Source organism: Megalops cyprinoides, chromosome 3, assembly GCF_013368585.1.
Source record: "Megalops cyprinoides isolate fMegCyp1 chromosome 3, fMegCyp1.pri, whole genome shotgun sequence".
NCBI classification, from domain to species: domain Eukaryota; kingdom Metazoa; phylum Chordata; class Actinopteri; order Elopiformes; family Megalopidae; genus Megalops; species Megalops cyprinoides.
The window spans coordinates 36,706,509-36,768,965 of record NC_050585.1 but is presented as its reverse complement, the minus strand read 5'-3'; the positions used below and the strand labels follow the sequence as shown (position 1 = coordinate 36,768,965).

The window sequence follows — 62,457 nt, the reverse complement described above, 5'->3', positions numbered from 1 at the left end:
AGAGCAGTATTCCAATAACGTCTTACTCAAACCTATTTGATTGAGATCTTAGAAAACACCAAACATGGTATGCCCCCAAACTGGGAAACACTTGATAAAAATAATACCTACCACACATGCAGGTCCATGTACTTTCTGAAGACCAAATCGAATGCAACAGACACACTGACTGCCATTTTAATTTACATTTATTATTGCATACATACAACACCAATTGCTTCATCCATGAATGTGCTGTTTCTGTAGCTGTGCACCTTATCATGGGATCTTAAATACTATAACATGAATTGCAGTTTTCGGTTTTGTTAAATACACACAGAGCATGGTCAACAACACAGAAGAGCTTTTCTATGGGGTTACAGTAATAAAGGGACACAAATCTCACAAAAGGATCTTTTGTTTCCTATAAAATCTTCTCATACATAACACAACAGACTCTTAAGCATTTGCTTGACTTCTTAATGTAATGCTTCTGATATCTACTGCACATGGTTCAACTGCATAACTGTATATAAGTGGTTATTACCAATAACCAAAGCAGAAAAAAAAGATTTTTTTCACCCAACGTTTGACAATAAACTCACCCAGAGTATGTAGTGACATCTTAATCCAGGTTTGGATTGCAATGATAAGCAGACTATTTATACAAGAGAAATGCACAAGAAATTAGTGAAGCATTGGTAAGCTGGTTTTACAGACCCTGATCCAAGTTTACACTGAACCACTCAGTCCTTCAGTGTTGGACTAGGACTTGGTGGATTTTAGCATCAGTCCTGAACAGTGCTTGGAAAAGCATTGACAATCACTTAATTTTCCCATGACAACACCCCCGCCCCCAACAAAAAAGATCCTTTTCATGTTCTTTTAATCATCCCATGCCACCAAAATTTAAAGAAAAGGACTTTTTGGTGAGTGTAAATCCAACACTAGAGAAAGACTTCAGCAGATAGGACAGCAAAACTACAATACTGACTTCACTGTTTTTCTGACATCACATTTATATTCCACAGAGAGTCTGGATGGCATGAACACTTGTACTGTTTCACAACTTTCATTTCAATTTCAGTTCAAGTCAGGAGGGGTGGGGGGCAGCAGAGGAGGTAATGGGGGTATAATACTTCTCCAAACACTGAATGCAGTGCAACAATGAAACAATCAGCAATCTTCCCTTGAGATAAACTGTAAACCACAACACACTGTCAGATGAGTGAAGCGCACTGTACTAGTTGAAAAGTATTAGTAAAGGACATATAACAGGAAAGTGTCTATTGAAAGTGAAGTTCCATTTTGTCATTACAAAACAGCCCGTTCATACAGACGCGTCGTTGCAGCGTCTGCCCTTGCTCTCATACATGGCAGCAAAGGACACAACCCTGCACTACTGACCTGTAGAAAGCATAATACTTTTTCTCCTGCTGTAACAGAGGTCCAGCACTTTTGAGATCAGTGCTCAACTGGTAAGAGGGGTGTAATATAGAGTAGTCATCCAATGGCTGATGGTGTGACAACCATCCTTCGTTAAAGAGCAAGCTCACTGCTCTGCTACCGTTCTTCTTTTATTTATAACTGCCATGTTTCCCAAGCGCACTTATCTATAATAGATTTTGTTTCAGACTTTAACTGTTCATTTCCTGCCTGTTAATAATAATATGTGGCGCCCATTAGATTCTAAATCTGAATGTGGCTGTCACTGACTACAATTACCATCAACTCAAGGTAGAGCAGCTCTGGCAGACAGATAAAACTATGTTAATTCCCCCAACAACACACAAACACAGTGATCAACAATACACTCTTACCACAGCACAGTACCTCTCACCACAGTATAATAAATATATTTCATATGTTTCAATGACTTTCTTAAAAAAAATACCGTCTTTGCAAGAAATTACAATGAAATTAAAAGCTCAAAGCAAGTACACACAATTAGCACAAAAGATCAACCTCACGTTTCTCAGATACAACAGGGAAAGCCACACTCTGTGCTCACTCTGTCCACTAAATTCAGATCTCAACAGAACAGAACCACATCACATTCATTGAAAACACGTCAGTAATTTTCTCAGCTTTGGATAAAATAAAGTAGTGGTGGCATATATATGTATATACACACATATATATCAGATATGCATTCAGGTCCACATCAGAGTAACTTCTTTCCAATTTACACATCCTGTCATAATATACATGGACACTATATATATATATATATATATATATATATATATATACACACACACATATATATATATATATATATATATATACATATATGTATATATAGCCTGTATGTAATTTACTATATATAATCCCATACTCATGAACTTCACAATGATCAGAGAAGTCTTGAGTCAAAAGGAGAGGAAGCCTGCAAGAAGGGCGAGTGGGTATGGTGACCAGATTTATAAGGTCAGCTCCCCATCCTGCCAAGTGCTGCATTGCCTGATACGCTTTATAGAGTCCACACCACTTAAAATATGCTCTGCACCGGAGGCAGTGACCACTTCATTAATGTACATTCAGGACAAAAGGGCGGCTAAATGAACTGATGCTCAGTGCCACTGATCGAGAATAGACAAACCACTTAGGAAGACAAGGCATCATGCGGGAACAGGTGTTTTTGGTGATTAAAGTCACCTGCAATCACTGCAAACTCTCCAGATGCCTGTTCAAGTCCTAAACATCACTGTTACGTTTCCACGCCAAGTTACACACATTTTACATGTAAAAGTCCTCAAAGTTTTCCCCATTTCCACAATCAACGCCGTTTTGCTATGTGTGGATTCTACTTAAATGTGCGTATCTATAATGCAATGTGATCAAAAGTTTGATACACAAAATATATATAATCTCAAAGTTATTGAGCAGCTGTAGGTAACAGTAGCTTGTGGCCAAACAACAATTAAATATTGCACAGGTTTAACACACATTTGTGCGCACATATAGACACAGGCACAGACGTCCTGCCAATGTGACACATACAGACATAAGAAATACATACACCAAAAAAAACAAAGAAACCTGAACATGATTCCACATGGAGATATGGAACAGCTACTTCTTTGAAAAAAGCCAAGTACATATATATCTTTTCCCAAGTTTGTGGCAAACTGTTTTTGGTAAAATAATAATACAATTCTGATGTCTGATTTGGGGGTAAACACTTTTATGTACTGTTTATAGGGACCATACATACACACACTGACTTATTATATTTCCCAATATTTCTACATCAAACGATACGTACAGCTTTATATTCAATAATCCTATCTTTCTGTGAACTCCTTAGAGGTCAGAAAGCTGCTGCTTGGTCTTGAGGGAATCTCTGGGGTGCCACTATTAGTCCTTGCAGGAACAGGAGGAGGGATTGCTGGGAACACAGGAGCGGAAGGGGCCCCCCAGCTGCTGGGGGAATTGAACTGAGAGCTTGGGAACAGGGTCTGTGGGTGTGTGGAGGTGGTGCTGGGCAGGAGGGGGTTTGCTGCAGCTGGAGTTCTCCCTGGAGCGGGAGAGGCCGAATCCTCGTCAAAAGTCACCCACGGCTGGACGCGCTTCCCCGGGGCCGGGGCTGGGGCGGCGGCCGGGGCGGGGTCCAGGCACGGGGGGGCCTGTGCGGACGCCGACACGGCCCGCTGGAGGAGTGGCTTGGAGGCGAGCGCCTGCTGCTGGGTACAGAAGTCGGGCGTGAGCGAGCGGCGCTGGGCGAGGGCCAGCTTGCCGGTGAAGGGGTTGGTGCTGCTTGGCTGGCTGTCAGACAGGAAGGGGTTGGGAGAGGCGCGCAGCGTCTCCTGGGACTTGCTGCGCGCAGGTGCCGGGGGGAGGAGCTGGGCGGAGCCGCCGCGGAGGCCCCGTGTGGAGCGCGACGTGGGGAGGGCCGAGGGGGGCGGGATCGGGGCGGAGCGGAGGGAGCAGCTTCGCGTCAGGGACTGGGTGTTGAGCCAGGAAGTGGAGGAGGGCAGGTCAGAGCTGAGTGGGTCAAAGGGGTCGAGTTTCCATTGTGCTTCTCTCTGGATACCGTTCATCCCATTGATCTGCACGGGAAAACAGAAACTAAATGAATGCCAGTAATCAAAGAAAGGATGCCAGGAATAATCTTAAAACCAACAGCCTCTTACAAGAAATGAACCCTACAGAATGAAAGCCTTTTCTCCCTCCAACTTAAAAGTTACATTTGTACAATTACAGAGGAATTAACCCTTTGACATGTATGAATGTACTGGTGTGACAACTGTTGAAAGGTGTCAGATGGGTACAGACACACAGTGAGGTAAAAATTTTTACAAATGATTTTTCTGTATAATGCAAATGCTGCTCATGTTTGTTCTCCTTATAGTTTTTTTTTTTAACAGACATCAAATCAGACATACATTTCGAAGGGCACACACAGAGTAATGCAGTGTTTGTCTATAATCACAATGAGCAAGACAGACTGAAAAGGTTGATGTAAACACAACACACGGTCTAAACCCCAGAGACTCAATGTTGAATTTAATGTATTGACTTTCATATTCATGAAGGGCCCTGTTTCTCTCACAGTCATATTACAAACGTTGTCATAATCAAGATTTTTTTCATCAGTTCCACCTGTCAGGTTTTGTGTGTATGAGGTGTGTGTGTGGACCTGCTGGGACACTCCTTAATTGTGTAGTTAACACATCCAGACTTAGAGGACCAGATGATATAAATGTGTGGAGGTTGTGGGAAGAGGGAAAAGAATATTTATAGAACAGGGAGTTTTGTTTTAAAAATGCTTTCACGTGGTTTAAACAATTTTTAGTCCTTGTAGTCATTGACACTGGCCTCAATGACAGGTAAGCAACAATATATCTCCTTCCTTGTGGAGGTGAGTGCTGTTAAACAGAGGATAGAGGATAGGATAAAATAAATGTAGATGCATATGAAAAAAAATACAGTCCTTGCATTGTTGTTTAAGGATTTGTGTGTTCAAAGGCATAATTATATACTGTTTGAAAATAAAACCTAACTTTCATGGTTAGCTTGCCTTTACATTTCCCTGTGGTGCCCTGATTGAAACCTCCTGATAAACACAGATACTACCACAGTGCCCTAGCATCACTGCTTTACGAATCCAACTTTTATGTGACATCACGCATTTCAATCTCAAGTACTACCCATGGTTCTCAACAATCGTCCTCAGGATCCTATGAGCAAACAGAGTTTGTTCCCAACAGCAAAGGGTTTGTTCTAATCACACATCCTAAACACATTTAACATAACGTGATAATGCAGTACTATGGGTATTTACACAATAATGCAATACAGGTATACCTTGGGGAATGAAGCCTCTGAGAACAAGCCACTTGTAAAAATGTTACTGAAAATAGTGCAAATGCGTTTACCTTCTAAAAGTAAATGAATGTCAAAAGCCACAGTGAAGAGCTGGTATCTAATGCTATCTTGCTTCATCATTTCTGACAAATGGCAAATGACCGTCTATTGCACCTATGAACCGTGCTCAACAAAAGATTAAATGTACATCAGGTTTGGTGCTTAGTAGAATGCAGACCATCAGGATGGTATGACCAGGAAATATGAAAAGTGAAGAGGCAATTTCATTATAGAGTTAGCACGATCTACACTCAAAATCTAGTTAAAACAAGTAGCAAAGGTCAAGCTTTTGGTGTGAAACACTGGTAACATTAACAGTTGGATGCAGCGGTGACTACATCTCTACCTACGGTGAAAAGGAATCGCTAATTCATCTTAATTAAATAGGTATGCTTATTAAATGAAAAAGCATTTCATGGGGTATTGCATTGTTAAAGATAATTAGTGAACTGAATATTTACATCATGTTACTCATGTCTCTGATAAGACTTTTTCTGACAAAACTAATTAACCAAGGTATACCTTTAAACACGTCATATGTGAAAAAAGAGTGCAGCTGCTGACAAGTCTCTGCTGTTCTGGAACAGAGGGTTAAGCTGGGAACAGAGACTGACTCTTGACACAACCATTCAAAATCACAAATATGCAAAACAGATACATGAATGGTGAGGGTCTGCCACTTTAACGAGTACTAACATTTTGACAGGTGGCAGGAAGCTTCACGTTGATTTCAACAGCAGTTAGGCTGTGGTGATGTGGCACATGAGTATCTGAATTATGATGTGACATGTTCACAGAATCAAAAAAATAAAGCTTATACCAGTGTAAGACCATAACAAAAAAGACGCCAGACTCAAAATAAACACCGAAATTAAGATATGGAGAAAAGGGGACAAATTAAAATGTGCAACTTATTTCAATGTATGAGAAGAGTCATACATTGTCACTAAATCTGAGAGCTATGGAGATAACATTGAGGCTGAAATGATCTGAAATACCTGTCAACCTGAGGATTGCTCCTGCTTGTGAGAAAGAGAGACAGACATCAGGGGAAAAGGGAAACATCAGTGGGAAATGGTAACATCTCAGCATTTGAAATTTAGGGGAAATATTGTGCAAGTGGCAAGGGAGGCTACTAGGCTTTAATTCCTACATCAGAGGAACTATAAGTAAGAACTGCTGGACTAAACAAAGGAAGACGTTTTTTAAAATAAAGACGCATTATACCCTCAGTTGAATTATTTAGCCTTCCATTACATATATGTTATGGTACTTATTTTCTTCAAGCTGGCTAACACATAGATCAAGCAATAACATCACAGAAAAGTTACTGAGAATCTAAAAAATTCCTCCCCGCCCTCCTCAGCAACACTGATCCCTGCTCAGTGCTCAGGTGGGTGGTAAATGACATCACATAAAGTACACATATGATAGCACAGCTGAGGGGAGTAGGGAGTGGTTTAGAGGGTGCTCCCTGTGCACATAGAGACAGCACACTAAAAGAGAGGACATAGCAGGTGTAAGGGCGGACACTGACCTGAGATGCAGGGGCGGGCTCAGGAGGCAGGGCGTGGGAGGAGCGACTGCGGGGTGGCGGTTTTGGGGAAGCCAGGCCCGGGTTGGGCTGGGGGGTAGCTGCAGGCTGGGGCTGCATGGGAGCCGCTAACTGCGGCTGCATGGGGGTTGCCATCTGTGGTTGTAACGGGGGAGCCATTTGGGGCTGCAGTGGGGAAGCCATCTGGGGTTGGAGTGGGGCAGCCATCTGGGGCTGCATCGGGGGAGCCATCTGGGGTTGGAGCGGGGGAGCCATCTGGGGCTGCATCGGCTGCATGGGAGACGCCGTCTGCGGCTGCATGGGAGACGCCGTCTGCGGCTGCATGGGAGACGCCATCTGCGGCTGCATAGGGGACTGCATCTGCGGCTGCACAGGGGACGCCGGCTGAGGCTTCATGGGCCCTGGCAGTACAGGAGGCCCTGTCACACACAAACACAGGAGCTGAGTAAGAACCACCTCCATTTATGTAGTTCGTCTGAAGACAGAGATTGTACATGTCCTGTTATAACTGAGGTCATTTATGCTGGGTGTCAAGTAACCTAAAACGATCAGCTACACGATTCAGATGAATATTGACTTTTGTTAATGTTTTAGCTACTCATTGTCACAGTTTATGGATCCTGGATACAGGCATACAAGCAAATTACTGACCCTTATTATACAGTGAAAGTATATAGTCTCAGACCCACTCACAAGTGAGCCATGGAAATGGGGTTATTACAGGGAACAAACAGATATAAGAAGAAAACAGAACAGAGAAAACACATTAACTGTCAGTTTCTGGTATCCCTGACTTACATTACCGCCTTTCTGTATAAGCAGGCTGAGGCTGTTGTGACAACAACAATTAATACTTTATATGACAAGGTTTTGACACTTATTCAGCCTCAGTCCTGACACTACTTGCACAAGATATTCATATTATCCTGAACACAATAAAGATCAGTGGAGGAGAAATCTCCCACCATAAATTCAAGACAATTGCCTTCAGTTGGATACAGAACAGCTGACAGGTGATGTTTTTACATTGCAGTCAGGTATAAACGTGATCCACAATTCTGAAGATATTGAGTTATATTCATAGTCATTAGGCGTAAAAGTGCATCATCAATCTGAACTGACCCAGTGGCAGCTCTGCTGGTTTGCTCTGGTGTCCAGGGATGGGCCTGGGGGCCCCAGGGTGAGTCTCTGGCATGGGCCTTGGGGCTCCTGGGTGGACATCTGGGGCGGGCCTGGGGGCCCCGGGGTGAGCCGGAGGAGGGGGCCTGGCCTGAGGGGTGACACTGATGACGCCCGCTCGTGGAGGAATGGTCTACAGTGACAGGGGACGCAAGCACAGAATGAACAGAAGAACCAGGTCTAGAATGAACAACACTGTACAACTACAGTGGCCTCCAGTGGCTCTTTCCTTCCCCACTCTGAGCCTATAAACTCCTTCAGACAGAGAGGTCAGACTTTTTTCTCTAAAGAAGGGTAAAAGCGCCTGAAGTTTTGTCTCAAAGGGCTTATTTTTTATGTAGTTCGTTTTGAGTTTTATTATTTTGTTTGAATGCTCCTTCCCCTTTATGAAACCCTGATAGGCTCACCGTGAGAACCACCTGCATTCACGCAGAAGCATTGAAGTGAGACGAATGCAGTCCTCTGATACACTCGTGTGCAGCCAACAGCTGTTTTTTTTTCGCATCACAGAGTGCACCACAATATAATGTGAGCACCAATTGGAGGATAAGCACTACCCCACTGGTGTCACGTGAATCAGTCCCCTGAAGGACTTGCATTAACATGACAGGCTGTGCCCTGTCCTGTTCCCATTAACACTGCAAACAGAGGATCTGCTCCCTCATTAGGCTTAAAATACACTTTTTTTAAAGCATATCACTGAGTCATCTTCACGGCAAAAACCGAGCCACCGTCGTAACAGATGGTGCAGCCCTGAGTCACGCCACTTGTTACGTAGCTAGCACAGAGAAACAAACAATCCTTGATGGAGAAAGGCTTTTTAGAGCTGGATAATGCGCTAATGTTAGCGGTGGTAACTCACCGGTCTCTGGGCACCTCCCGGAGCTGGCCCTGCTGTGGGCTGTCCTCGCCCTGAAATAACACAGACATAATCAAAGACCAAACACAGCTATTCTTGGCCGGGATTAAGTTTCCTCTCTCATTTTCTGTCAAAAGTGAGAAGTTCATGCACATAACCCTTGGAGGAAAAAAAAATCCACACAAAGCTTAATACTAATTAAATAGGCTTCTATGGTTACATACAATGCGATTTCTTGGCAACAGTGCAACTGCATTGACTCAAATGACTTTTCAGCTTTGTGGCTCACAAAGCCCTCATATTTGAGGGCTGGCCAGGAAAAAAAAGATCACTCGCAGAGGGAGCTTTTTTGAAAATACAGTCTACAGTTGTGGAGGACTGATCAATTAATATGAGTTTTATCACAAATTTATTTCTTGGCTCTCCAGGGGTGTATAAATCCTATCAAGATGACTTTCACATACTCCATCAGGTCAAATTGTGGTTAGTAAAATAAAAGGGCTTTTCAGGATGCTTCTGAGCTGTTTCTGGCTGGAATTTATTTCAAACTGGCGGGGACAGAGCGGGCCTTTGAAATCGCAACATCTGTGCTTGTGTCTAATGATCCTAGCAGCCTCCTCCCCCTCCCTGTCTCACTCAAGTTTCATTAAAATGAATCAGAAAGTGCCAGGATGCCATGGCCGGGTCGAGAAACACAGGCCCACAGCACTGCCAAACCCGGGCCATTCTTCAGCATGGCCACGGCAACGGCGGCGGTTTCCCACGCGACTCTGATGACGGACGTGTCCTGGATAGGAGCGCTCGCTACACCTGCCAGGTGAAGACGAGCCAGTGTCTCTGGGACAAGCTTCCCGTTCCAGCCCCCGACATGGAAACCAGGGTTCCACGTCCAAATGGTGGCAGAATCCACCACCTGCATTTTTTCTGTTCCGCCTTGACTATGTGCTTCACCCACCTGAAGGTAACAGAATCTGTCTATGCACAATAACAATGCAGTTCACTGCGACTTACCTCCATAGTCCTGTCTAGCTACTCCAGGGCTTTTTTGCCCTTTGCAGCACAGGAAGAAGAACCAAACACTGTTAAATACTGCCATTTGTCATGATGTCCAGATTTACAGACTAAAGCTATGCATACTGTAATGTATGAACTGTACATTATGCACGTAGATATCCAAACTTGACTGCTATATTTGACAGACACAAGTAACAAGAATCCGATTTAGAAACACCACACCAAAATACAGCAAGATACCAAAATAGCGATGAAGTGGGGCTTTATGAACCACTTACTAGGAGAAGTGACCATATGTTTGGTGCTACACTAATATGAACCAATTAGTGATTTTTCTGAAGAGAGCAAATCATTTCATTGGGCTCAGATCAACTGCCAGCTCCACCTATTAAATGGCTCATTGAGGACGAGGAAAGGGCCTAGTACATTTCAGGTCACTGATGGAGTTTGTGTCATTACCTTCCATGTCTTTTGTATCAATTGCTGCACTTTGAGGTTCTTCAAGGTCTTTGGGTAAAAGCAAACATAGTTTCGAACTCAAGATACAAAACAAAGCAAGCAGAGCACCACACCAGTGATAAAGCCACCACCAGCCCAGGACAGGAAGCGAACAAATACCAGCATATATGTCCATAAAAAGAAACCAAATCAAATCTATTCCAAGCATTGAAAAAAAAAACCACTCAAACTCAAATAGTGCAACCAAAATTAATTAGCTTGTCCCAAAACAACTACCATATCACAACAACACCTTGGCTACTACGAAGACAGAAACAACCACAGCACATTTAAAAGTGTGTTAGAGCAAGGGACCCACAAAAAATACTACTCTGCACCTCTGTACCATCCCACTGGAGCTTCAAAGAAAAGTGCTGCTCTTTTTGCCTCAGCTGAAAGGACTGCAGACACTGAGTTCATACTCTCTTGTGACAGAGCAGCTCGCTCTGAATGTTGCAAACACAGCCTTTTCACCAATTAAGTGACGATAACCTAAGCAACCGGTAATGCTGTTAGAATGTTACATGGCTGCTGGGTGGTCCAACACGTGCTCCATTGCGAATGTATCATGAAGCTGAACAGAATGGAATGAAGCAACAAGGAACAGCAGCTTGCTAAAAACATCACAGGACACAAACTACAACAGTAAACCCTCAGCATGTCACACGCTGCACTTCTAAGGTGAAGATGTTACCTCCCAAATCTTTCCTAACTGGCGTGGGGCTCCTACCGCCTTCAAATATATGGAAGAGAATGAAAGGCATCGTTACATGTGGAAAAACAACCTCCTATTCAATGACTGAGGAAAATTTACAACTGCAAGGTCCTTGCAGCACTTCAACACAAAACCTGTCCCACACACCAACACAGCCGTCAGCATCCAGATATTTAATTTCTGCAGTCTAATGGTAAACGTGCTGACAATCCACACCAGGAGTAGCTCTGTAACATTAACCCTGGTCTGCAACAGGGCTGTTACAAATTATGCTCAGTGATTTTAGCTCACTCTGTTTTGTAAAATGGAGCTGAGCCACACTGCAGTGAAGACGGTTACTACAGTAATGGTTAGCTGCTGTGGCGATATATGGAAAGCTTCATTGAGGCACTATACCTGAGGGAGGAGGTGGACGCTGAGGGGGCGCTGGCCGGGCTGGGGGGGCATTAGGCCGAGGAGGGGGCGGGCGTTTCGGCTCCAGGCCTTGAGCGCCGGCAGGCTGCGAGTCGACAGGGGAACCTGAGGTGGAGACAGAAACCACCGGTCACTAACACACTAAGGCCTCTTCGCGCTGCTCTGTGGCCTGTGACATTCCATCAGTTCACCCACACCACTTTCAACTGAAACACCTACACCCAAACACATACACCTCAACTCACTCTACATCTTGCTTTGTTTACCTGCAAGCTCCCTCCTACATGAAGCTGGACTTAAGCCTATTTTCCATACAGGAAAAAAAGCAAAAAAAAAAAAACAACAACACAAAAAAACAGAGTTGAATAAAAAAGACATGCAACTATGTATTACCACATCAAAACTTATTCAAGGTCTTTAACAGAGACAATTGATGGGCGTGGTTTACTCTGAGGGGGTCCTGCGGTGCGTGGGGGAGCTCGGCTGGGCCTAGTGGGGGGAGCGGGCTCGCCATGGGTGGGGGAGGGACACGGGCTGCCCCTGGGGGACGGTGTTGGGGACGACCCTGGCCCTGAGCCAGCTCCAGGCTGCAGGTGTTGGGGAAGAATCTCCTCCACCTCTGCATCATCTACATCACCTAACATGGGGAAAATGCTGACATTAGTCAATACAGTAAAGCAGCTGTGAGAAGCAATATTAGTCTAATAATGTTTTAAGTAACATTAGCAACATTCTCAGAGTGAGTGTATTCATCTGGTCGTATTTCACTTTTAAATACTCCCTGGTAGTAAATTATACTGACAGTAAAGGTAAAATGGTGATGATAATGAATCCAGAAACACATGATATGACAAAACCGTGGTCTGTGGTTTGCCATTAACAAAAATGTTAAAAACACATACATCTGAATAATTCTTTTCACTAATTTACTTACTAACAGCACAAACACAGCTCTGGCCTTCATGAGAACTAACCCTGACATCCCTATTCCATACCCACCACATATTACTAAACCTTCACCCCTATAGATGTTTTTCCAGATCTTTTAAGTAAACTTTCCTGTCCCACAAACAGATCCCTACCAGCATTATTCAATGTTCTCTACCTTTATCCCAGAAGCTTCTTACCCCGATTAATGATTCTCTATACTTCTCCTGTCCTCTTGATTTCCCTACCCCCCAAAAATGTTATTTTAAACCTCCCATATCTCTTTAAACCCCTAAACCTCATAACTGTTATTCTACACCCTCTGTCCCAAATTCATCTATGTCCCAATAGACAACACTCTATACTCCCAAGATATTATGTAATCCTCTATAAGTATTATTTAGTACCACAGAGTGCTCCACTCTAAATCCTCAAATCCTCTTACCATCTATACCCTTCATTTCAGCTCTCCCCTATACCCTGTAGATGTTTTTCTGTACCCTCCATGTCGTAGTCAGCGCCCATGTCTGCGTCCTCTGCCAGCAGAGTGGAGCTGGCGGAGGAGGGGATGCTTCCGAAGATCCTCTCCACGCTCATCTCGTCCTCCAGGCTCTTGATCCAGCCAGGACTTTTCAACCGGATGTCGATGGTCTTCCCGAGCACCTGAGCACACAACACAAGTCACTATCCGGCCAGTTGGGTTGTTATGAACTACAAAGTGACCATTACTACATACGGTGTACATTGCGCATAGCTGATTTTACAAAATTAACATCCTGTAATGCCAAATTGTGTTTGTTGGGTATACAACTTACTAGCAACAGTGATTTTTAGTATTGTGCACATTTCTTGTGGGAAGATGTTTAATTTTGTTCCCTGGATGTGAAGGTTTTCATTGATAATGAGTTTTATTTTGTTTCCTTTACATACATGTTTCCAGGGATGTTTTATAATGGCTAAAGACCTCTGAAACTTACGGTGGAAGCACTAAGAGACAGCGCAGCCAGGGCAGAGTAGCCTTCCAGAAACGTCACCCACATCTTCTCCTCGACGAACCTTGCCCCCGACAAAGGCATAAGATCCAATCATCATTGAGCAAAGACAATGGCCACTCAAGGATCTCTACTTGCACATTTCGTCTACTAACGGCAAATGTGCCAGATGCAGTCATATTGAAGCTGTGGCTGATCAAAACACTACTGGCAGACTTAAACTTCTTCAATAGGATGCATGTGTATGTGTAATATTATGTCTACACATTTCAGTCTTGCCATTGCTTCAGTTTTAGCACACTGCATGGGGTGGAGAGGATTGAGTACTGGACTCTAAACTTGAGCACTATGAATCATAGGTTGAAATCTAAGGCTGGTCACTCCTGTTGTCACTTAAGTTGTTTTATCAGTCACTTATGTAAAAAATGGTGGTTAAAGGCAAATAAACTATGTCTTTGAGGAAAATGGAAGTGCTTGTTTGTGACTGTCTAACAAAAGTAGCCAATGTATGTAAATGTTATGTATTTTTCTCTGTTTGTGTCTGCCATGCAGAATTTGTTAGGAGTTGTCACCTGATGAGGATGACTTCCCCGAAGGCCGCAAACTTGTCAAGCAGCTCATCAATCAGGGCGTCATCAAAATAGTCTTCCTCGCCAGAGCTGCAGAGGGAGACGAGTATTGTTCCGTCCGGCGGGCCCTGGAGTGCGATCACATCCTTGTACACCTGGTGACGGGCGTCCGGGTCCACCTCCAGCACGTCCACGTCTATGATAGCCACCACCGGCCTGTAAGAACAATCAGAGGGGGGCAGCTCAGAAAGGGTTCAGCAGCAAGACCAGGAACACAATACCAACACTGTAATCAAGCGATCAAAGTGCATTGCAAATAAGCTCACACTGAAGCTGCCAGTGGGGAAGGGGGGTTCACCTGTGATCTGAGGTCTTCAGCTCGGCCCTGCCGTAATACTTAAGAGTCCCAGGACTCCAGGGGTGCTGCACCTGCTCGTCCTGGTTTTGAATGGCACCCACCACGTTCATCTCCTCAGCTAGGAAATGCACAAAACACAACAGTTTTTAAAAGGCAGAGTACACTAGCATAGCCTGCGTGCCCTGTGGGTCTACGAGCAACCCACAGGGCTAAATGTGATGGCATACTCACCTGACTTGTCAAAATTCCACTTCCGCCTCTTCCAGAGCACTCGGTCCGTCCAGGCGGGCGTGCGGCACTTCTCGCTGGTGTCGTAGTCGTCTGAGAAAAGGTCGTACTTGTACGTGGGGGGGAACTCAATCTTTCCTTCGATGAATCCCCTGAAGACCTGGACAGAAGCGTAAAAAGACACCAATAATGGTCAGCAGTGACGAAGGGAGGGAGACTGCGAGGATCTTGACTTGAGCCACTCTGCGGTGACATGCTATGACAGAGCGCAAAGGCGACCGGTCCCCTTACGTGTCCGGCATTCTTCTGGTCCACCAGCTGGTCGCCCGCCGTCAGGGCATCCCAGTTCTGCTGCCGGATCAGCTCCTTCACCTCCTCGTTGGGCAGGTTAATGCGGTAGTTGAAGTCGCCGCACCAGAACATGTAATCGTGGGAGTAGAGCAGCCGGCCCTGGAGGCAGACCACATTAGAGAGACACACATGAGACGGGCTGAGGTCACTGACACTTACAGCAGGAAAGAATTAGCGGGGATGTATAACACGTTTCTGACACATTCAAACGCGTCAAAATGTAGTTTGATATTCACTGTAATTATCCAAGGCATAGCAAGTCATCTGGGCAAGGGCTTCTACTAAACGTTATAATATTACAACTAATAATATTGTTCATGAAAGCAATCCACTCTAGGAAGGCAGTACTTAATGTCTGGTGGAACAATCCTGCAGCTGGCGTTACACAAAATGAAATTAGGAAGGCTATGTTGATGTACACATTGTCATTATAAGGTGAAATGTTTTCATATTTTTGTTCCACCGAAGCGGTCCACAAACATCATATGCGTTTTACAGGACACAACCAGTACTAAACAGACAGGTGTCTACAGAACAGCACCTGCAAGGACCCTGCCCCCCTGTTAAAGGGTAAGGAGACTGGAATATTTGCGAAGTTGTGGAGTTCCACAGTTACCATGGGGAAGCTGAGTCTGCGGGTGATCTCACTGTAGTCGTCATTCCTCTCCTTGACCTGGGACTGGCCGGCGGCAAAGTGCGAGCAGACAAAGCAGATGCTGGTGGTGTGGAAGAGCATGCGGATGGCCACGCCCCCCTTGTTCCCTGTGGCCCCGCCCATGCCCGTCTTTACTGTATCCACAGCGACATCCCTGAAAAGCAACCCACACTTATCATCCCTGCACGCTTTCAGATTGCGAAATACTTAGTTTGCACATACTTACAATCCTAATTGCAATTGCTAAAAGCATAGAAGTAATGGACCCAACTGACTTTAGTTTTTAATATTCAATTCAATTTTGTTTCTTATACAGGAGACTGTAAAACTACTTATATTCAAGTCTAAAAAGCTACAGAATTTATGTGCTCTCAAACTGGGGCTTCAATCGAATGAAAGCACTTACTGTCTACTAGGGCTAGGACGATATGCTTTTGTCACGCTACGATATTATCACGATACTTTGGTGCCCGATTCGATTCATATTGCCATTCCGATATATTGCGATTCTACAAGTATTGCGATTCGATAGCATTGATTATTGAGATTTTTCTGGCACTATTTTTATTTGTGTCACAGTATTCAGCAGCCCAAGCGTTTAGAAGCGCCCTCTACAGGCCTGGTGGAATTCTCGGCCACTCTTGGCTCACATTTGTCAGTGAAAGCAATACAGCAGTGCAGCAGAACAGAAAGTATCGATTCTGGGAAGAAGTATCGATATTTAGTATCATGCTATAAAAAAATCGCGATATATCATGAATCGATTTTTTTCCCCACCCCTACTGTCTAGTGTAATGTTCTATTGTGAGGGAAGTTTATGTTCTACTGTAATAGATTCTGCAAGAGAGCCTGCTATATGCATGTAATGTACTGTAATGTACTTGATCACCAACCTGCCACAATTATGAGCCGTTTACATTTTATGTGAACATGCTGCCGTACAACATCACCACCAACCAAAGAGCCAAATAATAGGACTGGCATAGAAATGATCAGAATTTGGACCAGAGAGCAAAGCACAGCTGGATACATTTTGCATTTCTGCTTATGTTACAATATAAATCTTAGGCAGATTGAGGCAATGTTAGGAAAGATGAATCCCAAAAATGGATGTAATACTAAGATCGTGGGATTAATAAGAAACAAGAAGAGATGCTGGCATGCCTACCTGATGTAGGGGGCGTGTTGAGGCCGAATGAAGACAAAGAGACACACGCCCACCAGCTGTTCTGAAGCCAGCAGCACGTACTTATGATCCCTTGAAATGTTTTTCTGCAGTTCAGCTGCCCAGAGCTTCTGATTGGCCGTGCTGTGAAAGGATATTAGATTCATTCTTAATAAAAGATGCTTAGATCCGATTACTCAAAGTCAAGGCAAAATGAAGTTACCTCGACCTGAAAACATTTCCTGTGCATGTTATCATTTTTCTACTGCCAAAGGGTAAAATGTTTCTGAAGATTGTACCTCTCAGTTCACACAAAGCCCCATGCTGAGAATGTTACATGTATCCCAAATGGGTTGTACCTGGCACTGACAATGTTGCCAGCATTCAACTCCACCATTTCTTCAAATCCTATAGCGAAGATGTCCACGGGGTTGGCCTTACTGTCTGAAAAATAAAGTGGCATAAGGTTTTCAGTGTGGTTAAGAGAAAGAACTCTATAGTTAAAAAAATAAAACATGTATTTTCTCAACTTCATGTAAAATAATGGGAAACAAAACTTAGAATCTTTCATATCATTACAAAGTTTCCGCCTGCTGGCGTCTCACCCTGGAACTCTGGGTGGCCTGCGATCTTTGGGGCGTCCAGCAGCCAGTCGTTGAGGGTCTGGTTGCGGAAGGCAATACTTCGGAATTGCTTTCCCCCGTTGACGTTCCAGGTGCCCACACACACCCTGATCTGCTTTGGCCTGGTGTACTTGTAATAGTTCTGGCACATTCCAAGCAGCACTCTTGGAGAGGCTGTAAGACACAGGAATGAAGATAAGGGAAAATTTATTTTGACAGCACGGGCATGAGCCATTTCAATGAAAAATTAATAACGAAATCTCAACAGTGACAAGAAACCCACAATGATACCAGTCAGACAGCGAAAACACAACAGCACTTGAAATGCAGGGGACACCATACAACGTAGACAGTTATGAAATTACATCACACTCACAACAGTGAAAGATAGCCATTACTGTACCTGATTGCAAAATGGGTTCTGAAACTAACAGCGTAAGCATTGGGAAAAGGAAGGAAAAGGAGTGCAGTTAAATAAGAGCATTAAACAGTTTGTAGCAGCAATCTCCCACCCAGACAGTTGAACTGAACTGATTAGGGTGCTAGGCAAGCAGACTAATGCACTTCCAATGCTATTTTGCTGCTCTAACATGAGACCTAAAAGAACAGACTGTCTGACTGACTGTCTTTTGAGAGCTCATTACCCTACACATTTGATGGCTTCTACATTCAATTTAGGAAGATAAACATTCAAGCCGTGATTTGTAGATCATACATGAAAATCTAAAAAGACAATAATATAACGAAGATGATAAAACATCACTGGAAAATAGACTCCTACTCCCACACAGCTACAGAAAGACCTCATACAGGCCCATGTGAAACCCCAGGCTGAGAGTTCAGCCTGCTTTAGAAGCAAACTGGAACTCACATTTAGCAATGAAAGCTGTCTGCACCGTTATTTCAACTACTAAAAATAAAGGAGGAGTCAGTCAAACATTGTTTTAGGAACTACAGACCTGAAGACTCTGGCCAAGACTGACTTTTATCAGCACATCTGGTCAGGTCACACACCGTACTATTGTTAAGTGCTCCAATTCCAATACTTCATTTTCTGATGATGCTCAAAGCCAGCAATCTAAAAGCTGCTTTTGGCAGAAGAGCATTCTTCATGTCATCTCACTGCTTACTGTAAAGACTGCCTGTAGTCAGAAGAGCTCGAGCCTTGTCAGCCAGGTCACTGTTCAGGGTGCTGCCCAGACGCAGTATGTCAATGGCCTCCTGTTTGGAGCTGTCGAAAAAGTTGTTCTGGATGGTTCTGGTAACCGAGCGGGCACCATCTTTCAGCTTTCCAGCCTAAAGGGACATCAGAAACAGTAAATTCTACCGTTCTCACAAACATGCTCACATACACACACACAAACACACTCATATTTATCTCTACAGAAGTACATTTCCACTGCACAGTGTAATATGGTGCATGTGACTTTTATGGCTGTCATTGGAGGACAGTAAAATACAGTCAGCACCTAAAACACGTTTCAGTAGTATTTTACCCATTTTATGGCTTAAAACATAGGATAACATTAAACGTTAAAGATTCAATTTCTAAATAGAATATTAAGGCAATTGTTACAATGTACATAAAGAGTTCCATTGCAAACAGCTACAATTAACCTACATGGTATAGGTTTATGAGATTCTGATTTCAGCTTTTTTTCCCCATGTTATTACAACTGTATTAACTGCCACTCTTTCTTTTCTACTGCCACACCAACAGCACATTCGAGCTGACCAGCACATCAACTCACCAAGCCAGCAGGGTATCCAGAGGAAGCAGAAAAAACAACACACGTTTAAGACATATGAGAGAAAATCCAGTCATGGGGGTTTTAGAAAAGCGACATAATTTGCACTTGGATCTTGTTTCTCACAGGGGCTGCACGCACATACCTTGGCCTTGCCGTCCAGTGCACCTGTCCCTGCGTAGATCTTGCTGATGGAGTCCCCATTGACAGACCACATGGAGCGGAAGACTTCCTGGAAGCGGGCAACCAGCTGGGGCTTTTCCAGACCCATGTCCTCCAGCTGTTTGGGCAGCATCTGTACGGGAGAGCAAGATGCTCATCAAGAGTCCAGTCTACAAAACAGCAAGGCTCTCATGGGTACAAAAGCCCAGCTGTAGGAAGAGCATGGCAGTTAATTATGATATTACTAAGTACTGATAAATACTTTTTTCATTAATATATAGCTTTTTATTTTTAATATGTTATAGCAACAACTGAACTTAAAAGTACTGCAAAAATGCACTTTGTAAGTCAGTCAAAGAAAATGCAAGAGACTAATCCTTCTCAGTCATTTGAAAGAGAATTACAGAAGGGCAAATACAGCACACTAAAGCAAATACAGAACAACAAAAATTCAGCAAAGTCAAAATTAGACAAAGATGAGGTGTGAACAGCCAGAAATTATGGCCAACTCTCTCCTTGTATCTGTGGGTTTTTTCCAGCATCTCCAGTGGGTGCCAGTGTGAAGAAACAGTGAGGGAATAGACTTGCGACCAAACAATTCTACATACAATTTCCACATACAGCAGCAACCTGTTGGTCACCAACAGATGGCAATCTGCTTTTCTCACCTCCAGTGCAAAGAAGGCCTGGACACTGTTGGTTCTGTCCAGGCAGTCCAGACAGTTGACCCGAATGGTACCAGTTTGACACCTGAAAGAAACAGGCCACATCAGTTTCTCCCCTATAATATAATCACAACATCAACCTCCACCACTGGCACCAGAAAGATGCACTGTATCCCAGAATATTGTATTGCATTTTCTGGTGAACTGTTTTTGCATCAATTGTGTTTTCTACAATTGTATTACGCAACAGGACCATTTTGGAGATATCACAAAGCCTGCTTTCTGTCTTTCCTGTATCAAAGGATACATTGTTGCTTCCCATTAGTGGCTGATGCATCATTTCCTTCAGGCTATTTAGTTTCTTTTACTCAGAAATACAACACCATTTTCTCCAAAAGGACTGAGGCAAATGGGGAAAACCATAATATTTATATGAAAGGGAGGAGCTACAGTCCTGGAATACGGGATGAAAAACTTGTAATCTTGGTATAATGGAGGTGGAGCTATATACCTTGGATGCATTAAATATCCAAGGAATTTTGGAACATTGTGAACATTTTGCTCACCAGTGAGCAGTTTCTGTCAGTACTGTTCTGCAACTTCCCTCATAAACAGTTCACTACTTTCATGGGTGCGTCGATATGTTAAACATGAATGTCAACTGAGTTGACATTAGCAATGGCAGCCACTGCAGGGCTATCCAAATGTGGCAGCTGCATTACATATTTCACTGCACTACATATTTCACTGTAATCAAGGACAATGAGAGTTATGTTTACTATTAATTAATTTGTTACTCATTTATTGTATTTGTACTAATTTTAAAATTCAATAGTAACTTCTATGTGGTTAGTGGTTGTGTAGCTTTTGTATTATGACACAGGAGTGTGCATTGCAAATGGACATTCAACAATTCTGGTTCCACTTTAGAGCACTTTACACAAAAGTGTCGTGCAATGAATGCACCGCTGATGTAAGTGGAGTGTGTGTCTAATGTCAGTGTTACGGGGATGGGATCTATGGTCCCTCACTTCTGCACGCCCCCTTCCCCGGAGTAGTGGAAGTAGCCACAGTCCTCCAGGAACTTGCTGATCTGAGGCTTCAGGACGCTATGCAGCTTCTCCACTTTGCCTCCCTTCACCATCTGATGGTAGTCGAAGTTGACCATCCTAACTGCTGCGGCGTGCTCCGAGGCCTTCAGGTGACTCTGCAAGAAGCATCCGTGTAAGCGTTTCACAGTTTTCAGACATGTATGTTGTTGCTTGAACATATTCTGTTAGAGAAGACAATTTCAAAAGACTGAAGTGAAGTTCTATACAGAGGTTAACGCTTAACCTCTCTACACCAGCATGAATTCTGCACCAGTGAAAACTGGATTACATATAGCCTAATCATTAAGAGATGAAAATATTTTCCGTAAGTGGGGTGTAAGGCCTACCCCCTGGGGGAGGGGCTTAACCATATAGCTGCTGCAGTACAGCGACCTGGACGTTACACCCACCTGGAAGGCCTTGCTGAGCATGTGCTCCCCCTCCTTCATCCCTAGCAGGTTGATGATCACCTGCTTTCCGTACAGCCTCCTGAGTGCGCTGAAGTGCCTGCAGAGGTCAGCGCACAGGTGAAACAACAGGGGTGACACTCTACAGGTCACGCAACAACTCATCTTTATTAGTTTCGACCCCTTCATCTCCGAGGGGATTCGTTTTACCACGTCATTTCCTCTCCAGTCCAAATTTCTGTTAGCAGTACTTGCAACTCAATTTGCTTTTTTGACAAAAAAGGCATGGTGAATCATTTGTATAGTCCCAACTCCCACAGACTTGGGGAAAAAAAGAGAAGGAAGAAAAAAACATGTCTGAGGCAGTGATGCCCATCAACATTTGACCGTCTCAGCACACTAGGGAGTCAGGGATGACTCATGCGCTGTAAAGGCCATCTGTCTTGCCGTGATGTTGGCTCCAGAATTATTGCGCCGCTTTTATGAAGTGATGCGTTGCACACAAGACAAACTCAATACAGGACATGCTGTTACCTACAATTTCTGTTTCTGACAGACACCGAAAACTGTCCACTGAAGGGAGGTCAGCATTTTGCCGATCAATTATCATAAAAATGCACATCTTGTTGGAGCCTGAAATAAGTTTTACATTTTCCAGAATGTAGAAGCCAGTATGTGCAAGTATTTGAAACCAGACCCTGTGAAAGCCTTTGGTTGGATAATTTTTTCTCTCACCAAGTCCATAAATGCCTTGTACATCCAACCATAAACTTTCTCCTTGTCATTCTCAGAGGAGCACTCTGTTTTCCCTTTAATGGCACAGAAACTACTAGGCATTTGCTGTGGGTACAAGAAACTGGAGATGCCCACACAAGAATCAGAGCCTTAAGGGGTGCAGAGCCAGAATAACTGCACAAGCACAGTCATGACAGAGTGGCCTTGTTAAGGCACGAGCACTGTGAGGTACCGTGAGAATACCATAATAACTGAGCAGACAGCGTCTCCTGACTCCGATGTTTGCCATCCTGGATGGCCGCCAAGCAGCAGGATCCTGGCTGGCTCGCCAGCGGGGCACAGCGCATTTTAATTACCTTTCAAAAGCTGGTGCATTCGCCTCAAATCCACGGGACAGTTTGACGCGGTGTGAGCCAACCTATCAAGAGAAAGTGAAAGAAAATGCATGTAACATCACTCAACTGGATATTCTGTACATGCTCACATATTTCATGGTGTCCTTTCAAAACTTAAACCTTTTAGTTCATGATTTGTTTCAGTGTGTAAAGCTTTTAGAACCATCCCATACTGCCTCTGGACAGTGCATGACCTTGTTATTGACCTTGAGGTATGATGTCATTTTCTTTGGAGAAAAATAATTTTTTTCAAGCTTGTATGATTTGAAGAATAAAAACTGACTTCAAAATATTTTCAACTACTTATGCCATACATGTTAAGTGTATTAAATCATATGGATGGAACTCAGCGGGGGGGGATTGCATCTTATGGGACTTCAGATATCTCCAACCAGCAGTATTCCCTCACACTGTTTGACAATACCTGTGGTGTAAGCTAGCTACAGTACCTACCATGAGCTATTAATACACCTGCACTATTATATATTATAATTACATATGATTCATATTTGTTTTGGGTGACTAGGGGAAAACAAGTGAAGTTAACCACTAAATCTGCTGCATCATTTTCAATGCAATTTAGAAGGTACCTAGCTAACTGCAATAAAACAAGGTTTTAATGTTGAATTAAGTGTTTGTTTTGAAAATCTATTTTCATCCATTTTATAGAAGATCACTTAATTCTTTCAAGTGTTTCCTTCAGCCAAGGACATTTATAGCCTTCTACATCTGTTACAATAAAACTACCGAATTAAACCTTCAGACCGAGCTGTCAATATTTAGCTAACAGGCTAAGTAGCCGGCTTTACTGCATTCAAAAGAGCGCACCAAGGTGCCGGCTGCACTCGAGCTTTCCAAATTCCACTGAGTCTCCAGCTCTGCCCCTTCCTCAATAACTCACCCTGGAGACCGAGGCCTATCACAAAGACTCCCAACAGCATGTTTGCACAGCTGAGCATCACAGAACAGATCACAACAGGGATTAATTGCAGTGATCGCCAAAGGCTGCCTGCGCCACCGACCTGATCACCACAGACACTCGTTCCTCTGCCAAAAACTGCCTGCACTGCAGTTCCTTCAGATTACGCAAGCGAGCACTAAGGGAGAAGTAAGGAAGGCAGTGCTTCAGTCGTTATTAATCCAGGGCCTGTATATCTCTCTCTCTCTCTCTCTCTCTGCCTTTCCCCGGCACAGGATGCTGGGTGAGTCACAGTCACGACTGCGGCCCTCTCCATCACATCACCACCACCACACCCTGGCCAGGAATGCTGTGAAACTCTCCCTCCGGATCTCTAACGGCTCGCCGGTCCTTCTGATGTTGCTGCTCGTTAAAGTGTCCCCACAGTGCAGAGTAGTGTGGGAGGGATGCCGACCAAGCCGTCGCCGTCATCAGCACAGTTCTTCTCCCTCTGCGCAGGCTTCGGACATTAATATTTGATGCCACGTCAGCCTCCACATTAGGGAGAGCTCAGGTTGCTGCTAGCTTTATAAATGTGTGCCGTCTGGCAATGCCTCCCTCGTGTCCCAGGAATACACTGCCCTTACTGAAGATTTCACAATGCAGGAACCAGACAAGGTCAAAGTGTACAATCATACAGCACCACCATACATTTCAAAAGAGTTTTTAAAAAAAAAAAAAATGAGAACAGTAAAGTACGGTGCTCCCAGTTTATACAAATTATTGTAGTAAGAACACAGTGGAAAACACTATCAAAATCAGCCCTATTCTAATGTTAAATATTCGATATTAAATAAAATAAATGATGTAACAAACATATAAAATATATCTACCAAAGAAAAACACTGCCTTTTTAGTCATAAAAAACAAGAGATACAGAAAATGACTGAATCTGCAAGGCACCTACGACTCCTTGCCACACTGGACAAGTCTGTGATCACATAGTGATTGTGGCATTGTGCACATTAGTCTTCATTGCACAAATTATCCAACTGACACACAAAAATTATCCAAGTGAATCAAATTAGTACTTGAAAGTATTTAGTTACAGACATGCACAGCATTACAGTCTACAGCACGAGAAATTTGTAAATATTAAAATATTTAATGTGTCATAATGTTTTTATTTCATGTATTGAGGGATTGTACAAAAATAATGTGCATTCAAACGGATTTTGATATACGTCTGATAAAATGACGTAATGACAATTCTCAAAAAAATAAGAATTTAAATTTTATTTCAATCGATATATTAAAATTCAAATATAATTTAAAACCATTTCTACCCATTCATTTATAATTCCACTGATAAGAATCAAATCATTTATAAGAATCAAATCATCCTGGATGAACGTGATTCTTATAATCGGAGTGCATTGTAATCCTAAGAAAGGACAGTGGAAGATTGGAAGCCACAGAAAACACAGTTATAACAAGGAAATACTCTCTCTTACCAAGGAAAGAGAACCACATGATCAGCTGAAGACACAGCAGACCCTTTTCACCAAATTCAGCACCATTCAGAGCTCTATTGTATTGTTCTGTACAATGTCAAATATCTGCCTCCCAAACATCAAAGCATTCACATCTAAGACATCGTAAACGCCAGCAAAATATGAAAAAACATAAGACATTTCTTCAGTCTCTCTCATGAAGACTGCACAATAACTCCAGAAGTGGTAAAGGACACTTAGATCCCTTTCTTCAAACATCTGTCAACTAAGCAACTTGGATAAGATGCAGAACTCTTGACATTGTACTGAACCCCTGCAGTATGACATTCCATCACCAGGCAAATTGTGGTTAAGCAAACAAATACCAGATGGTGGTTCTCATCCTCTTCCTTGAGCTCCATGAACAGACTTCTTCTAATGATGTGAACATAAAGGTGTTATGTACTGGTCTAAGATTTGAGATGCTTTCTATACATTTAGCTGGGAATCAAAGGCGCTAATGCAGCATCAGCACCACTTTCTACCATTTTATTTTTTTAATTATGCTTGAAAAATTGCAAATGTAAAGGAATGGTGAGTCTACCTGCTTTACAATAACAACCACACTGCACTACAAAAGGGGAAAACACCTGGCCTCACCTGAATTCCAGGTTGTTCCCAGAACAGTGGTATAGATCCACGGATTTGAATGAAGGAAGACACTTTGTCGTCAAGGAAAATAACCTGGAAGAATTCGCAAATCATTGAATTATTGACTACTGAAGTAATTAGTCTATGAAATACCACTTTAACTGTGAAAAACACATTGAAAAAACACAGTATTGCATACACAACATAAATCACCTGAGCAACACATAAAAGACAACAACCAACCTTCCTCTAACCCAGAGTTTGTTTTGAGGTGCCCCGCTTAGGCAGTATGAAGAGGTGAAGTTAAAATGGCAGTGGCAGATTCAGACTACTGCAGGAGGTGAAAGTCAAGGACTCACAGGTGAGACGTTAATCTCTAATCCTCATGCAATGATTACATAAACAACAGAGCCAGTGCAATGCACACACACAAATAAACATGCCTATTCCATAACCTCAAGATATGTCCAAGACATAACAGCTCAAAACAAGCTCCCGTAAACTGTGTGACAACATCTCCTGAATAGCTACCTGCTCGGTCTCCACAAAGTTGGCCACCTGGCCGTCGTCGTTGGTGCCGCGCACGTTGAAGCGGGTGCCGGCCCTCTCGGAGCTGAGGCGGGAGATGACGCAGGCCTTTGCCTGCTTGTGCCCAGCGTAGATGGTGCGGATCTCCACCCCGCCGCACATGAGACGCAGCAGCCAGTCATCACAGTTCACTCCGTAGTGCTTCAGGTGGAGGTGCAGGGACTGGTTCCTATCGCATCCATGAACACACGCAGACACACTTTACTTTCTTTATTGTTCGCATTATAAACAACAGAAAGAAACTGGGCCAAACTTTTGAGATGTCAGGACTTGTAAATAACTTACGTGTTTGTTAGACCCATCAACATAGGAATGTTTTACTGTTATAACAATACACGTAGTTAAAATAAAAAGCCACCCAGACATCCTTTAACATTTACTGCTTTACCAATGGCAGTTTGTGTGTTAGCATGTCAACAAATATCAGCCACAGCTAACACATAAGACTGGTATGTGTTAGCTGTGACTGTACTACAGTGTGCTGGAATGCAACCTGCACTTTCTGCCATTCTGGAGTAGCCACAACACACGCACACACACATGCCCACACAAAAACACAGTTCATAAACTCTGACCTTTTTAGCAGTTGTATTTTCAAATATAATATTACACACAGAAAATTATGAAATTATTTGTACTGAGCTTTCTAAAGGCATAATTAAATTACAAGCTTTGTGCCATTATCAACACAAGATTCTGTAAATTTGCAAAATTGAAAAAAAAAAAGCAAAATTCTGTAAATTTCCTCAAATTTTATGCATTGAAATAGTTTAAAACATTTCATTGATTTAAAAAAAATATATGTTTTAACTCAATCCTAATGGTGGTCTAAACTAATTCTTCATGGCTTTCCCAACAATTTGAAAGAAACCTCCATTTTCAATGAACCATTTGAGCTTAAACACTGGCACACCGAGGTGAAGACCCTGCACATCTGGGTGAAGACTCACCAGAAGAAGCGGTTGTCTGTGGTGTCCTCCTTGATCCTGCGGTGGGCATTCAGGCTGAGGTCTATGCTGACTCCAGTCGAGGACCAGGCGAAGTAGAAATTCCCTGAATTCAGGACCTTGCGCACGTCTGAGATCCGGTCCTCGTCCGAGGGATCGTTCCTCAGGGACACAAAGTCTGTGGCAGTGACCCGGAAGACCTCTGAATCCTGAACCTTCCCCACGGAACTGCAACCCGTCGCCACGACCAGGCTATGGAGCATGGCATCTCCTGCAGGGGGGACAGTCTTTGTTAAAGAGCTGCTTGCCTGGTAGCATAACAGCTTTGCAGTGGGTTTTTGGGCATGATGTCTTCAGAAAAATGTCTTTGAAGTCCAAGAAGCAACTCCAATTTCCATTTTTATAAGAGTTCAACCATTTTCTACATGAACAGGTAATAAACATCCTTCCCACCACTTACTTAAAAGAGGGGCTTTTTGCTTTTTTCTTTCTCAAAAGCAAGCCTTTCGGATGGACCCACTAGATGTCTAAAAGAGAAGCAGCTGGCTACTTTTTTCCCTTTTCCCATACCGTGACAAACATGAGCATGATCTTGACTTTCACTAGTTTACTGAAACATGGTCTTAGTAAAAGTTACCACAGCGTATGCTCACTGTCACAAGCCCTTGTGTGGTGCATCTTCTGGCACCACAAACTCACCCAGATTAAGCCGGAGGACCCCTAGGATTCCATAGGCATCCAGCATCTTGGTGTACGTGTTTTTAATAGCCTCCTTCTCTGCAGCAGCTTTGAAGAGTACAGAACAGGAAAAGGGGTGAAATAAACTGTTAATAACATGGTAGTTTCAAGCATTACAGGACATAGTAAAAAGTTCAATTTCACCCGATACTGTAGCCAAATAAAACACAAAAGATAGGATTCAGTGGTTCAGTAAACTATAAACTGAACATCTTTTTCCATCTATTTATTCATATCCAAATGGAAACGTGACCAGCTTAGGGAGGATTTCAGGGACCTTGATTTGCCTAAGGCATTTAGCCAAATGTGGATTCTGATACTAGATCAGCCTGATCATCGTATGTGAAATACTCTTGGAAGTAAAAACATATCACAGATTAACGTTAAATAAGTGATTTGGTCCTTTAAGACATATTCAAGATATATAATGATTTCTAAAGCTTGAAAAACTCTTTCTGACCCTGTTTTTTTTTTTTTAACAGAATACATTTCTGTCATATGAGACATGTAAAAATGTGAAAGTAAACATATTCCTTCAACTTTTTTGTTATGCTGTACTTTCAACAAATTAATTAGTACTAATCTTAAATAAATGTAAATACTTTTTCAAGTATCATTGTTGAATTGTTATACAGCTTTAATTAATAAAACAATCATGTGAGACTAAAAAGATCATTACAACAGACAAAAAATGCTGGGATCATAGTCCACAGTAAATTTTAACCTATGATGGAATGTATGGTGCAACTACATTGCTCAAAGGGTCAAAGTTTATCCAAATTTCTCTGTTGTTAAGCAACCCGATGTACAAATACACCACCTGGAAAGGATCCCAGTCTATAAGAGGGCCGCACTAATTGTGCCATGGGGTACCACTTTAAAGTCGTCTGTGTGACTAGGACTGAAACCATAGGCCTTCTGGGGTCAAAGCAGATACCCTAACCGCAAGGACCACAAAGGTCCACCTCCTCTTTTGTACATTTCCCGAACATCTTCAATAATTGATGATTCATGTCTTACACAGAACGGCAACTGCTCCAGACTCCAGCAGCAGGCATTCTTCACGGCTCCTCGTTTCCACAATTACGCTGTACGGAGGCGGGTCTAGCTTGTGGTAGATACGATATCCTTTGCTGAAGGCCATTGCAGATCTCCTAGGACAACTGGCCTGATGAGGTTACACCTAGAAAACGCAGAGACAGGAGAGTCCCTTCCATAAAATGTCACATTCACCAGGAAAACAGTGGACATTCAGATGTTCTTCGGTAACAGCCAATAAGTCATATTTTTCTTGCACCTCATCAGTCATATGCTCACTGTCAGGTGTTAACGATCCACAGCTTTGCTATCGTCAGGTTGCTACATGCCTCGTTATCCAGCTACCTGGTTACGCCTCACCACTTTAGACAAGATGCATCTGCCTGCGCTGCAGAAGATTAAAGAGTAAATTCCAGAAAGGACTGGCTCCAAGACGAGCTGATGTTGAAGTTGCCAAGGCTGTAGTGCTCAATATGTTAGCTAGGGGGGTAATGCACACACCCGTTATAAAGTTGGACTAACAACCCAAATAGATTAAGACCGTTTTTTCGCTAACTATCTAATCACACGTCAGACCTAGGCAGATCAGCTACCACAATGATAATTTGTTATCTAGCCAGGTATCTAGTTAAAGCGACCTTTTCGAATGGCAAGCTAACAAGCTGGCTAGTAATGATAACTAAACAGACAAAAATTCAGCACCGAGATACTACAAGAGGCCCTGCTAGCTCGCACGCTTTTGATTACCGGTCTCCACCGTTACTCCAGGTGACAGACAAGCTGTCCAAGGACAGATGGAGGAAAAATGTCTTTGTAGCTACCCTATCTGTAATCCATTTTCTGAAACCTGTATCCGTTTTCTGAAACATTAAGATTTCTTGTCAAAAAGTAACGTTAGCTAGCAACCTAAATAACCTCGCTACAAACAGCGATCAAGATACAAAAGAAGATTTGCCATTTCTAGCATCCGAGCAATTATTACAATCTAGTGTAGGTACCGTTGGCTAACTAGCTAGCTCGTTAATTCTGCGAGTTAGCTAAACACAATTCATTATCTAGAGTTATCTAGCTTGCAAGTTTTATATTGAAACGGGCCAATCATTGGCACAAATCAAAATAATGTGACTGATTAGCATTACCCAAGTGGCTAAGAACGTTAGCAGGATAGCCAGTCAGTCTATATTAATATGAATATCTACTACAGAAGAATCCTAGCCCTCGCCAGTGAATGTTATCACAGGTTTAACTAATCGTTGTTGTTGTTGTTTACTGTTACAACTAGACATGCAACCATTTATCCTTAGACTTGCCATCTAGCAAAAGCGATACCACTGATGTCTTCTGGTAGCATAATTTCAGCTAATCTTAGCTAGTAGCTATTCTGTCACTTGCAATTGCGTTTGCTGCTGGCTATGCATCTCGTGCCTCCGCCTCCCTCTGTTCCGCTATATGTAGCATCCTAGCTAGCAAGCTAACTAATCTGCCATACACGCAATTGCAATGGCGGTTAAACAGGAAAATAATATAATAGCATAATTCTGCCATTTTGTCAAGACGTTACGGTGGTGGCATTTAAACACGGTTTCTAGATGTTGCTAACCGGCTACCTTCTTTCACAGCTTCTTCGTCGCCGGATTTGTCAGCGTCTCAGACCTTAACGACAACAATATACTCCGCCTCTCACTGCACTGCTGGTATATTCTACGTAACGTCCGCACTGCATTTTCCCTATTGACACTACCGTAAGATCCAGAGTAAGATCGAGCAAATAGTGGCACCTTGCGTTGGAGGAAAATAACACAGAAAATACCACAGAAACCTTAATCGCAGAACTGGCGAGTCCACTCAAAGGACACCAGAGGCATTGTTCTGCTTTGTAAGTGTTTACTTTTCCGCCTCTTTTGCCACGATGTTTTGCAGTTCAGAGACCGCGTAGCGTTTTTGTTGCAGTTTTGCTAAATACTGACTGACTGACAATTTTGCTAAATACATGACTAACATATTTGAGTTTGATGTCGTTTGTGTATTGACATTTTATCACTAAATTAACAAAAATGGTTGCAAAAACATTCACCGAACATCAGTGACATTTATAGTTTGCTGGATGAAAATGTTAGCTGACCATCAAAAACACTGATGCGTGCATTGTCATTTCGTTAACAAAACAGACCACACTATACAGTCCTGTGATTGACAGTGGCATTAGCCAAGGAGAGGGAGCTAAAGTACGCTGGGTTCATCCACACCGCCGGTTGTCCTATCGTTAAACGCGAGGGGCAAGCCTGAGGAAATGTGTGTTTCATAATAATGTCTGTTCCTGATCTTTGCAAGAAACTGCCTGGCGTGCTTATTTTGGGCAGTCAGCTGAGCTGCTTGTATTGTTGTCAACAATACTCGTCCACAGATGAATAACTGAAGGTAAGTTGACTTCATTTTTAGCCTATGTCATCTGCATTCTCCAAGGTAAAGCCTGACACTGCAGCTCAGCAGCTAGCTTTGCTCTATACAAATGAACAATATTCGGTAACTGTTATTACTTACCTGAGAATGCTTCATTTAAACCTTTGCACAGAAACAGTTTTTCAACCTGACGCGGCGGTGCACAGCTAAATATCGTGCTGTCCAGTGTGAAAATCGCAGGACTATTACTAGGCAGTACTAGGCATTCAACGAGGCACTCTGCTTGTTTACGCAGAGAGGAACATTACTCCAGTTTTAACAGATAAACTAATTTCTCTTCCTCCGTAGCTATAGCCACCAAAAATAGCGAGGCAGCTGCCTTGAAATATTTTTGAATATTCAAATGACGAGTTAATTAACATTACTTGTGGTGCGTACGAGGATGTACAAAATGTTAATCAGGTTTTATAGAGATTATGATTATGTTTATGAGAAATTAGCTTTGTATACACAATAGAAACGTTTGAGGGGGAAAATAAGTCTTATATAATGAAGGACAAGGGTGAATAAATTTAAATATTGGCAGTCCGGTGTGGCTACAGAAGGCACAGCCAGCTAGCTACGGGAATGCCGTGTTAGACGAAGTGGAATCCATTTACAAAACACAAAAAAAAACTACAAAAATTTGTTTTCACGTGACCCTCCCCACTTTACTGTACAGTGCTCTGAGAACCTTGAAGAGCACTATATAAAAGTTGAAATAAAGCGAATTAGCGAAAGCAAGTACTAAGAATTACGCTCCAAAATGTGAAAAGGTTACATAAACTCCTTTTCCAGAATCGGTTCTCTCCGTTGCTTAACATACCAGTAAACCTCACTTAAATGAGTGACAGGTGTTTAATAAGTTGCAGTTTAATTTTACAGGCTCATAGGACAATCTCTGACAAACGTGTGATAAAACAGGGCTAGTATGTAGCTCTCGAAAACTTAAAACCATTTTTTGCTTGTCTGTTTTTTTTTTTTTGCTTGTCTGTCTGTTGTGAGATAGAACCCTAATTTTCTAAAGACTTAATATACTGTGATTAAATATACTGTGTAAGTAGATATTATAGCGTATGATATATAGCGTTTCAAATAAATGTTAATAAACACTGAAAGTACATTTTTATACTTGAAATGTACATTTACATACTTGAAATGTTCAAGATAGTATAGATTTACTTTTGAAAATGAACAATATTGATATATATTTTTGTGTCAGACCATTCTTTTAGAATGAAAAGCACCCATTATTGACTGTATCTGTGTAGAAATGTCCTTTTCAGTGAGTGGTATTTTCTGAAAATCTACATGTACAGTTATAGTACCTGCCATGTTATGGGTTCATAGACCAGTAACTGAGAAACAAAAAATGATACTAAGACGTAGTAAATTAAATATTTTAAGGATAATACTGTATCTTGAGACTCTTTGGTGGATGGAACCCTCTAATTCTGAGGTCTCAAAATATTGTCACAGGTAAGTGATATCTCTTACAATTTCAGGGCGGCAGCCGGTAGCTCAATAATACTTTTTTCTTCTGGTTTCCAGGTAACAGTGTAACACACACTGCAGAAAAATGAAGGGTCTGTATCTTGTGGAACCCATCGTTGCCATCTATGCCTTCGCTAGCTTTTTGGTGTTTCCTCTCGTGCAACAGTACGTTTACCGACGTCTGTGGCAGGAGCTAACGAACACAACGTATCCTGTGGCAGATGACATCTCACGATGTGCTACCAACAGCAGCAACCACAGCAGTTACCATGAGGTGAGTTAATTCACACAGGTTGTGCATGCTCTCTCCCGCCACATGACATTCCACCTTAATGAAGCAGATTTGAGAGCTATTCAGTAAAAAAAAAAATGATGTACACCACAGATGAAATTAGTAGCTTAAGGGACTTCAGTAAGGGCCTCTCATCACAAATAGGATCAGTTTAGAAATCTTGTTATGTCCGGTGATTCCACGGGTACTAAAACCAAGTCAAGAGTTAAGTGAGAGAAGAAGTTTCTGATTTTCAGGTATGTGAGTAGCCGGAGCAGGGTAACTGCTGTTCGAGTTTTTTATAGTCAAGTACAGCCCATCTGTTGGGACATGTATAGAACCAGAAACCAAAAGAAATTAACCACGTCAGGTTACTTGATACATAGAAAGTCATGTGTACTTTTGTCAGTTTCTAACACCTGTTGTTGTGGAATGTGCAGTTTTGAGCTTTTTCCGACAACGCACAGCCTACAGGAATGTGTTTAAAATGACTGAATTGGTTTTTCTGGTATATAAGAAACACTTTCATAGGTTACGATAATACATCACATCACTTCTACTTTTCATTGTTCCACTTCCTCCTTTAAGAAAAGGGACCATTTGAGAAAAATGCCAATGAGTTTCTCTTTGCGTGAAATCGCTGGTAATCTTGTTAGAGACGCGCAGTGTGACCACAAGCATCCCTTTGTGTTATGACTCGGGGCTTTTTCCAAATAACCAAGACTTCCCGCTTGTTTTGTTTCTGCGTTCCCGCAGGAGGTGCAAAAAGCAGCTTCTCTGTTCTCCCTGTACAGCGAGCTCTTCTCCATGATCCCCAGCCTCATCGTCACCCTCATTCTGGTGGCCTACAGTGACCACCGCGGCCGTAAGATCACCATCATCCTCCCTTTGGTGGGCTCGCTCATCTACACCATCTCTTTCCTGGCCATCTCCTTCTTCGAGCTCAACCTCTACCTGCTCATCGCGTCCAACTTCGTCAGCTCCCTCTTCGGGGGAGTGGGGACCCTGCTGGGTGGCTGCTTCTCCTATATCGCCGACTTGTGCGAGGACGGCAAGCAGAAGACCCTGCGCATGGCCGGGGTGGACATGGTGATCGGGCTGCTCTCAGGCGTGGCGTCCCTGTCCACGGGCTACTTCCTGAGGGCAGCCGGCTTCAACTGGCCCTTCTTCACTTCCTCCCTGTTCCAGTTCGCCAACCTGCTGTACGCCATCTTCGTGCTGGAGGAGACGATGAGACCGCCCGACCCCCTGCTGGCCCCCGAGGGCCCATCGCGTCCGGCCATGCAGAAGCTGGTGTACGGGGTGTACCAGCTCTTTGCGGCGGCCAGCCGGAGGAGGAACACCCTGGTGGTGCTCCTGCTCCTCACCTTCACCTTCTACTGCTTCGCCAACATGGGCGGCATGTCCATGATCACGCTGTACGAGCTCAACGAGCCGCTCTGCTGGAGTGAGATCCTCATCGGGTATGGCTCGGCTCTCTCCACCATCGTCTTCATCACCAGCTTCATCGGGGTGTCCGTTTTCTCGCGCTGCCTGGGCAACGGTACCATTGTCTTCATCGGCCTGCTGTCCGTCATGTCTGGGCTGGTGATGGTAGCCTTTGCCAAAACCACTCTAATGATGTTCCTTGGTAAGTGCTTGCAGTCCTCTCCCTGTGGCAGGATTTCAGGGTGCATAATGGGAAACGTCTCTACTAAGAATAAGGGTCTGGGAACTCTTTCTCTAAGTCAGGGGGGAAACTGCTGCTGAACCCTTGAGTAATGGACTTAACCTCGGTAAAAAGCTTTATACATGTGTGACAAAATGCATAAGATGTTGGAATATACTGAAATATTGTGGCATTCCCACTGGTTAAGGGCCTCTGCCTAATTAACAAATGAGAGTGTAGTGACTCTCGTTATGCTGTGTAGATGAACTCCATGGCCTTGTAAGTTGTACTTTTGTAATGATTAACCATTATTCAAATTAATGCATTGCTGTTGCAGTTTTCAACACAGAAAGCATGTGCAGTGCAATGCAGAGCTTTAATGTAGAAGTGAGGTTTGAAAGGCAATCATTCTGAGACCTAGTTGCCGTATATGGAGTTATATATCCAGTGATTCCCAGGGCGTCTTGGCACAAGCCTCCTCATTCTTATCATGTAATTCATTTCATTATTGCCTGTGGTCTGATAAAAGAAAACCACATTAAGATTACCACCTGTTATAACATGATAGATGGGGAAATCTGTAAATGCTTTTATTGGTTGTTTGAGTCGATGCTGCCAATCAAAACCATGGAAGTGAGTCAAATGCAATGAATGCTGCCAGTATTGTCGACAATGTACTGTTCGAGTGGTTTTGGAAACTTTGAATCCTCTTCAAAAATAGTTTTTCCATGGATGAACTGGGAAAAATAAAACAGTTTTTATTCCTTTTATTTACAAAGTGCTTGTCTCTCTTAAAATGACTGTTGGATAATGTTGGACTGTTATGGATAATGAAGAAGACATCACGTGTGACTGTTGTTTTTTCCTCAGTCAGGGTTCCGATGCTTCTAGCTATCATGCCGGCTCCCGTGCTGCGCTCAATGATGTCAAAGGCAGTCTCAAAGTCTGAACAGGGTAAGTGGTTTACTTTGCCGGCCACTCATTGAGGGACCAGTGGACTGTGATTGAAGTGCCCTTCCCTACCCTCTCGACAGGAGCGCTCTTTGCGTGCGTGGCCTTCCTGGAGAGCCTGAGTTCCAACGTGGCCTTCGCTGTGTTCAGCAGCCTGTATGCTGCCACCGTGGCCTGGTACTCCGGGTTCTGCTTTCTGCTGGCTGCAGGACTGTGCCTCATCCCCATGGCCCTGCTGGGGTGAGTGGTCCTTGTCCCTTTTGTCAAACTGTCAGCAAAGTGTAGTAGACATCGACAGTCTTTGCTTAGAGAGTAAGGATTTGTTAGTGTTCAGAACACTACCATTACAAGACATCAAAACATTCCTAGCCCTCATTTTTTGTTAATATTATGCTGTAGTGAATTCCTCCTAATAGTGACCACTTGGTGTGGCTGAAACATACTGTAGATAGGTAAGTAGAAAGCAATAGACAGATCACAAGTGCAGAGCACAAGTGTTTTCTTTTGGGCTTTTCTTCTCAAGAGTGAAAAACACTTCAAATGGAGGCCTTCCAAAACCACTGTAGTGTTCTCAAGAAAATAAAGGTGGCATGCTTTTGGACAATGAAATGTCACAGGGTTGTGCGTCTGTATTTCGTTCTGTTTTAAGAGTAGGGAAACCCAACCGTATCATAGGGACAGTGCTTCTGAATCTCCTCCTGAGTCTGTGAAATTTCTGCAGAAAGAAGCCACATGCTTTGTGCCAGACATCCTGAGCTTGGTGTAGCGCAAGTGGTCATATGACATGACACTGCAGGGTCAGATATCACAGGGTTGTATTATGAGATTTTTGCTAGGATGTGTGATCAATGAGCAGGGTGCAGCATTCAGTTAAAGATTCGCATGTGACTGGGAATCTGATCAGACCAGGAGAGGGCATAAGAGTAATCCATTTAAGGTTTGTGAAATTGGGAAAGGTAGCCCTGTAATCTGTGTTCTGTGGGAAGAGCCCAGGGGACCGCAACCATGCCTTCATCTGTGGCCCTCCTGTGTGCATGAGCACTGTCCATAAATAATGCTTAGTTACCATGACCCATATCTCTTTACAGGGCTGTAGGACTCGTGGGCCCAGATGAGCCCAAGGAGGCAGAGCCTCTTTTATCCGGAGAGGAAACTGACCCAGAGGACGATGTGCCTTCTGTCTGATGAACAAAGGGAATTCGAGAAGAGTGACTGCTCTTTTTACATGTTCTGTGGCTGAGTCTGGTAATACATGTGTTTGATGACAGCCTTTTATTTTGGGGTATCAGGTCTTTGCTGGCCTTTTGAGTTATGTGGACGCACAATTATTCTATTAAGCTGAATGCTACAGACCAAAACACCAGAGAAACTAGCCACTGTGTTTGGTTACAACAGTTTTTCTGGCAGGTGTTTGGCTCAGAGGGAGAGGAAGTTGCTCTGTGTAAGCATGCCATTTATGTAGACTTTGGTCCATTGAAGTAGGGCCATATGCTCCCACAAGGTACAAAAAACATGAAGCCACATGACATGTCACTGCTATTTGTATCTGCCATGAACTTAGTTCTCATTTTGTTACTCTCATATCCTTTAAGGGAGAAAGCAGCTTCTCTCCTTTAACAGGACTCTTTTTTTGCACTTTGCAAATTACAAATAGCAATTTAATGGCAAAGTTGGAGTTGTAAAAACATTGATGAAGGAGATGATGATGATGAGAGGATAAAGAGTGAAATTTTGCAATGTGTTAATTTGAATATAGAACCCAAAGACATGGTGTTTTGATCAGTTAAGCAAGTGGGGCATATACCCCAAACAGAAATAATCATTGTCGTCAGGTTTGTATTTAAGACAGTGGGACTCTCAGACAAGCTGTGTAAAGGCTTGAACACAAGAAGCCTAAAGTACGTTTAAAGCAGTAGTCATCCAATTAAACTGACAAGGTTCATTACAGAAATATGTAGTATGAAAAACAGGCAGTTCAGTCCTATTGGACTGTCAGATTGCGCAGTCATATGACTTTTGCTGACATAGTTTTTACCACAGTGGTTTAGTGAAACAGTTTGTTCTTACCAAATAATTAATATAACTGGAAATATACCTCATATTTTACTTGTTTTATTTTCAGGTAAAATTGTTACAGGAAAAAGCAGAGCTATGCAAGTACATGCTATATTTGTCAGAACTATGTTTGAACTATGAGCCATTATGTATCTCTTCCAACTTTTTTTCCTTAAAGGACACAGATATTATAATTAGGTCATTCCAGATCGTTATTACAATTATATTGAATTATAATGTCTCAGGGGCCTGTAATACATTATTTTGCTTTTTTTAAGGTACAAAAAAGAATGTTTTAGACAACCACTGTCTAATACGCACTCTGTCACATTTCATAAATTTTCTGAGAGTCATGAATAAAATAATCTACACAGTAAGGTCAAACCGTTTTCACGTACCTGCTATTGGTAGTAGAACAAATGAATAAACAGAAGTTTGTTCACATATTTTGCAGTTTTATCAATATCAATATCAGCAATACATTTGATCATTTCAATATGAAATTTCAATATCAGTACTGCACAGAGAAACATGTTTTACAAACAATTGCGTTTTTGGTGGTGTTTATAATGTGCACTGTGCACCTGTACAGGAGACAGTGCATCTTTGTATATGAAAGTTCCGTGTCAGAGTTTCAGATCTTCGTAGTGTGATTGTGTGAACTCCTTCAGCAACGGATGTGCCACTGCTATAGGCAGTAGACTGCATCCACATCTCTGTTAAGTAGATTTCACCAGCAGTTGTCTGCCATTGGATGTTAAGAAGCGCTGTTGTGTGTTCTTGTCCAGGGCTTCTAGGCGCATAGTTACATGTAACTGTCATACTAATTGTTATATACTTGTTGTATAAGGCAGTAGCACCACTAAACTTTTCCTAACAATGAACTAAGCAATGAGCTGGTTCAGTTTATGTGAATTGCCCATTAACTCAGCAGTAAATAAAACCTTTTATAATCATAAAAACTTTTTCTCCAAATCTACAAAATGTTTGTGTATACATTTTATATGAATGTGTATTGTAATTTTGTTTTTTCCTCTGTAAGTAATACATAGACCAGGTAAAGCAACCAGACTAAAATTGCAATTTCCTGGTTTGAATCACTTGAATGCTGTTCTGTCAAGCAGCCACCAGATGTCAGTGTTGGTAAATAAAGCAATCGTGCACAAATTTACTATTATTTAGGGTTTCTCAAAACTTAAGCGGAATATCAAATTCTGCATTATCTTAGGTTTTCTGTTGGTCAAAATTGCCTTTATTCAGGGAATCTTACGAGGAATGTCAACAATATCAATATTTCCATTCTAGGCTTTTACACACAAATATCACATGATATGTCCTAATTATTTGTGTTCATTGAAATACTTTTGTGTATTTTCTTTGAACATGAGTTATATACAATTCATTTGTAATGTTTTTATAATATAAATTTAAGGAAAAAGAACACTCCTGGACATATCCATCATGTATTGTCAGTCTTTATTATCTAAGCTGCATTTATATTCACCGTATTTTACCCCATTTGCTGTGTTGCATCCCCCCAGATTTTCCATAATGATTTTTTAACATTTGCAAACAGTAGGCCTGGCATGCCGTGTGCCATTGACCAGGTGGTAGACCTACTGCCAGGTAATTCCCAGCTGAAGACACTGTGTGGATAACATGCCATGAAGCCATTCAAACACTATGATTTATGTGGTGTCTGTTCCTGTGAAATTCGCATGCTGCGTAAAAAGGATTCATGAGGTCCACTGGCATTTAATTATGTAAAATAATCCTTCTTGTCTTATTTGTGGAAGATAGCTACGTGAGAAGCAATGCTTAGGCTAGGCTGTAAGACATTTATTGAAACTATAAATTTGATCTGAAAACAAACAGGCGACTCACAGCGACTCAACGTAATGCATCAAAACAGCTGACTTCATCCCTCACTGGGGCCTGCATCTAGACTGAGTCCTGCTCCTAGGCCTCAAATCAGCTCAGATGTAATGGGGTCAAAAATGATAATGAAACATGTCTTTGGAAAACAAGGCCATTTCTTTCCCTTTACATGCGCCGGAGAATGGATGGGTCTATCTCTTTTGATCTGCCCCCAAGCCCCGTGGTTAGTTTGGCCGTTAGTCCTTGGATTTCTTACACTCTGTATACTGATGGGAAGCTGGAGAAAAAAGGGGAAACAAAGGACACGCACCCCCCCCCCCCCCCCCCCCGCAGCCTCAACACACGGAAAGAATTAGGATCGTCGCCCACAGTCATCGTTCTTTACTGCCAAACCCCAGCACTGTGAGTTATATTGCTTTTCTTATCTAATAATGGTTCCTTCCCGAACTATAGGCTGCGTATCGTTCAGCAACAGCTGTAAAACAAAGTGCATGTAGAGAGAACATGGGTCTAAAGGTCCTCCCCTTTTGAAATACAATACAAAATGCCTTTTAAAAAGACTAATGGCTTTGTCTGATTCGACAGGGAGACTAGCTGGTGCCCAGGACCCCTGTAAGAGGAAAGATGAGGGCTACGCAGCTTTGATCTGAGGGCATAATCTGTTCTGCACACAGGGTGCTTTATTCATGTGGGAAGGAGGATGTTTCAGTGCCATGTGTTCAATCACTGACAGTCTTTTTAGAATCAGGGTTCAGGTTATCTTTTTTCACATAAATTCTATCTTTTTATCTCATGATCTATTGATGTTTTTCTTTTCCCATTAGGAAAAAAAATGATGTCTTAAGGTATGGAAATGGGCACGGTCATTTGGAAGCTGACTGAGTGATGACAGCTAATGTAACAATCAGCAGGTTGTTGATGTCAGGGTTGTCTTAAAGTCTCTGGTCAGTCTTAAGCCCAGAGAAACATGATGGCTGAAGTGGTTCTATTCATTGGAAGCAAATATGTAATGTATATAAGAGTTAGGTGGCCATGTCAGATAGGATCTGATTACAATGTTTAGAGTAGCGCTTTACTGCCAATAAAGCTGCCTCTAAATAATTCAAGTACCTATTCCATGTTTTCATTTAGGGACGCAATTTAGGACAGAAAATGTATCAGTTAAAGCTAGCTTCCAATTGAGGGATCCACTAGCCAACAGAAAAAAAGATTTAGCATTCTGCAGCACTCTGTGACAATCTTGCCATTTTATATAGATATGTGAATGTCCGCACTGTGCATGTATTGTTGTGTATGTGTGCCTGTACAGTGTGGCTATGTGTGTTTACGCTTGCATGTGTGTGTGTGCATCCATCAGTCCATTTTTAGTAACCACATTAGAGGTTTTCAGTGTTTCAGGGGTCTCAGCACAAAGCAGGACCACACCCTGAACAAGACCCCGCTCAATCACAGAGTACACACATGCAAATGGTGTGTAGGTTAGAGACTCTTAAACCCACAGAGACATAGAGACAACATACAAACTCCATGTAGACAGATCAAGGGGTGAACTCTATCTGCCCCCTTTAGCCCCCTATCATGTCAGGCCAAGGGTGACACTACATAGAGGCTGATGGCACCCATAGATTTCCATCAGTGGTTCTTGATGATCAAACAGCATCATCAACGTTGATCTGTCACTTCCAGGGGTTTGAGCCAGTTAGGCCCTCACTGAACCTGCGGTGGTCCTTCACTCTAAGGGATGCCTCCTCTGTCTATGGCTGTGGAGCTGAACTCTCCCAAACAGAGCACTGTTTGAACTGGGGTTCATGACTTTTCCCCTCTCTGCGTTTCATTTCCTGCACTCCCCAGTCAACTTTCCATTTGCCCCCACCCTCCGTTCACTCTCAGCCGTGCAAATGAGATTCACAGGCTGCTGACCTGGTGGCACAAATTCATTTAGGGACCAGTGCACAGAGGGAGGGGAGAGAGACAGCACTGTGACCCCCATGTAAATCATACCTATCCCACAGTCATGCTGGAACAGTGACGGCCAGAGCTGCGGGTGGATGCAGGAACCTGGGCTTACAGGGTGGACTGTCACCAGCGGGCAGGGCTTTTCCCGTCTGGGCAAGCATCCCATCTGATTCAGTTACTGGGTGGTGGGCAGGCTGTGGAAAATAGGAAAGCACACTGCTGGGGAAAAATACGCAAGTGTAAAAATGAGTACGTTTTTTTTGGAATGGGTGTCCTCACTGCGAAGAATCACAGTATGAAATGGAGTGATGGGCCAGATCCAAACTCGAAGGATGAAAAAACAACAAAGACTTGAAAGTAGCTAACAATGTGGGAGCTGGTTTTGAAAACCCACTGGTGAGCATTTTCGCTGACCTGAGGCCACACTCGTGTTCACACCTCTGCCTAACACGCTACAGTTAAGACGGACCAAGTTATTCCACTGTTCATCTGGTCCATGGAGGGATCTGATCACTGACAAGCTCCTGTTGCTGTCAACAATGGCCTTTTCTATGAGTTGCCTGTCTCTGAGGTTCGAGACTCGCGTTGGCCAAACACCCGTTCTCAGTTGGGACATTTCTACTCAGATGCATAGGTCTGTGTGTTGAATCTGACATCCACTGAGCCTGTTTAAACATCTGAAATAACACTTATGGGAGAATGTGTTTAAAAAATGTCTACTGATTTCCCTGTCAGTATTAGTAAGGTGAGGGACAGCTTCAGATCCAAACAGAGAGCCGCCCACCACTTAAAGCTGACACTTAGACATTTATGTTTTGCCTCTGTACTTTTGTTCACTAAAACCCCAATACAACTTCTTAAATTAATGACTTTGTCATTTTTTAATGCCAGGAGATGAAATATTTTGAGTATTTGGAGTGCAACATCTTGAGTATTTAGAGCCTTTTCAACTGCCAGATCAAATATGCTGATGGCAGGGCAATTGTTCATGGTGATTGTTAATCACCACATATCAGACTCCAGGATGTAAGGGTGTAAGAGCCAATCTCACGGAAGCGTATCTGAGAAGAGGACACTGTGCCAATGCTCTCTGGTTCTGGGAGACAACAGTCTGCAAATTTGGAATCCCTCATTTGGAATACAGATCAAATACCTATGGAAGGAAAAACAAGAATAGAAAGAAGTTAGACCACATGTAAAACCAGAAACTTACATTAAAGTAAATGTGCTTGTATTATCACTTGCTTTTCTCCAATAATCCTGCTTATTGATGATGAAAACATTCCCCAGACAATGTCTGCTATTTTCAACAATATCCCAGTAATAGGACAAATAAAACAAAACAGACGTCTATTTATATCTTCTATATTGATTGAAAGGATTGCTGTGCACGAACTGTTGTTAAATGACTGGGTTGTCTCAGTGACTATGTCTCTTTCTGGTGGAATCAGTCAAGTAGAGTCGTTCTGCAAAGTATCGCGTCCCTGCTGGAACCAGCTACCAGAGTTCTCCACCGTCCTTCCGTGCCTGGGGAGTTTGCAAGCGCCACTGGAGTTTACAGGAAGCAGGAGCGACCAGACTCGCAAGCCCTTTTCCGCTCCATAAACACTGTATTTATTTTTGAAGCTCTGCTCCAGTGCGCCCTGCTTCCTAAAAATACATCCCCTGCAAAACAAAACGCTTTTTGGGTGCAGACGGCCTGCCAAAACCTCTCCCTCTCCAAACAGGAGAGGATCGCGATAAAGAAGCGGGCAGGCGGGTGGGCAGCCAGCTATGGTCCCCGGTACAGGTTTTGCTGCACACTTGTCACAGGTCACCGAAAGAGCAAAGCACTGCGTACGTGCCGCTGTGGAAAATTGAAGTTGACATCAAAAGACAGGATTGAGAAAAAGGAATATTTACACTACGATTCTTTCCAGGGATAAGCTTGCCGCAATATTCAGACTTGATATACGACTTAAACAACATTTCACTGACAAGGTAAAAGGAGCGAAGAGGCCTTGCAAAATGCATTAACATAGAATTATGCTTTTTCACTCACAGAGGCTATAACAAAGTGAACTGGCAAGACGTTAGGGGAAAAATGAACGCAGTTCTTTAATATTTCTTGTGTCTTGCATTCCCACAGCTCATTCATTTTGAAGAGAATTGAGGTTACTGACTCCACAGCTACTAAAGTTATCTTCAGCAAACCATGTGACAAAGCAAAGGGGCATAGCGGTGGGTAGAGAGATTCTCTGGGATCCTCTCCAAACTGACGCTCTGCTCGACTGACGCCACTTGATCATCTTCGCCGCAAGGCTTTGCAAGTCCCTGTGCTGTCACTCGTCTGTCGCGCGGACCCTCCCTGCGCTAACGCAAGTCCTTGCGCCACCTCCCGGGGGATCAAAGGGTGCACGCTCCCGACAAACAGTCAGGACACGTTGCCAATCAGAAACATCTGGGACCGCTTGGGCACAGCTGTTAGAGCGTGCCCACACCCGCAGACCATCGGACTCGGCCCAGATGTGGAGAAATCCGTGTCACGTAAGGTACAGATGTTCCTTCTCCAGGGAGCACCGCAGGAGCGGCAAGAAGCGGTCTGAAATCCCATAAAGTCTGCGACTGTTTGTGCCACACCCAGGATCCCCTTTCGTGGTTCAGGACACATGGCATGCAGCCACTGGCTGCTGTGAGTGTGTGTACCAATCCAGACTTAAATGATTGGAAATATGCGGTGTGAGGAATGCGAGTGGGAAGGTATGCCTGCGGTGTTAATGTCCAGTTGCCATGGTGAATTCCCTCCCATGATGTATAGCTATGATGTAATGAGAACTGATAAAAACAAACAAGGAAAAACACTGTTATCAGATTTTAGACTCCTCAGGTGTTTCAGCAGTAGCAATTTTAGAAACAGACACATGATCACCAAAATTTCTAGTTGGATGAGTGGATATACTAAAATGATTGAGCAGATGATATTTACCATTCCTTCCTCACACAGAAATGGGCACTGACTCTTGCCGCATTAACCGACTACCTCTAGGGAATATGACACTGTTTCTTTTTTTGTCTTTTTTTTTTGGCACAGTAGTCAAAATATACCATAGAACTCCCCAAAGTTGGCATTTGTCACTTTCCACATATATTGTCTATCAGACTTGTTTGTATTTAACTGACGCTTTAGCAGGGAGCGACTATTTTATCCAACACCCGTAATTACAGTGATACTGTTCCCCAGAGCATTCCACTGTCAGGCATGTATAATCATTCACTGCTCCTAAAATACTGGAACTTTAGGAACAGGCAGTTCGACTCTCTGTTCTGGAGATGCCTCCCTGTCCCCCCCCATGACAGATATTTCCAGATCCACAAGGACTGCTTGTGGCAACAGGTTATGTCATGCCATCTATCAGTGGGGCAATTGGGTGGATGGGGGCAGAGTAGAGCCTTCTGCTACATACTCATGCAATGGTAGTCGAAACTTTGCTCCTTGTTAATTTAAATGCAAAAGTGTTTCTTTCCAGAATTTTCTCTCCTTCTCTGGAATGCAAAAGATAATTCATGGAAGGCTCTGAAAGCATGTGAAAAAAATACGAAGGCAGAGAGGTAGTCACCAGGCTACCTCTCCATTCATTTCTACTTCAAACCAGAATGACCCCCCCTCTTGCTTCAGACTGGACCACTGATTGGTAATTTTCTTTAAATGTGCATCTGCCTTTACTTTTGAGGGCAACTTAAAAAATAAAAGTAAAGTACATATAATAATGTGATATAACATTAACACTAGTAACCTTAATCAGTAATCTTGTCCTTGTACTGCTAATATGAAACATTAGCTCATGGGTCAGGCTCAAGTTGTTCTACCAAACCTATTACAGTGACAAAGGTGGAGGAACTGAACAAAGACTGTCAGACGATACATAATTAGTCACGATGAAGCTGAGTTTCTCTGTAAACGTGTGGTCAGATCAGGCCTGGGGACAAAAGTCTGTATGTAGTAATGCAGCTAAGAGTGCTACAGCTACAAACTATCAGTAGATATGTGACTATTTTGTACTGTGTAACACTAAAGCTATTGTTGCTGTGCCAATATTAATATTATACCAATACTGATTAGGTAACCATCTTGTACAACAGGACATTTGGAAAGTCTGCTGAAAAGAACAGTACACGTGCTCTGTGGGCTTCCCAGGATGATTAATAGAATTCACACCGGTGTTTTCCTCTCCCCTGAAGAATGGATTATGTTTTTCCCTGGGATCCATCAATTCTTCTCACATGGACACCCTCTTGAGCTTGCCCCCTGTCTACCGAGGGGCATTGTGGGGCGCTCTGACGTCAGCCAGCTCCTAGCCTGCAGTCATGTTACACGGAGAAGGGTCAGGAGGGTCCTTGCCTGTGCCACGGAGCACTGGGTTAGCAAATTGACAAGGTATTTATTTTCAATTTCAAATATAGATCGGCGTATACTCCTTAAACCACAGGCCCACCATCTCCGCATCCCCTGTGGCCCAGGCTCCCCTTAGTCTGAAACCACCCGCCCATATTTTTTTCCAGTAGCGTTTTTGATCTCAAGTCTGTGCTCCCCAGCCCCTCAAGTCCAAAAGCCTCTGTGCTATACTTCCTCTGATGTGAAAAATATCATGTAGCCTATTCTGCTGGAAACCACCCTCTCTAAATGCAGGGAGACTGTGAAATCTAATTCTGCTGTCCTGAAGGGTTTGCTCGTCTGGAGTTTTCAGTTCTCAGAGCTGCAGCAGTATAGTGCTGTGATAATTAAGATTAAGATTTTATAAAATGATTTACAGATCTGACTTGATTTTAAGAGATTATGTGACATTGATGAATTAATGTGACCTTGAAGCTATTTTTTTCATTTTACAGCATGCTGTTTTTATTATAAATTGATGTCTTTATCTCTTGGTTTTAACCATGGAAGGGGACTGTTACATACATAAACGTTCTCTGCCTTTGAAGTTTTAAGATATTTTATCTGGCATAAAGTACTTGCCATGCTGTATCTTACTTCTCTGGCCTTTCTGGCCATGTCTCTTTTTTGTCATGTTTTGGTTATTTCATTTCATTTTTTAAATTTTACAAATATCAAAGAACATTTATACAAACAAATGCAATCAAAACAAAATAAACAACAAAAAGCTTTAAATAAGACCAGAACCAAAAAAGATTATAACCGCATTCTGTTTGCCTGGTATGAATTGTAATGTCAACGAAAGAATATATCACAAAATGACTTGGCTTTATTACTTTAAGTAGTTATGTCAGTCATAATTCAAATAATAATTTTGAAATCCTTCTCCACTTATGTTATAATAACGTTGTAATACGACCGTGGGATCCTTTTAATCTCAGAATGTCTTGACTGATTAACTTGGATAGTTGTCTTTGGCTCCGCTCTGTCCTTTTGCGCCATGTGTGCTGTGTGCTATGTTTTCATCATCTGAATGTTGTGCTGTGCCAGTAAAGTGTTTTCATCCATTCACAGGAGGGATAAAAAAGCAGGGATGAAAAAAAAATCATTCAATGTCATTCAGTGTCATTCTCTGAAGCTTAATTATCAAAGATCAGAAGGTTAGTGACCACAAGGATGATGCATGCTCTTATTTTTCAGCTTCGCTGGTTTATAAACACAGGGGTCCAGGTGTTTTTTTTTTTCCCCACAATGCTTGCAAGGCTCATGCATCAGAATCCGCTATTGCATTCTATGCCCAAATCATGTTCATGCATATTCTTTTTTCCTTCAGGGCAAAAATCATGGCCTTACTTGTGTTTTACTCTTCTGTATACACAAAGTCCTACTGTGGTCTGAAAAGGGGCGAGTGGAGATTGCATTTGGTCTGGAAAGTGCCCCCCTGCACCCACCCAACCCCCTTCCCAAAAACCCACACGCATGGCTGTGTGACCACACAGCAGCAGCCTGGTGCTCCTGTCTCCCATGGAGACGACCGTGACCCCAGGCTACTGTCACGTGGCTGTGCTGCCGCTCCTTCTGTTTCCCTGGCAGTCCCCGAAGACAGTTAACTACTGTTGATTTATTTATCTGGTCGTTCGTTTCTTTAATGCACATCATATACTGTGAATTCCAGGCTGTGTTTTGTAGATTTGGAGCAGCAACTGCACTGTTCATGTGGCAAAAAGCCCTGCATTCCTTCCCTGGTCTTTCACAACTGCTCTCCCAGCTTTGATCCCCAGATAAGTTTATCTCTTCTAAGACCGCATGTCACCGTATGTTTATGGTTCAACTCAAACATTATGTTTCCCCAAAGCTTGAGAGTCATGGAATCAGACAAAGGTTTCTCTGCTGGCTGTGAAGATTAACTGTTTTTTTAAGAGTTTGTTTTAGTGTGTATGAAAAAAATCATTCTCCTCTCCTCCAACGAGAGACTAGGCAGACACGCTGATTCATAATTTCCATTACTACAGTGATATTTCTCAAATGCAGCAAGGAACAGTTGCACATATTGTACTGCTGAATTACGCTACTGTCGTGAACATTTTTAGAAATGGCTTCAGAGCCTGTTTTCATTGCGTGCAGCTGATTATAGCTTTTGTGCAAACCAGAGCAAACGTATCCCTGACAGTACCAAAACTGCTGTCTTTATTTGACATCTGGGCATGACTAACGCAATACCATAACACGGTGACATGAGATCTTTGAAAAACCCGTGTATTTATCAGATTTACTCTGACCAAACCCAGTCTTTGGTCCACTGTACTCTAGATTTAACGGCCCCTTTATACTTTTTCATTTAACGCTCCATTCTTACATGGCTAAGAATAGACATACATGCTGTTTTCATGTGCATGTTCGTTCAGATCAAACAGATTTAGATTCAGATTCAGATCAATTTCAAGAAGGAAACTGCCATTGCAAATACAGAGAAGAGTTGTTTTAGATGAAAATGACTTAAAAAAATAAGCATAAAATACTGAAGACATGCTATGCTGGGCTTTTCTGGCATCAAGACACAATTACACTTGTGTCCAATGCGCTTTCGTACTACTCAGCTCAAAACAAGGACTACATTTTAACAAACCCAATTCCACCAAATTAACAAACACATTAACAAACACATGGAGCTGGCAATGAAACATCTCTTGGTGTTGTCATTAGGTCACCTGGTAGAAGACACATATTTCCCTTGTGCCTGGCCCTGATTCCAAAAAAATGGACAGTGTAAAAACTAGATGATCTACACAAAACTAATTTCAATCAGAGCTTTGATTGTAAAAAGTAAACAGAATCCTGTGTGGTGTGTTTGCTCTGACATGCCCAATGCTGTTTTCTACTAGAGGACAAAAATCAAATTAGATCTCAAAATCACTGTCTTTCATGAAATATTAGTGCTGTCACCTAAAAAAGCACTATCCTTTGATAGTAAGAGCAACATCACTTCTAAAAATGTCCTGCTTATTTTAAGTGGATTTGCTATGTATTAATGCCCACTGCCCTGGACATTTATCCACCACAAAGCCAAGGCTGCCATGAAACACTTGTTAATTTGGCTCCCCATCTCTCTGTCCTAATTGCAGAGTCTGTGTGAGACGTTGTTTCTTTCATAAACTCTGGCTAAAGTGAAATTTGCCTCATTTCACAAAGAAAGATTATTTAAACTGTTTTTAGTGGACTGTTACTGCGTGCAGAGACTTCATGAGTGATTTCTTGCCCTTTCCCAATGCCATGAAAGTGATCCTGCAGGAAATTATATGCTAGACATGAAATATGCTCATATGGCCTTGGTTTTTTTTTTTTCCACAAAATTGTGTTTCACTGCTTTTCTGCTTAGGAAACACAGTGACTAGTGCTAATATGAAGTCAACTTTAATCTGTGGAATAAGGAGATCCATAATTTTGACCTCCAGCTATAAGTAAACCTCATGGTCCCTTTTTTGAAACCAAGAGCAGGTGTTGGGAAAGATAACATTACACAGAGGAATCAAGCCGATGTCCATGGATGAAGTTGCGTTTCAAATAATTTATTCCTTTTTGTCTGTTTTCAGGAATGTTTCCAGCTGCTTTGTGATCACTTGCATTCACCTCAGTACAACTTTAACATCTGTATGCTCTCCTTCCTTCCATTGAAGTCAGCCAAAAACATGTCCGAGATCACACAGTGGAGCCAAGATGTGTAGATGAATAACAGGCTTTAATGCATCTAATATCGCCAAGGGACCATTGACTCCCCCAAGCACCAGAACCTGACACTTGTCACCTCTTTTATAATGCTTTACTTTGAGGAAGTGAGTAGCATTCTGTCGGGCACAGGATCTCCACTCTGCTTGTCTCTCTCATATACATGCACACACACATGCACATTCATAAACAGACATTAACACACCCAGACACATATACACATGCACAAAGATACCCAGACACACACACACACACACACACACACACACACACACACACATATCAAGGCTGTTACCCTGGTGTTAATTTTGTTTTGTTTTTTTTTGTTTCCCTCCCTTTTTAAAGTTAAGGTTCAAAGTAAATCACTTTAGTGTTGATTGCTGTTTTTCTAGGCCAGCCACTACAATTACAGGAAATTCTCCCTCTTCCAGTGCTGATCTTTTGCAAAAACGAGAGAAAATAAGCAATCTAATACATAACAGTGACTGCAGGAGCACCAACCTATGAACAAACACATGTGGTGGGACATGTACCCTTCTTTCTATGGCACCTTGATGATACAAGGGAAGGATGATCACCGGACAAATCCAAAACAAATTATTATTTCCTTCCTCTCTCACAGTCTTTCTCTCTGTTGTGCTTTCACTCTATCTTTATTGCTTTCTTTGATTCCCTCTCTATACTGCTTCATGCCTCATATACTGTATTAACCATTGTTGTTTAAGACATTTTCCATTGGAAAGCCATGCCTTGAACCATACAGTATACTGAAAAAATGTCACATGCTATAGGAAGAGCACAGAGCCCACAGTCGTGAGATGTTCTGACCAGTGTGCTGCAGTGTGTTATCAGCCTTTTTTCCCACATGGACCTTCTTCCTGGTGTCAGAGGAAAGAGAGTGTGAGACACGTCCTCTCTCAGGAAGCATTTCCTCTCTTCAAGACTCAGTAGACGTGGGCTCTTCCCCCCACCTTTTCTTTTCAGGGGAACTTCCTTCCAGTGGTTGGATAATAATGGCTTCAGCATTCCCTTGATCTGCTCTGCACCTGGTTGTGTGTTCTGCTTGCCAGTGTGCGGAGCATGGTTCTTGGAAAGGGGTCCCAGTGGGTCATCAATTCTCAAACCAGTGATTCCAGGGTAGAGCTTGAGTGTGTGTGTGTGTGTGTGTGTGTGTGTGTGTGTGTGTGTGTGTGTGTGTGTGTGTTTGTGTGTGTGTACTTATGTCAGCTTGTGAATATAATCATGCTGACATACCCCACCCCTAGCTTTACCTGGGTGCATGCCTGAAAAGACACAAGGCATTTCAAAAGCATTAAGAACTTCTCAGTCCTTCCCTTGCGTAAAACTGACATTTGGAAGGAAAAAAACATCTTATTTTTGGCTCGGTCCTTCTTTTCCTGCTTCAGATACTAATGACTTTCAGTCAAAATACTTTATTACTAATTATTAACATGAATTTCAATAGAAACTTTTTTTATAGAAGAATGATGAAATACAGTCACCAGCCAAACCCTCAACAGTGATGAGGTCAAAGATGAAGTATGAGTCCCCTTTTAACTGTCATATTTTTCTGTTATTGATATTCTTTTCCTCATATGTTTGAAAAGATAATGCTGCAGTCTCTGAATGTGAAGTCTAAGAACAAAGCAGTGAAGAGGAAGCCACTCTCTGCATTGATCTATTGATTCTCTTGGTATCAGCATGGATTACTGGTTAACACCCAGTATAGAACAAAGAGAGTGAAAGCAAATTAATCTGTACACTGGCAGACTATAAAGGGTCACTCCTTTATTTTTCCATTAAAATCTTGTGTGCGCAAGCATGGAGGAGAGGTGGCAGGGCCTTGTGCAATAAAACTGAGGTGACTGAGACATCTGTTCGCTAACTACCTGCCTGACAGTAAACTGGCAAAACCAAATGTAAAAGCTGTCAGATTGTTTTAACATGTACTCTGCAATACACAAGCCAGTGGCTTTAATCAGTGTACAATCACCACATGTGTGCCAAACACCAACACAAAAGAAGGGTCATTTTCATTTTGGGAACGGAAAATAAACGTCAAAGCTATAAAAGCATTTTCTTATCAGTCTTCTCCATCTGTAAAGTCATTAAATGTTTGGAGCAGTTAGCATTCCACTTCCTTCAATAGATTCCAAACGAAGGTAAATTATTGTTCTTTAAGATTCACAAGCTGATTTAGTCTGTTGTTCTGCCAAATATTGTCTACTCGTAATTGAAAAGAAGAGTATCTCCCTTTCAATTCATAGAACTTCGTTGTAATAAGTGTACCCATACGATCCTGAACAACATGAACTTGTAAATTTAAACAAACAACTAAAAAAATCAATTTTTTACTTCACACTTAGAGTCCCTCAAATAGCAGTTACTATAATATCTGTGACAGTATCAAAATCTTTAATCTAAACCCATTCTCTCCATGTATCCTCCTGAAATATACCTCCTGAAGTTTATAGTATATATTTATAGTCTACAGTATTTAGTCTTAAGTACCCTGGGGGTTGCCTTCTTTGATGAAGGTTCCAGCAGGCTGATATATTTAGAATAGTTTTTGTATAACCGGGCTTTGCACACCATTCTAACTGTAAATTAGAGCCTGCCTTAAGTCCTGACTGAACAACATTAAATTGGATGGTTTCTCTCTCGTGCAACAGTATAGAAAATGAACTCATATAAAAGCTACCCACAAGTATGCACACAGCATTCACACATACACACACACACACACGCATGCGCACACACGCACACACATATTCAGTCTATCATATTTTTATTAGCGTTTTTTCTTATCAATCATCTTGTGTTTTTCTCATTCTTTCCATTTCAGACACATTTTTTACTGCATTAATTACCATCACATATAAGAATTGATGTAACAAGATATTTCCCAAGCTGGATGTGAAATTGCAGGAAATTGTTTGATTATTTGTAATAACGCTTTGCAGCTCGACATGTCTGATTCCAGCCCAGAGGCCATGAAAGAGGAGAAGGAAAAATGAGGAAAAAGGAGGAATAAAAGATCTGAGAAAACCTGTCTTTGTTGCGGGTCATTGTGCTGTCACAGACTGGGAAATGGGGGGGCGAGTTGTGTCAGTCCTGCTGTGGGATGTCCTGCACATGGGTCACATTGGGAAGTGGCTACCTGTTTGAGTAATATGCACAGCTGGTAGCTCTGTTGGTGATGGTTGGAATGCACAGGAAAAGGTTTGTACACACTGAAGCACATTGAACTCCCAGGACAGCACCCTTTTTTTGAGGGTCGTGGGTCCACACACAGAGCTAGGATTTCTATTTTTCTTTTATTATTACTACTGTTGTACTTTTAGTTGGTATATCATATCAGAGTGCAGTATAAATTTCTGTTCAATTTAAATATACATAACAGGTAAATTCAGTGCAAGTCTAGGAAAAAGTAACATGAGTCACATTTACTACAACAAGACCTGCAATATCCTAATGCTAGAAATACAATCCAAACTAACACTGCTGATTTAGTGGTGCAGTCTCAGAGTTTCAGGCCCAGCATTCACTCTCAGGACATATCCATGTCCAGGTTTATGAGAATTTTTTAGGGCTGTCAACGTTAACGCGTTAACGCTCGTTCGCGATTAATCTGGAACACTGATTCTCAATCCTGCTCCTGGGGCCCCCCTGCTCTGCACGTTTTCCATCTTTCCCTGCTCTACCTACCTGACTGAACTCATCAGTGGCACTTTTGATTAGCTGGGCACACCTGATTTAATCAAGAACTCACACTAATTTCAATCAGGTGTGTTTGGAACAAGAATGGATAGGAGATATGCAGGACAGGGGGGCTCCAGGAGTAGGATTGAGAAACACTGATCTGGAAACTTTAATGCGTTAATGTTTTAACGCATATTAATCATATTATCAAGTTTGACCGCAACTCCCTTCCGTAATTCCAGCGCGGATATTTACCTGGCTGAATTACTGAAAGGCGTGGCAAACGCAGATGTGCTGAAGGGCAAATTTCTTTTGTAACCCTTTCGCATGTAACTTAGGCTATTTGTTATGGTATGTAGCGCGCGTGTTACCTTATATGGTTCGTTATGTTTTCATTTGCGTTATTAAGATTCTTATAGATTTCAGTTAGCATTTGCTATATCGCTGTTTCCTCATAGCTAAAGCTAAAGGCTAGATTTTCTCCAATCTACTGTTCTAATCGCACCAGTTTTAGCATATGCGCTAAACGGCTAATCACACCAGTGTGACCGTACGCGGTCAAACTGACCGCGTCAAACTTGATAATATGATTAATTTGTGTTAAAACATTAACGCGTTAAAGTTTCCATATTAATCGCGAACGAGCGTTAACATTGACAGCCCTAGAATTTTTATGAAACAAATTGGTTACAACATCATCTGTGCAATAGGACTATCTGGTGCTTCCCGGAAAGTTCAAGGGGTGGAGCATGTCAAAGGCTGAGCTGAGGTTTAGTGACAAAGAGCCTCAAACCAGGCTCCAGCAAGTGAAGAGTGGAGGGATGGCATTCTGTACCCAATATCTCACTGATTAGACCCAATGTTTTGCCTTGAACATACACAGTGTTTGTTTAAAAGCATTACTCAGATGCCAGATCATTTTTCATGTTGTAATTTTCAATGAATGGCAATATGCAATTGGAAGCTGGTTCCAGTGGAGGTCAGAAGGGCTGGGAAATGGTTAGCTTGACAGAACAAACCTTTATTTAGCAGTGCTTCTCCTCAGCTATAAAGGAGACTGAAAGAGTTAACGCCTAACGCCTGATACCTTTCATACATGTGATTTATAAAACTTGGCAGTGACGCTAAAGGTAAGACAGAGACTTGAAACCAGTGTTTGTGACCCTTCAAATTAAACAATTAAACAATTAAAATTTCCTGGACTGAGTCCAATAACAAAGCAGTGACCTTGATGGGAGAATAGGAGCAAGACCAATGACTAAAGACATTTTTTCAAGACCGAGACTGGAAATATAGCAATTTTCCAATACTAAGGCATCTCTTTGGTCTTGAAACCAAGACCAAGTGGTTTAAAAACCTCCACCTTCGATCTGGAAGTTAACTAAATAAAATCTAAACGTTCAAAAGAGATCAAATGAAAGTTGTGTACAAAAATACGGAAATCCAAAAGGACCATGACCACAACCTCTTTCACAGCCTTGATTTCTTGTTTACCTTAAGATTTCCCAGTCTAATCCTCCCTTAGTGTGTTCAAAATACAAGAGTCCTTCTAATCCACTTGTGTGGCCATGATGTGGACTGACAGTAGACAATGGGTTTCCAAATCAAAAGACTAAAGGAACAACCAGAGCTTTCGGTGCGTTCTAGGAAGGACCTGGAAAATCTCTGGTTGGTCCTTTGGTCTTCTGTATTTGAATGAGGCTTCAGCACCCCTAAGAACCCCCATAGCACCAGTCCTGATTTGAATGCCATACTCCTTTTGCCTTTAACAACACTAGGCTCCATTACTTGCAGCTACCATTGACCTCCAATCACATTACACATAAGGTGTTGGAAAAGATTTCAGACTTTAACTGATGTAGAAGTAAATGCTAGATGCCTGCTTTGATACTCATGCAAACAACAGCAGAACACAACTAGGGAGACCCTTTCCAAGTAAAGTAATGCAGGCATTCAGCTTCACTAAGACTTTGTCTGTTGGACCAATGAACAGTTGGCAAATGATGAGACATGATCATAATCAGTTCTGTTCAACATTTGCAAAGAAATAACACCCCAACTACTCTTGGCATCTTTACCTTGAGATAAGGGGAGCTCTGGCTGACTGAGAAAGGAAAAATAAGAATGAATGCAATCAAAGTAAATTGCTATATTGTGTGCCTGGTGTACCTATTTTAATGATTTCCTTGTGTGGTCCTGTATGTAGGAGAGTGGAGAGAAGAGAATTCTGTTTCAAGTAAGATCATAATCTTTTTGTGTCATCAGCAAGATGTCCGCAGAGTGCTTTGTGGAGTGAAACACAAAAAGATGATGAAATAAGTAATTAAAAATTGCTTATTAAAAATCAGTATAAAGAGAAGTATGAACACAGTCGACTAAGGATGGAAATAATGAAATAAGAAATACAGCTGAAATAAAGGGCACTGGATTTTTGGAGGGGACATACAGTAACTTGTTTCATGATCAAATTTGTCTGTTTCTTTAGTTTTATTCATAAAACAAACCTTTTTTTGATTGATTCAACAACTGCCTGACAGTGGTTTTTGCAGCTTTTCCAGGCCTCTGAGTCCTTCACCTCTTGACCCCCCCCCCCCCCCCCCCCCCAACTCCTAACCCCAGGACCTCTTCCCTACTGTGCATCAGGATAGGAGGAGCACGCTCGGCCCAGGCGATGATGTGAGACGGTCTGACAGGCATCAATCACACTTGGATCTGGGGGTCCACCCTGTGAATGAGAGAGCTTTGTGGATTGATGCATGGGAGGACGGACGATTAGGAGTCACTGCAGCCGAAAATGGAGATTTGGCAAGCCCTGCCAAGTCCCTGTCTCTGCCTTGCTCTAGTCAGTATCTCCCTATAGCTGGGGGACGAGTGGTAGCAGCTAGCAGTCCCAGAGGCAGCTGGACAGGCCTTGCTCCCCGTTGGAAAGGTCAGGGCAAGAGCTGCTCCATCTGCCAGCTGAGACCCACAGTGTGAGGTGTGAGCCAAGGGAAATCAACATGAGGAGGCCATCGAAATCTTTTTCTAATAAATACTTACAAGCTCTGAAAATGATTGACATGATTGGGTTGTAACGAGTATCATCATTTGTTGACTGAAATTTTTTTAGGTCGATAAAAAAATGTAAGGGCAAAGTTACAAAACCATTCATTGGTCTGGGTCTACAAGATTTGGCTAACTTTGTGTTTTCTTTGCATATTTTTTTCAGTTAGCACTGGCTGTTGATATATTGATGCCACTCCATGAAGGAATGAATCAGCTTGAAAAAATAAGAGTTGCTTTGATCAATGCTTGACAGGAACATTACCACCCCTCATTTTAGCGGCAACTACATAATTTATTTAATTAATGACAATTAATTTAATAAATGACATATTTACTCTTTCAGCTTGCTCACCTTTTAAGCACAGCCTTTTCACAGAACAGCGTGGGGGTCTCAGATCTCTTCTAAAAGCTAATGAACCCTACCCTGGCCTCCATGAAAGAACAGTGCTGGTTTTTTCTGTCTCCCTAAAAACAGAAAATAAAACCATGAAGCCAGGAAGTCTGTGGGCATCACGGTGGGGACCCGGCTCAACACCGATGGTGACATCTCCCCAGTCCCATTGAAAATTGTTGTGTCTTTAATATGTATTGATGTTTCTTTCATGTATCTCTGTTGTTTGCTTAAATATCTCTTCTACAGTCCAACTGGTGCAGTTATTCTCTTTCTGGAGAAACCATAATTTTTCACTGTCCTTAGGTGCTATTGCTACTAGCATCTAATTTAAAAGAAACAGGGAAATACATGATGCATATTAGCTGTTAACCTCAAACCTTCAGGCCCATCAGAAGGACGTATGGTGCATTTGATGTGTAGCAGGGGAATAAAATGACTGCCTGACAGTATAATTAGTCATCAGTCAAAAGAGGACAGATGAACGCTTCAGCTGTATGAGGAGAGAAATGACCTTGCAGGAACAGCAACATCAGCCTGTTTATGTTAGTTTGAATGATAAGTCACAGCACACTATTATGGATGAGGAACAGGACATGTGGGCGTCACTCATGTAACACGTCCAGCACCTGGGCGCGGCCCATTTTGGTAAATGGCTGAGAGACTCTGCCCTGCAGAAAGTGTGGACAGCAGTTGCGTGTAAAGGGATAATCTACGTGAGCCGCTCACTGCCAAGTTTCCTTCCCGACTGCTGGATCTTGTTTTTTTCAGCTTTATTCTTTACATTATAGATAATTTAGTGTTTCACTTTCATGGGCTAGACTTAGTAATACCGAAGAGAATGCTGCTGGATATTGCTTTTACTGAGAACAAAAAAGGACAGATAAAATGGAGAGACAAGAGAAAAGATTATACGTCCACCAAAAAAAGAGCCCCCCGTGCCTCTCTGTGAAGCTGTGCGCAGATTTCTCTCTCTAATTACTCCACACAGAGACACAGCCTACATCCAGGTCTTCTTACTTAAGCTCTGCTTACATTTACAAGCCTTTGAAGTTCTTCTGTTTTCCCTACATTATCTCAAAAAGTCAAAATTATACCAGTCATGCTGAGAGCACCAGAAAGGTTTTAGCAGAATGGTTCTATCCACATCCAAGTGCTATTGGCTTCCGAATGTCTCTGTCCTTAGCCTCCACCCAGTAACATCAAACCTCTCCACCCGAAACTCAAAGTTTCGTGGGCTCATCGGTGCCCTCAGAAAGTGTTTGAAGAAAAGTAATGATGGCTCACCTCAAAGAAAACAGCCTTATATTGAATGCTGTTGGTTAATGTTTCAACTAATGGTGCTATGAACACAATTTGACTTCAGCTGTGTCAGAAATACAGATGGGAACATACTGTTATTGTTTCCAGATTGTTTCCCCTAAAACAGCTCTGGGTTTTGAGGTTTCAGATCATATGTATTTTATAAGTGTGGGGTGAAGTGTCCACATGGAGTGGAAGGTCAATGGAACATTAGGTTTCCATGTCACATAAGACTGCGCATGGATGAAAGGACAGGTGTGTGCTCTGCTTATCGACAAAGGCTGCCACAATGAGAGATCAATGTCTCCTTGAAAGCTATTCAAAGAAGGATAAATAAATATATAACACAAAAATCTGCTCTTGTTTCCTAATGCCAAATGGCTGTCTGGAGGAAATGGCTTCCCCTACCACTGGTTCTGGCATCGTTGATAAAAATGTGCACCAGATTTCTTACAATATGAAAGCATCTGCCCTCACCCTTTCCAGCCACTCCCCCCACAGGCTACATCCCCACCTCACCCCCAGTCTAATTATCTTCTCCTCAACATCAGAGGTGAAAAGCAACCCATGTGTCAAAAGTGAAAGATTTTAGAGCAATTCACAGCTGAAACATATGGAGAAGGGGGGGGGGGGCGCTGTTCAGTAGACCCTTGACCCTCATTCACTTTTACATGCAACCATAACTCCAAGATGGTGGAAAAAAGGTTAAGCATCATGTGTGATGATGATGTTCCATTGGATGTTTCCGTGAGTAGAAGTTTAGGGAGAATGACCAAGGGTTGTGTTTCTTATTTCCTGTTTCAGTGCTCCACCAGAACAGCAAAGAAGAACCACTATGTTTTAGATTAATGTGAAGTGCTCTGCTTAAGAGACAGACACAACACAATAGAAATGTATCCAGTCAAACAAATGAAAAAAGTTGAAAAGACCATAACAGATATCTGTTTCTTTGTTTGCTGCTTGCTTTCTGGGCAAATGCTATGTCAATCGACAAAACAAACAGTCTTGCATCTTTCTATAACAGATTGAATAAAGTACCTCTCCTTAGGGAACAATAACGGCATTCCTCTAGAGGATTAAACACATGACCTTCTGATCCACAGTTCATTGGCCTAACCACTACACCACATGTGACTCATACTTCACTGTGCATGGAATGTGCATGCACAGTAAGAATACAATATTTTCAAAGATGGCTGTTTCAAACAGCTTCCTGTCTTTGTACTTACACAGGAAATCATTGAAGGTGCAGGTGAAGGCCTCCCTCTGAAGTCTAATGAGCGAGGACTGCCATTAAGGAGAAACAAACTTCAGCTCACTCACTAACCACACAAGGCAAACACATGGTCATGATCCTTAGCACTTCACAGAGGCTCTGACAAATGATTTTGTGGAAAAAACGAAAGCTGTATTTGAGGTCTCTTTGTTGTTTCATGGACTATTTGTTGTTTTCCAAAACTGAGCTGGTGGGTCAATACACAGCTCCAGCCATTTCATTGGTTGATCATGTCAGATTGTTTGTGCACCCTTGGGCTTGCAAATGTGGTCTGTTGGATGTCCGTAGGTTTTTTCCTGAACCAAGCAAAACATGCCTAAATTAAAGACAATGGCTAAATTAACTCATGAAGCAAATATTGTCATATGCAGAAATACTTGCACTCTCATTACACATTTAATGCCAATTGTAACAATAGCATATCCATTCATTTAAGTGTATGAAATGTAGCCCAGATGATAGGGCAAGGGACAACTATTAATTCAAAAACAAGTTGAAGTTTACAGCTCTGAACTGTTTTAAATTCTTCCAAGCACCACTAATAAAAATATGAGGGGAACAGATGACAGTGGCCTCTTGCTAAATCCTATTCATGGGATCTTGGCAGTCCTGATTCAGGTGGTTGGTGTGAGATGGCTGAGATTTGTTGAGCGCAAATACAGAATCAAACAGCTGGGCACAATGTGTCATTACTGTCATTATTCCTGTGATTGGAGATTTCTCCAGGAGAAGGGCTAGAAATATGCAGGGGCTGCATGGAAAAACCGATCCAAACCACAGCAAAATTTACTAGAACAAAAAGAATGATGAAGAGGCACCCACAATGCTAACTTGTGGCAGGGTACTGCCTGCTTGGCAATTGCTGCAGAGGATTATGGGTGTTAGTCCCTGTAGGTGTGTTTGCCCATTCGCACACAGTTCAGTTACAGTATGTGTCCCTGATGGGTCTGTGAATCATTCTTGAATAACAGAGAAATTTCTCTGGGCAAATGCACTTGTGATGTAGACTCAAAGAAATGGGAGTTATATGGACAGGGAAAGACAGTCAACCCTCTATGTCTATAGACCACCATGTTGGGGCTGATGCTTATCCTGTAGCCCAATGTGGAGTCTGCACATAAAATCAACTGTAGTATTGCTCATCATTTGCATAATATCTGCATATCTGCAGTGAATTTATTATGACGTGGCTAGTTTTAATACAAGCAGATGTAGCTATAGTACTAAAAGGAGCTTTTGAAAGCCAGTGCTACACACACTTTTTGGAATGCGATTTTTTGACTGTTTTTTATTAGAAATACTTTCATTCAGCTTCAAGAGGCACAAGCAACATGCTGGATGTTTTAAATGGTCATGCTGAATTTATGAAAATTTGGCTGAGGGTTCCTACATGGATCATCTGCAGAGTATGTCCCCCCTGTAAGAGGAAAGACAGACGATCTGATGTCATAGGATTTGTGGTGATTTTTTAATTGAACACATGGAATATTTTGATGCCTTGAAGGAAATGATGTAGATGAATGTGCAAGTCAAACAAAAACAAAAACAAAGCTGGCTACACAAATTCTCTCACCTTTTTAAGGACAACAAATTGGTCAAAAATATATTTTCTTGAATATCTTTTGCTGTTTTTGATAAGTATGTCCCTCAGATGAACAGGCAGCTCAGAAGTAGAGAGCAAGCAGGCAGAAATGGCATGGACTAAACTGGGTTCATTAGGGAATAAAGAGGAACATGTGAGGTGACACAGCATGTCAGCGTCTCCAGTAAACACCCATGGCCTGCCACGTTCTCTTGTCCTCCTCTTACGAGTCTTGGTGCCAGGGCAGCTCTCAGGCACTCACTTTTAATCTTGATTAAACTTGCTCTGTTTATTTCTTCCCGCGACTTCCAGCTTCGCCATAGAAACCAGCGGCAGTTTTCCAGACAAATCCGTGGACAAATTTCACTGAAATAGCCAGTGCGGGATAATTACAGAGGCTGCAGATCTGTGATGTGGACGGCAGTCCAGCCTCAGAGCTGTACTGCAGATCCCTTTACCATTACACCACCTTGCTTTCCCATCCTGAGCTACCTCCGGGGTTGGCATGATGCGATACGCAGCCTCCCTAAACCTCACTAAGAGCGCTGCTCACGAGATACAGCGCAAATTTGACAGAGGAGGCCGTTGGACACAAGCAATACAAATAATGATGACTCTGCTGTATCTGCAAGGGAACGGGGGAACTGTGGTTGCCTGGAAATGAAACCAGACCCCCCCTGACTAATTAATCTGACCACATAAATGAAAAAGAGACATGGGGAATGTTCAGCAAATTACAGAACTGTAGAAACCAGAGCTGGGATTGTTTGTGATGGTTTAATACTCTGAAATACAAACAGTGCTTTGTATTCTGAAAATGTATCACAATGTAACTCATTTTAACTCATTTAACTCACATTGTAACTCAATGTAACTTGTAATTTTTAGCTGTAGTTGTTAGTAGTTTGTTTTTCTGAAGTTGGTGCCACTCTGATATCTCAGGTCCAGCTGGAAAGTATGCATGTACAAAAGTGAATCAGCTGTTTCACATAATTGCACTTACTGATATGTATGCCTGTGAGGACCCAAAAGGAACATAATGGCCCATTCTTCCCCTGATTTTTTCCTATTTTTTGATCATTCATTTTCCTGGAAAAAGAAAAGTGCAGTCATACCACTGGTAAAATCAAATAAAACAAAGAAGGAAAAAACAGGATCTAAAGAGAAAATAAAAAAGCCAACTGGAATGGAGCAATCATATTCATATTAGGCCAACCTCAAAACATCCTGCTGTACATAATGTTTAATTTTTTCCTCTGTTCTCTTATCCAAGGTGTGGCTTGAATGAGGTAATTGCCTCTGAAGGTAACTGGCAGCTCGCTCCTT

The 62,457-nt window shown here is 42.3% G+C and overlaps 2 protein-coding genes across 3 annotated transcripts; one reads left to right on the top strand and one right to left on the bottom strand.

Annotated features, from left to right (window-relative positions):
• Positions 1–2,285: 2,285 nt before the first annotated feature.
• On the bottom strand, positions 2,286–30,711 carry synj1 (synaptojanin 1). Of its 2 annotated transcripts, XM_036523245.1 has the most exons (33): positions 30,615–30,711; positions 28,990–29,152; positions 27,931–28,017; positions 27,235–27,502; positions 26,228–26,453; positions 25,706–25,789; positions 22,616–22,677; positions 21,528–21,624; positions 21,058–21,233; positions 20,030–20,111; positions 19,345–19,494; positions 18,582–18,747; positions 17,855–17,878; positions 17,434–17,625; positions 17,188–17,272; positions 16,832–16,972; positions 15,625–15,817; positions 14,949–15,107; positions 14,661–14,817; positions 14,430–14,547; positions 14,075–14,287; positions 13,488–13,566; positions 13,011–13,173; positions 12,032–12,220; positions 11,850–11,885; positions 11,566–11,688; positions 11,149–11,187; positions 9,954–9,992; positions 8,946–8,995; positions 8,027–8,216; positions 6,887–7,323; positions 6,348–6,368; positions 3,956–4,031 (listed from the first exon to the last, which is right to left on the bottom strand). In XM_036523245.1, the coding sequence occupies exons 2-32, from the start codon at positions 29,111–29,113 to the stop codon at positions 6,351–6,353; spliced, it is 4,167 nt and encodes a 1,388-aa protein (XP_036379138.1). In that variant the 5' UTR covers positions 29,114–29,152; positions 30,615–30,711; the 3' UTR covers positions 3,956–4,031; positions 6,348–6,350. The 2 variants fall into 2 exon arrangements, with proteins under 2 accessions (XP_036379137.1, XP_036379138.1); XM_036523244.1 differs by lacking the exon at positions 6,348–6,368 and having other exon boundaries at positions 2,286–4,031; positions 30,608–30,707.
• Positions 30,712–31,322: 611 nt separating this feature from the next.
• Positions 31,323–37,326, top strand: LOC118775323 (solute carrier family 46 member 3). The gene is made up of 6 exons (XM_036525189.1): positions 31,323–31,425; positions 32,998–33,214; positions 33,968–34,841; positions 35,730–35,813; positions 35,894–36,050; positions 36,899–37,326. Exons 2-6 carry the CDS (start codon positions 33,026–33,028, stop codon positions 36,993–36,995), a joined length of 1,401 nt encoding a protein of 466 aa, XP_036381082.1. The 5' UTR covers positions 31,323–31,425; positions 32,998–33,025; the 3' UTR covers positions 36,996–37,326.
• The last annotated feature ends 25,131 nt before the right edge of the window (positions 37,327–62,457 follow it).

Excerpts from the sequence above, each read along its gene's own strand:
- synj1 (XM_036523244.1), bottom strand. The coding sequence starts at position 29,113 with ATGGCCTTCAGCAAAGGATATCGTATCTACCACAAGCTAGACCCGCCT. Across the intron at positions 15,818-16,831 it reads CAACACGCCCCCTACATCAG|GGATGTCGCTGTGGATACAG; the intron begins GTAGGCATGCCA and ends GTTGCTTTTCAG. Across the intron at positions 8,217-8,945 it reads CGGGAGGTGCCCAGAGACCG|ACCATTCCTCCACGAGCGGG; the intron begins GTGAGTTACCAC and ends CTGTCACTGTAG.
- LOC118775323 (XM_036525189.1), top strand. The coding sequence starts at position 33,026 with ATGAAGGGTCTGTATCTTGTGGAACCCATCGTTGCCATCTATGCCTTC. Across the intron at positions 33,215-33,967 it reads ACCACAGCAGTTACCATGAG|GAGGTGCAAAAAGCAGCTTC; the intron begins GTGAGTTAATTC and ends GCGTTCCCGCAG. Across the intron at positions 34,842-35,729 it reads CACTCTAATGATGTTCCTTG|TCAGGGTTCCGATGCTTCTA; the intron begins GTAAGTGCTTGC and ends TTTTTTCCTCAG.